Source organism: Coloeus monedula, assembly GCF_965178545.1.
Source record: "Coloeus monedula genome assembly, chromosome: 2".
Classification (NCBI taxonomy): domain Eukaryota; kingdom Metazoa; phylum Chordata; class Aves; order Passeriformes; family Corvidae; genus Coloeus; species Coloeus monedula.
Genome location: NC_138782.1, coordinates 114,079,988 through 114,131,288, shown reverse-complemented (window position 1 = coordinate 114,131,288; position 51,301 = coordinate 114,079,988). Strand labels below are relative to the sequence as shown.

Sequence of the window (51,301 nt, the reverse complement as noted above, 5' to 3'; positions counted from 1 at the left end):
TTCTGTATCTTTCTGTATCCTGATTAAAATTTCTAAAAATGACAGAATAATGAGTGGATAAAACTGGAATTCTATTCTCAATTTCACTGCACCCATATTTTGTGGAAAAAGATGGGGTTCTCTCAAATTTGTGAACATTTTGATAAACATTTTATGGGGACAGTCAGCATTCTGCCTATGAAAGCTTTCATTTCCAGATTTACTTGCTACCAGAACTTGACTTGTATACAGTTGTACCACAGACTGTAAATGCAACAGCAATAACAAACGTCACCTCCAGTTCTGCTTCTTGTGTTATGGGCAAGCATGAGCAGATGTTTTAGAAGGCCAGTTCATCCTCTCTCTCTCCATTTTCTTCCCCAATCCCTTTATTTGTTCCAAGCTCTTTCCACATGGAGTAACTGGTAGCAGTTTGGTACCTCTCTGACTGGAGGTTTAACTGTAATTTAGCCAAAGTGGGTTTGACACTTTACCCTGCCGTAAATCAAGTCTCCTGATGGGAGAGAATTTGCTGAAAGTCCTTGCAAGGAGTTTCAAAGATAAACCAAGAGTTTTCCTTGAGTTTCAATGCTTCCACATAGTTGTTTGTTAAGTCTTATCAGACGGACAGAGCCACTAGCGTGACCCAGGTACTGCATAGAAGGAAGAAAAGTAGGAGTGAGTCTAATTATCAAGATTTACACAGCCTTTTAAAGATATTTTAACCAATAGTTACTAAAAACGTACATTATTTTCACTTTCCTACCAATTATTCAGCAACACGACTAGGAACTGCAGAATTTTCTATCCAATCATTCCAAACTACTTTTACTGCAGAATATGGAGTAGTAGAAGAAGGAGAAGAAGGTTTAGAGAACAACAACAATCCTCCATTTTGGTACTTTTTACTCTTATCTATTTACTACAAAGAGAAGCCCAAAACCTCTAAATTTTTCACCCTGTGACAATCTTACATAGTAGTCTATCACCTAATTCACACCACTGTATTTTCTAGTTGTTTTCTGACTGTTGGTAATTTTTTCCAAGGTTTGAAGCTAAAACAGTGTTGTTCAGGGGGGTAAGAACCCTTAAAAAATGGCAGAGAAATATTCTCGGCACTCTGGGTTCCTACATGGGTCTAATCTAAAAAAATGCCCAAGACACACTTTAGAATTAATTCACAACCTTCCCCCTTCCTCCATGTGTGACACATTCGTCTCTCTTTCTTAGTATCAAAATACAATTCTGCTGATTTGCATCTGGAACTAAATGCACTCTCAGAAAACCCTCTTAATCACTTTTCTAGATCTTCTGTGCTATTTGGGATTTTTTAAGAATACTCTCTCACTGGAGCTGCCTGTTGCATTCTTAGATGTAATCACATCTTAGCTAAAAAAAAGTTGAAAGAATACTTTAGGCAGAATAATGGAAACATCATTTTGTCTTGACAAGTTAATGCAGTTTCACCTTTGCACATGTACAATGGCTACATCAGCTGAACATTTTATGCTGTTGGTATTTGTTTTCATTAGAAATGTGAGGTGATGTGACTTTTCCTATTATTGTCTGATTTCTCTTTAGGGGGAAAATGTCAGTGTGACCTGATTAAATTAACATTCCTGAGGCAATTTCTGGCTGTGAACTTTTCTCAGAAAAAAAACCACCCATATGTGCTGATCATCTTGAACTTTAGCATGAATTAGGCATGCACGAGTTTTGCTGGCAAATTATTAACTAAGAAAAACCCTAAATTATGCCCTGAAAGGCTATTAAAAGCCAGTCACAAAGGTATAGACAAACATCTCTTTCTTTTAAGGTTCTCTGTTATGACTTGTGAACAGTAATTGTAGAAATATTTTAGTTATATTTCAGGATTTCAAAAATCTCAAGAAGATTGAATGGATGGTATAATAGATACAGAAAATTACTAGTTAAATAATTTTAAAATTGATTTGGGATGTAAGGAGAAAACATTGCTGTGAAATATCTGGGACCCTTTCATCAAATTCTCTGGGAGCAAGAAAGAAAAACTTACCTATATATTTCTGCTTCAGAGTAGTCATTTCAGGTTTGCAATCTGCAGTAAGAAACAAGGATTATAATGTCATAAAATGTTCAGAAAAAAATAATAGTGCACAATCTCAACCTCATGTAGTTAGCAGACCATAGATTTTAGCCAGAAAACCTTTCCAAGCTTGAAGAGACCCTGATTTTACTGGGAGTTTAGAGGACCATAATGTAGCAATGAACTAAAATAAAATTATAAGACATCTCTCAGCTGTGCACATGAAGGCAGGTGGACGTGTTTCCAATGATGCACTGGAAGCTGCAGCTCCCAGGGCTTTTGTGTAGCTGCCAGACAGAGAGTTGAACACATTTTCCTGGTAGAAATGGTTTAGTGGCTGGTCTGTGTTTGCTTGTGACAGAGCAAAAGTAAATTGGTTTTCTTTTCACGGCATAGAAGGACCAGGGACCTCATCAAAGCCAAGATCAGAACAGTTTAGTGAAGTACCTATAAATATTCACTGTTGCATGAATGCCTGCCTCCTACATAATGGTTTGAATTCCCTCAAAGTTCTTGGGAATGAAGGAAAAGCACTGAATGCTTCACTCACACCTGCATTTTTTTCAAGAGTTAGTTTCAAAAGTAGCTCTATACTTCCCTTTTGTTAGAATCACTCGGGGGAAAAAAAAAAAGCTGGATAGGAGTAGAAAACTTTTCTGTTTTTATTGCTAAAGGAAATTGCCAATGTGCTGTTTCAGTTTGATCTGCTCTTCCTGGTTTTGGTAAGGTTGAAAGAATGAAGGAATTTAATAGTGGCTTCTCTCTTTTCACTGCAGAAATTAATGACAAAACACTTTTTCCTACAGAAAAGCTCAGGGACCTTGGAAATATGCACTGCACCAGCTCCTACCAGCACATTTGTATGCAAATGTGCAGCTTATATATAATTTATGTGGACGCTCTTGAATAATCTAAGCATGTTCAGCAGTGGCTGGTTAGTGTGATGCCCTGTCATGATACACCTGAGTCTGTTTTTGAACATCTTTCCTTCCAGACAAAGGTGTTAATCATTTACCAGTCCTCAAGGAATTGCTCTCAAAGCTGTGAAAATTCCAGCTATCATTCCAGTAATTATCTTTTATCCTTCTGTGCCTTCCAGCGAACATTATTTTCAAATGGTGTATTTGCAGTTCTAATGAAGTTATTTATTAAATCATTTTCTGCTTCTTGGATAGACCGTTTTTGAAGTTCCAGTTTGTGTTATAAGGTCCAGCCTCGGACTGGGAGCTCCCAGTATCCCAGCAGAGATCCTAACACTGGTGTGTTACCTTTTAGAGGGAGAGACTGCAAACAGCAAGGGATTTAAAATAAACAAATAGATCCTTTCTGAAGACTTGGAATGGCTGAGGTGAAGGCTTATCCACCATCATGGGTTTGCATGTTTTCAAATCTTTTATTCCTTTAGGAAGAAAATGTTTTTAGAGGGTAACACTTCAGGTTGCACATTTTTGACTGGAACTTTACTCAGCTGCCACATGGGACATTAGGCTCTTATGTGAAGGCACTAAAATTAATCCACTGGGTGTAGAGGGCTCTTATTTACACAGCATTTTCTCCACCCTGCTGATGGTATGATTTATACTGCAATAAGAACATCATGAAAGAGGGGTTTAGAAAAAAAATTGTGTCTGTTCTCCTTGACCTTTCCAAGACTGAGCCAGGTTCATCTGCTTACCATGGCCATGAGTTCCATCCTCACCTCTCCATGCTGTAGTCACTCTGTGCTCCACCTCTCCTTTAGTCTCTGTCTCTCAGTGAATATAATCTGTTAGGAGTATTTTAAGTAATTTCAGTGCCTGATTTGATTTTACTCAGCTTGTAATTCTTACTCTGTTCATTTTATCATCTCCCAATTAACCTACTTTAGTCTCAAAGTATCAATCATCTTGTTAAAAATATACTATCATAGTAAATTATTTAAATGCATGCTGAATTTACTTATATTAAACTTGTACTTAATATCTTAGATATATAATCAGAAAATAGATTCTCTACTTATTTGCATGTTGAAGTAATTAACCCCCCACCTTGAGCCATAGTTTGATTTATATAAAAGCTTTTTGGATTTAATGATAGCTCACAATCTGAGGACAACAACAGCATTAGCTTTGCAACTTGGTATAGTGTGAACAAGAATTATTGCTTAAGAGGTGATCCTTGTGCTTGTGGAGAAAAAATACAAATAAGACAATGCCTGTTCAAGAATTAGGCAATTTTTTTTGTTGTTATCAGGACATATTTTGTATAGAAGCAGATGTACTTTTGTTTCCTCTCATATTAATGATCAAAAATTCCTTAAACCTCAATTTGTCCTTATTCAGAACACTTAGACTGCCTTTTTTTTTTTTTTTTTTTTTTTTTTTTTTTAATACTGCAAAGGTTCTTGGTACTGCTTCCTTTACTAAGAAGTGGAGAAGTAGCCTTTTTATCAGAAATGCATTGATAGAATCTTAGAATCATTAAAATTGGAAAAGACCTTTAAGATTATCAAGGCCAACCATCAACCCAGCATAATGACTAGTCAAAAAAGGAGATTTTATTTGCAGGACTTGCTTTTACTCCCTTTAACACCCTGTGTCATATTACCATGGGGTAACACAAAAATTCCATTCAGGATTATTGGAGGACATTATTTCAATTGCTATCTTAAAAAATAACTTAAAAAAAAAAAGTCCAGTCTCTTATTGACTTTAATATTTAAAAGGACAAAGTGCTCATAAACCCCATAGACTGGGAAACTAAAATGTCAATATTGTCTCAGAGGCTGGGGTACCTCAACATTTTTAGTTCCTTGTATTCACATCTAACTGCTACAGAGACAAAAATCATCCTTAGTGCAAAGGCAAATATTGCTTTTGACTGGTTTAAGCCACCAGGAATACACCAGGTGTGTACCTGTCCCTGATGCCCATCAGGAGAAGATTAAACCAGCACATGCAGGGTGAATTGGCAGTAGGAGCATTATCAGGGTCACAGCAGCTCTTTGGCCCTGGTACCAGCCAGGATTTCCATTCTGTGGAGAAACTCTGGTCTCCAAAATGATGTAATTATCCAAGCCCCCTTTTGGGAACAGTTCCTGGCCCAGGGTTGGGATTTCTTTGTTGGGTGCTGGTTTGGCTCGGCCAAAAACGTGGCCAAACATTCAGCTTAAGTGTAGATGACAGATTCAGTGCCAGGGAAGGATTTCCCAGCAGTAAAGTGGCCAATGAAATCTGAGTCACTGAAGTCTGAAATAAGTGGAAACGGGGTGAGATAATGTCCCAAGGACAAGGTAGGTACTTGGGAAATAGTGTGAGGAACTGCTCTTATGGTTTTTCCTGGGCTCAGCTTATCTTGACATGAAAGACTCTTTCCATCATGGTCTCAACACAACCCTCGTTCCACTGATGTCAAAAACCTGGATGGTCTCCTAAGTTTTATCACAGAAATCTTTCAAAACCACAGGAAGACTGAGTCCCTCAGGTATGGGATATATATATGCATATATAAAACATAAACCCTCACCCTGCGTGTAGTGTCTCACACCTATCTGAAACACATTCAAGTAGAGAAAATGGAACATTCATTTCCTTTGTACTATTTTCCAGAAAAGAATATTTTTTTAAAGAAATAGCCTTTTGCTGTGATTATATATCTATCTATTCACATCTCCGAGGACATCTCCAATGCCTTCTAGGTGACTTGAGAAACTTATAATTTTTCTTTATGGCATTGAAGGTAATTCTGTTTGGGACTGGGTGTTTTTGGTGGTAAAATTGTTAATTTGATGGTAGAGCCTTCTCACCACTGTGCTGCCTGCAAAGACTTCCCCGCCCCCACACTTGCTCTTAATCAGCTGGGACAATCTGTGTTGGGACCACACTATGGATATAACCCAGAACAGGCACAAAAGTCTCCAAACCACCTCACAGATCCTTGGTTTTCCTTCCAAGTAAATGGAACACAGTAAATAAACTCCAGCCTGACACTTGTGGGACTGGGAAGGTGAGGAGACTGGTCCAAGGACTAAAACGTGTAACATGCACAGGGAAGCAACAGTGCCTGGGAAGGGAGCAGGGAGAGAGGGGAAAAGGCAAGTGATAGACAAGGCTGAGGTGTGGAACTGCACAGGGAGCTGAAAAGAGGAGATGTCCCTACCCTGAAACTCTAAAGGGGATTTGGGGGATTGTTTAATCACAGAAGATACAGTTTGAATGAATGAGGATGTATTTTCAGAAACTCTTCCTTTGAGCCTCTTTCATCTTCCAACCCATTTTATTTCAAGACTTTTCTCTCTTGCTTTTACTGGTTGGAAAATGTTTCTTTTTTTTTTTTCCTACCTTCTATTGCTGTTGCTGCTGCACATTCTTAATTTATTTTCCTTTTCTTCTCTTTTGCAACCACTCTCTCTTCTCTCTAAGAGATTCTGTTTTATAGAATGGAATTTGTTTTCTCTTGTTTGCTGTGCCCAAAGAGTACCCAGCGTAAAGAAAGACTTGAAAGTACAATTTACACACGTAGTTGTCATCGGACATCTCAGATGGTGGCCTCAGCTGAGTCGTCCTTGTGTTAAACTGTCTGATCTGACTGCTGCATTCCTTAGTCACTGCTCCTCGTTGGAGGTCATGCAGGCACAATCAAACCTTTTCACTGTGGTGAATAAACCAGTGACTCCAGGGGAGACTCATGTGAGATCCTAGGAATCAGGTACATAGCACAAAACTCTGCTTTCAGATGAACTTGTATGATCGGGGATAAATCAACAGAGGTTGATAAAAAATATTCCCTCTGTTTCCTTCCCTTCTTTCTCTGAGGAGAATGGAGCTGAAAAAGCCTGGAGCCATAGGAAAAGATGCAACATTGCTTCAAGGATATGGGGTCCACCAAAAAATTCAACTTTTCATGGAATCACAGAATAATTTAGGTTGGAAAAGACTGTGAATATCATCAGGTTCAACCATTAACCCAGAACTGCAACCTACCGCTAAACCATGTCCCTCAGTGACACATCTACGCATCTCTTCAATACCTCCAGGGATGGTGATTCCACCACTCCCCTGGGAAGCCTGTTCTGGTGCTTGACAACCCTTTGGTGAAGAAAATTTTCAGATCATATTCACTAAACATAAACATCCCTCCCCCCCCTTCCCCACCCCCAGCCCTGGTTCATTTCACACCTTCTCCCCAGTCCTGCAAACAGTTTCTTTTTTTTTAAGGATGTGATACCAAGACAGTCTCAATTCTCTCTGTCGTTGCCTCAAAGGAGTGTAGTCAGACCAGGTTGCCAGTATGTGCTGAAACTGAATAAACAGGAGCTGAAATGAGAACCACAGAGTTAAAATTATTATTATCTCTAAAGGATGCTGTTGGAGCAGTGGTGACTGCACAAGCAGAGCCTTATTTCTCCCAAATAGGAGAAAGGGGTTGGATGGAACCTTATCAAAACCACTTGCTAAACCAACTGGCATAAGTTGGATTAGTTTAACAAAACTTACATGAATAGCAGGGAAGTTTGCAGCTGAAAGAATGGCAGGTACAAACCCAAGCACATCTCTCCAGATAAAGATGGACAGGGAAGGGATTTGCTGCCAAAGAAGGGATTTGCTGCTCCAAACTGTAAAGTTGGTGATTCTCCTTACTTTGCCTATGGTTCTGCATCTCCTTTATCTATGTTTTTTGATATTTCTTCAAAGAATTAAAAGAGATATAATTAGTGATTTCCATTTGTTTCTCTTTTTGAGGTTCAAAAGTTACTGGGTAAAACTTGGGCAGTGTAATTGTGTAATCCTCATTCCCCTAAAAAAACCGAGAAGCAAGTAAACTGCTTAACTTTCATTCAATTTCAGAATTAATATGTACTTTCAGGGATGAAGAAATTAAAAATGAGTTTTTAGGAAGTATCTAACATCAGAAATTTTAATTTCCAATTTTTAATCAAACTACATTTTTCCATTTCTCTGTAACCAATTTCCTCTTTTGAATGATTCCATGGTAAAAGTGATTTCTGGTTTTGGGATTTTTTTCCCTCATGCTTAAAGATAAAAAGCTGACAGATATTTAAATTTTGATGTTTAACATTTCAGCAACTCCCATTAGGTGAGATGGATTTTAGCCTGCACATATAATGATCTTCATATGCCATAGGATAAAGTCTGGAATTCTGCTCACCTGCTATTTATTGGCTGTTTCTTTGCTTTGTGCCATCCCTGTCCCTCCTCTCGGGAGCCGGGGACCACTGGCTGAAAGCAGAGGATCCCAAGGTGTCCTCACTGCTGGAGAGAGGCCTTTTTTGAAGTGAGATGTACCCAGATGGCCTGAGAGAACTGTCAGCAGGTGGCCTAGTTTGAAGTTGTCTTTGGCAAGTTCTGCACACCCAGAGGACAGAATTAGTGGCTTGATTGATCACACAGATTTTATATGGCTTAGTAAGAGAAATACATTACTCCATGCAGGCGTGCTAAAGGAGACATTGCCTACGTTTGCAGTGGAGGTTGGTGCAAGGTGTTTTGGAGGGATGTGTGAGGAAAAGTTAGAGTTAGGACTACTTTTAGACTTAGTTCTCCAGTTCTAGAAAAGCTGGCATTTTTAGAGGGCAGTTTGCTTGACTACTCTCAGCTGTGCATTCTGAGTGAGGCGAAATGGCCCCTGTGATTACATATTTAAGAATGAAGGAAAAAAGCCTCCCTGTTGGAGTGAGAACGTGTGAGAAGAAGAGCTCTGCAGACACCAAGGTCAATGCAGAAGGAGGGGCAGGAGCTGCTGGAGGCACTGGAGCTGAGATTCCCCTGCAGCCCCCGGTGCAGCCCATGGAGAGGCAGCTGTGCCCCTGCAGCCCATGGGGATCCGTGAGGGAGCAGAGATCCACCTGCAGCCATGGAGCCATGTTGTCCTCCCCACAACAGAGCAGGGGGATGCCCAAAGGAGGCTGTGATCCTGCAGGAAGCCCACGCTGGAGCAGGGTCCTGGCAGGATTTGTGAACCCACAGGGGGAACCCCACTGGAGAAGCCCATTCCTGAGGGACTGCAGCCTGTGGGAGGGTTCCACATTGGAGCAGTTCATGCAGAACTCCAGCCTGTGGGAAGGACTCACACTGAAGCGGTTCATCCTGGGATTGGGATCTGGATCTGTCTCCTGGGAGAGGAAGCCCACACTGGAGCAGGCGAAGAGTGTAAGGAGTCCTCCCTCTGAGGAGGAAGGATCTTCAGAAACATGTGATGAACTGACCACAGCCCCCTTGCCTGTCCCCCTGCACCACTGAGGGGAGGAGGTCCAGAAAATCCAGGGTGAAGTTGAGCCCTGAAAAAAGGGAGGGGTGTTTAGAGACTTTATTTTGGTTCTCATTACCCTACCCATTTGCTGAGCAAGGTATCTCCCAGAGAGAAGGGGCACTGTGAAGAAGTCTTAAAGCTCCTCTAGTTCCCCAACAGGGAAGTCCTGGGCATGTGCACAATTGCTCCACTTGGCAAATCCAGTGATAATCCAGTTGCAGCAGTGATATTCAAAATATCATTCAAAATGGCCTGAGTAGACCCAGCAGAGTCCATGGCCCAGTTAATGTGTTCTGGCAGACAGAAGATGAGCCTCCAGGACAGGATGGCACCCACCTCACCAAGCTCTTCTGTGCCTCAAGATTTGCACTGGCATTGTGTTAATTGGCTGTGTCACATGCTGCAGTGTATGACTTGGAGGTTTGCACAGCCTGGCCCTCTAATGAGTCCTGGCATCTATTTCTTAATGAGGCAATAATAGGAATAGGAAGAGTTTCCTTGGACACATCCAGATGGATGAAGCCCTTGCACTCAAATCCCCTTCTTTCATTCCACTTCATGTAGCCAAGATGAAATGGCGTAAGCAGAGCAGGGAGTTAATTTTTATCTCAGTTGATCAGTGTGACATTAAACATCAAGCCACAATTATTATTTTTTTAATAACCATGTGAGTAAATACGCTGAGCATTTCAAACACCCTGCCCTTGGCACACGACCATGTTTGCTCTGCACTGATGTTCTTTGTGTTGCACCAGGGTTACCCCACAGTGCTGTGCAGTGAGCATGGAGCTTCGCTGTGCCTCGTGCTGGGTGTTGAAGACACCTTGCAGAGCTGTGGTGTATCAGTAATAGAAATGCTGCCACTCTGATTTATTCTTTATTTGCTGTTGCATTAAATCAATAATTTTTTAAAAAGCTGCTTTAAAAATAGGAAGAATAATTGAATGAATGAACTGGTAGGCTGAAGGATATTTTTCTCTGAGCCTTTCTTTTTTCCTGTACATTTTTTTCTAAAAAATCAATAAAGTATTCAGTTTTCTGTCCTTGCAAGCATATTCAATATTGGCTTTTATTTCTCTGTTTGTCATGGTACATGCCACTTAGATTCATCCAAGCTTCGGGACACCAGCAGTTTCTTAGTTTTCCTCAGTAAGTGGAACATTTTCCAAACTGTGGGTTTTTTCCTCTGAGATTCCTGAAAAAGTTGTTCAGCCACTTGAATCCTTGAGTTTCACCTCTTCACTAAGCCTGAACTAGTTCATGAGACAGTTCACAACATTCAACTACATCCTCAGCCTGGCCTGGCACAATAAAAATCTTTCAAAAACTCCTCGGTTTTGCGGTTTGCCTGGGGCTATTTTTATACTATTTTTGTTAGTGAGCTTCTTTCCCAGCCATGAACCCTTACTCTGCCAGGACTTTCACTCACATGTGGTTCTTTGCTGGGATTTTGCCATATGTAATAGGACTGAATCTTGCCAAATATGAGCAAGTCCAAGGTTTAGAGAACAAGGACTGCGATTAAAAAAATAACCCTCTCACCACTTTTCTTATTTTGCTGTTAAGATTTTAGTGCCTTGACTACTTTGCTTCTTGAGCAAGGAAAGGAAGTCAAGACCAGTTAAGATGGGAGCTAAGATGAGGACAACATCAGTGATCTGTTACTAACAATGGCAGTGTCACCACCTGCAATAAACTGGGGAATAAACTCAGCTTCCTTCCATTGCTGCCTTTCATGAGTTGTTAGCTATGATTTCTGCAAACTCTCTCCTAGAGATAAGTGACATGTGCCAGAAGGACTTTGATTTATATTTTACATCTATTGGTTTTTGAGTCCAGAGCAACTATCAAAGTCCTCTTTAAAGAAACCCGTGTTTGGAGAAGAACCATGTTCCTGCTATCTCCTAGTGCTGCAGGCTCTGGGTGATGCTCTAAATTACACCCATCTCTTTCTCCTTTTCCACCATTCTTTACCCTTTCCAAGTGCTGGCCATCCTGAGTTATGCTGCTGTCTTTAACCCTCACTAAATGCTGATGTTTAGTGCTCTGCTCCATGTTGATGCGAAAAACTGGAGGTGAAGAGGGACACACGGAGTCACCTGTCCCCAGGACTCACACCTACAAAGCAGGCAGATGCCTTGCTCTCTTCTAAAGGTTTGCAGGGCTGCAGCACAGGGGTGGTTTTGGAGGGCTCAGAGCTCCACATCCCAAGAGCTTAGCTGGTGTCTGCAGCTGTTTTGGCACGCAGTGACAGTTTGGAAGACTGAAGTTCTTACCTAGAGTGAATTTCCTCTTTGGAAAATCATGTACTTTTCACCTTCCTCTGCCAGGGTTCTTCACCCCCTAAATAAAACATGGCATTAATGATGAGCATGTTCTGCAGAGCACCTTCAAACCAACCAAGCATAAAGCTCTGTGTTCCTGTTAATCCTGCAGTGAACTGGCCTCAAGTCACTTGCCACACAGGGTCTTTGAGGGTGTAGCCTGGATTTTGGGTCAGTCAGAGAGTCCCTTTCTGGAGTTTCATGATTCCTCCCTTTACATGCAGTGCTTTTGTGCTGAAGGACTGGTGTGTGCCAAGGAAGGGTGAACTGACTGGGGCCAGTCTGTACCCAAAAACTGGGCTACTCCCAGTTCCTTCATTAGGAAAGGAGAAAACAGGTTGCTTTTCTATTTTATGTAACCATCAGAGAGTGGTATCCAGCCTCACTGGGAGACTCTGCACTGGCTAAGAGGAATATCCATATTCTGGAAATCATTTGCTGCCTCTTATCTTTTACCATTTTAGGAGAGAATCCTTTTTTTGTCTTTTACTGCTAGAACACAATCCTTCCACCTCTGGCAAGCACAGAAAGACACCCATGAAATCATGATGATTTTTTTTTTAATGAAACAAGAAAAGTGTCATCCTCTCTATTTATCTTTAATACTAAAATGCCAAGTGAAGTAATTTATGAAAATCTTTCAGTGACTTCTGCAGCCCCTTAATTCCTAGCCCCTGGCAGAAAGGTGATAGGGTAAATGTTGGGTTGCGAAGCATCTAAAAATGTTCCCTGCAATATTCTTTCTGTATCTAGGACTGGATTCAGTTTGCTGTGTTACCTAGGAAAGTGATTCTTAATCAGAGCTGATGAAAGAGAACTGACTCTGAGATTTGGCTGTACAGACTCAGAAATCTGCCTCAGTGAAGAAAATCGAGGATCAATCCCTGTATTTCATCTTTGTAAACTTCTTTTGCAGGCTTCAGATTTTATTTTGCTGCAGTGGCGATTGAAAGTCAGGTCTCCAGTTAATGTAAAAACTTTCTGAGTCGGGGGTAGTGATGATGATTTACACACACATCTTTTTACCATCCAGCCCAGCCTTATAATTGCCTGGTGGTGCTGGTGAAGAAAAGTGAAATGCAATACTGAAAGATGCTTTTATTACCTTTGTGAAAGCACCTTTTAGGACTGCAGGTCTTTTTCCTCTCTTACCAGAAAAGTCAGAATAACTTGATGAGAAAAAGCACCTTCAAGTTTAAAAGCATCCTCCGTTCTGTGTCGGGGGCGATGCACAGGATTCCAGCTGTGCTGGCAGGAGGCACCCAGCAGCGTGTGACATGTGGTGTGACAGACTTTGCCTGGCTCTGCCTTACGCCCCTTCCTCTGCCTGCTGCACTCCCGGGGTCCCTGCACTTTGGGAAGCTGCCTGGCAGGGACAGAGGGGCAGGATGCTCCAGAGAGGGAATTTCATGGGGTGAGATGGATGATTGACAGCAGCACCACTGGGGAGAGTGAGAGAGGGAGGAACAGCGCAGATTCCAGGGTCTGGGAGTCCGAGATGGGAAGTGCGAGAAGGAGGGAGACTGCCTCGTACTGAGGAACACAATGATTTTCTCCTCTTCCTCTTGAACTCTAAAACTTTAAACACCAAGACCACTGTGGATTTATGCTTTTACAAATCATTGTGGTCCAGACTTTGAAGTAAAAGCAGCTGTGGAGCTCTAGGGGGATGGTCTATACAGAGTTCATTAATAAGGTAAGTTCTGTTTCTCCTCTTCTTGCTGAAAGAGTGTGTTTTTACATGCACAAGAATATGCAGGTGCAAAATGGCATGCACAGATACACACCTGGGTGCTTACATTACCTATTTTCACTGTATTCTTAATTTAGGTAATTTTCATATTATCTTCTCTCATACTTAGTTTCTCACAGAATCCTTTTGATTGTTATTCTATTTTTCTTCTCCTTCCTCTAGAGTAAAATATTTCATCATAGGAATGAAGATGTCAGGGTGCAGCCTTCTGCAGTGTATCTGAGAAATTCAGGAAAAAATTCTGGAAGTTTTGATATTGCACAGCATCATTTATTCTTTTCTCTCCTCCACTCCTTTTGAAGGCATTGGAGTCTTCAGGCGTGTGTGATATAACCAAGGATAATTTCATGATGTAACAGGACTGGTCAGTCTAATGGCATTTTGATAAATATTGTCCTTTTTGGGCTGGTTTTTCCATTAGTCTTTTTGGAGTTCTGCACAAACCTGGCATTGCCTTTATTACAGAATGAATTTGGAAGAGAATTAATCACTTGTGTCTTTGGGCAATACCAGGAGCCTAAAACATCGATTGATTTGATACTGATTATCTGATTGGTATTGATTTAATGCTGACTACTAGTTGATTTCAAAGTAAGAAATTAAAATTAGTATCCCAAAAAACTCCCTTACAACAAGAGAGAAAGTGTTTGCAGAAACTTTGTTCATGGACAGAAGGGAACTGCCCAGAGTTGAACAACTGTAGATCAGCACAGGGTTGTGATGGCACTTTGCACCAAAGAATATACAGTTCTTTGTATTTAGCTGAACTCTAAGCTTCATTTAATAACAAAATAGCACTGAAGTACTCACCCAAGAATTAGGCATCAATATATCATTGTATTTGCATGCATTTGGGGGATGTTTCTTTGCTGAGCTGGATGCAGACACCCACTCTGTGTGCCTGCCTGCAACCCAATTTGCAGTGCTGAACTTCCTCAATGGTAAACAGGCAGCAAAAGGACAATTTTAGTATCAGGGTCAGCCTGTAACAAGAGGAGAGAGATCCAGCAGAAAGTTGCATTCCCCGCCCCTGACTCGTTACATGACTGCACATAGATGACTAAGCCACTCTAATTCAGTTTATGAGCTGGAAAATAGTTGTGCATTTAATTACCCCAAGCCTTATGTTTTACACGAGAAAGGATCAGATGAGATTTCATGTGTTGGTTTGCCAGGAAGCCACTTGTTCTTCCCTGGGACAGAGCTGGGTGTTTGTGTGTCTCCAGGACATTTGTTTAGTGGACAAATGGGCAGTGATGTTGAAGCAGAGGGACAGGATTTCCTCTGCAATAGGAAACTTCTATGGAAAAGTGCTCCAGGAGCCTAAACCAGATTTCAGGTGCTGTCTCTTGAGATCTCGCATTACCTTTCTGTTCTTCAGCTGGTCTTGTTTTCATGGCTTTTCCTTGTTGCTAGTTCTCTGGTGGTGCTACACTTGGGGTTTTCTTGGTTAAAATGCCACTTGCTGGGTTACTGAGACTGTTTTTTGTTACTCTCTAAACGATGCCTGGCTGTGACTGCTTTACATTTTCTCCTAGACAGTCTCTGCTGATTATGTAGCTCCCACATTTGAGTGGCACATGCTTTTTTCCCAAGCCAACCTCAGTGAAGCAGGAGTGTGAAATGCTGTGCTGTCACTACCTCAGAAAGATTCAATAAAACCTTTACAGTCTCTCCAGATCCTGTGAAATGTCTGCCTCTGTTTTCTTTAGCTTTGTTTTGGCTCAGGTCTACAGAGACAGCCAGGTTCCCACTGCAAGTTAAGGAGAGGGGTAGAGCCAGAAATTTGCCAGGTTACTTTGCTGTGGCAGCTTCACAGGGCTGATCTGGTCACTACCAGCACTGCCAGGAAGAATATTGCAAGAAAATATGGCCCTGTCTGCCCCAGACAAGAGCAGGGGCGGGTGCCTTCAGGTTCGTGATCAAGGTGAGCTCAAACATGGATGTAAGGAAATTCTGATGTGTCAGTGGGATCCCTGGAAATACAGTGGGAACACAGATCTTTTCCTCCTAATAGGCTGGCTACCAACCCTGAGGAGCTTTGCAGAGAGTGATCAGATCTTGTTGTGGGGTTGTTGCCTATGATGCTTTGCATTTAGGTTGGGTTTATGGACTAAAGCCCAAGCAGAAGGAAATCTTTATTGTTGTTTATCAAACATTTACCTTTACATAGTTCTTAATTTTAATTTCTCGAGTTGTTTTCAGTGCTTCTTAAATGCCTTCTATTCACCAGAAAAAATAATGTTTGCTTTTGAATTCAGGTTCTTCTGAACTTTATTGATTTCCTCACACCTTCCTGCACTTAGACCTCTTGCAATTCATGCATATTTTGTGGTATATTATCATGGTGAATTGCAATTTTTTTTTGAGTCATTAAAAGCACTTTTGATGCCCAATTCTTGCCAGTTCAGTATTCTCCTACCCTTCTCGATGTGTGTTACCTGTTCAAGGCACTTGAATTTCCTTTCCTTGTGCACAGCCCTGTTCATAATCCATTTTGCATTAGCAAGACTTTTATCAAGGCTGAATGCAGCAGATTATTGGATCTTCACTAATTGCACCCCTAAAATACTGAAATGAATCCCTAATATTATTCTTCCCCAAAAGGATCTCCCTGTATCAGATATTAAGGATTTGGGAGGAAAATTATTCTCTCTGACCTAATGATGTAAGTTCTTTAAGAAGTGTGTGATCTCAAGTTTCTTTCTTTGAAAATTTTGATTAACCTCAGGAAAAGTTTACCTCAGGAGGCTGTGAAATTTCCATTATTAGGAATAGTCTGGACGCTCATCTATAACAACAAAACCAGGATTTAACCTGCCGTGAAATCAGATAAGAGCTGAAAGAAACATTCCATTATTTGCATGCCCCAGCACCTTCAGATTCTGTTCCTGAACAAAAAAAAAAAAAAAAAAAATATATATATATATATGCACATATATATGGCCATTTCAGGGATATTAGCAGGCCAGAGAGCATTATTTATTGTTTTATTGAGATATGGGAAAACAAACCCACAAATAAATTGTATAATTTGGTTGACTGCAGGCTTGTGGATGCTGTTACGTCTTCTGGATATTGAGGACTAATTGTATAAATTTTGAAAACAATAATGCTTGTGGTTTTTCACATCAAACATTGAAAACATAACAGGCTGCTGAGACAGATCTGAAATTTCAGTTTTGATCTCTTTATTGTAAGTGAATCAGTTTTCTTCTGAAGATGCTGTCCTGCGGGAAAAAAACCCCACAATTTCAGATCTCAGAGTATGCCTGCAAAATCTTAGTCTGTCATAGCTAAGAAGTTCATTTGTACTTCACTGTACCTCCCCATCCCTCAGGACACCTTGTGGTTTACAATAATTTTCCAAACCAGCAGAACACATTGTTCTTGCTCGGATCATGGACTTGGGAGCCGTTGCACCAGAACACATCAGTCCATTGGCCCACCTTCCCCTGTAGATACAGATTCCCTCTGTTTTCCTTTGGGGGGAAGAGGTTTAGCAATTTGCTGAAAATTGCACATCAAGTAGAAGGGATGAGACTTGGCAGGACCCTGGGGTTTGCTCTGTGCTTGGTCCTCCAGACCTTTCTGCTCCCTCAGAAGGGTAGGGGTCTGTAAGAATTTCCTTCAGGAGATGGGAAAACAGGCAGACTAGGATGGAAATGATGGGCAGTGGCAAAGTCTTGGTGTCTGATGAAATATAAATGGACAAAAGCCCAGCCAAGACAGGTTGTGACAGTGGTTTAGAGTTGCTGAGGCAGCAGCTACCCTAAAGTTCCCACCTTCTCCAGGTGATGTTGTAGAGGAATATGGGACCTAAAGACCTCATACACTGGAGTTTGTTTGGGGCATGGAAAGTCTCTTGCTGTGCCTGCTGTGATGCAGTCACTGGGGGGTCTGCAAACCCCTGAAACCAAATGTTAATGCCAGGTAAATAATGGAAATAAACTCACAGGGACAGGGTTAGATTGGACATCAGGAAGGAATTCTTTACTGCGAGGGTGGTGAGGCCCTGGCACAGGTTGCCCAGAGAAGCTGTGGATGCCCCATCCCTGGAAGTGTTCCAGGCCAGGTTGGATGGACCTCTGAAGCAACCTGGCCTAGTGGAAGGTGTCCCTGCCCCATGGCAGGGGGTTGGAACTGGATGGTCTCTAATGTCCCTTCCAAACCAAACCATTCTATGATTCTGTGGTTCTGTGATAAATTACAGGTAAAGGTCAGGTCCTTTTGGTTGCTGTCACTCAACTCCTGCAAAACATCATGCTTGTGGCAGCTCTGGGTGAAATTTCCCTGGATTTGCCTAAACCTTAGAGAAAACATCAGGTGCTTTGCAGCAAACCCAAGATTTTCTCCCCCCTTCTTGTGCCCTGCCTACAGGAGGAAGAGGTCAGGAAGGTAACCATTGTTATGTGGTCAACTTCTATCCTGAAAGAGGTGGGGATGGCATGCCCTGGCATCCCTCAGGGTAAGAATGGCCTGGCCAAGCCATGAAGGACACGTTGAAACACCCCCAGTGAGAGATGAAAAGAGAGCAGGGAGCAAAATAGATGTAGGGCTGGCAAAGCTGCATTGATTAGGCCAAACAAGAAACCTCAAATCACTTTTTTTTCTTTAATCTCAGAAGTTTTGAGGCTAGGTATTGACATTTTATAATGTCTGAGTCAGGAGTTCGCATCTCCTGAGGTTGGCTATAGTGGAACAGTTCCATTTTAAAGAATGTATTATTTAAAAGTGGAATTGTTTGTATTAATTAAAGATGAGTGTCTGCAGCACTGATATAAGCACGAACTCATTTCTAATAATCAGAACGAGTTGGTTTCTTTTGTTGTGGTTTTAAATCTCTTTTCACAGGCACTGGGTGCCTTCCAGCACATTCTGTGCTGGAAAGAGGGTCAGTAGATGGGCTGGATGGCACCATGTGGTGCAGTGCTCTCTGCTCCCAGCTTTGGACATTGGAGATGTACCAATGTGGAATCCTTTGGTCTCCTGAGGCAGCAAAACTAAAACCAAACCAGTCCTTGATAACTGGATTAATTCCCAGTGCTTGTCCAAGTGTGCCTACCACTTTGCATGAAGCACTTATGTCATGAAATATCTTTTGAGAACCTGGGTTTTGTTCTATGGTTATTAACCAGAATTAAGGAATCAATTATAAACAGGCTTTTCTTATCATTCACTTTCTTCTTTTCCTTTTCCTTTTCCTTTCCTTTTTCCTTTTTCCTTTTCCTTTTCCTTTTCCTTTTCCTTTTCCTTTTCCTTTCTTTTCCTTTTCCTCTTTCCCTTTTCCTTTCTTTTTCTTTTTCTTTTTCTTTTTCTTTTTCTTTTTCTTTTTCTTTTTCTTTTTCTTTTTCTTTTTCTTTTTCTTTTTCTGTTTTCTTTTTCTTTCTGTTTTTCTTCTTCTTTTTCTATTTTCTTTTTCTTTTTCTGTTTTCTTTTTCTTTCTGTTTTTCTTCTTTTTCTATTTTCTTTTTCTATTTTCTTTTTAGTGTTTGAAAAGTGGAAAGCCTTGGAAAAATGAAGGTCCTCAACAGCAGCTGTTTTGCTCTGCAGATCCACTGCTGTGGGTCTGCACTGCCTAGGAAAGTAAAAGTAGCTGCAGACACTCTGACAACCAATCCTTAAGGGGAAGGAAGCACCAAACACTCACATAACCACTTGGGAACTTATTATTGTCACATTTAAAAAAAATTGATTAGGTCAAACACGAAACCTATTACTATTTAGTAATAGTTTTACTTCATCGGACATAGGGTTATGTCCTATGGTTATTAGGTTATTATATACCCAACCAGGACTTTATTTAAAATACCTGAGTGGTGTTTAGCCTGAGATGGGGACCACATACACTGAGGGTAGTGAGGAACTGGTTGCCACAGAAGCTGTGGCTGCCCCATCCCTGGAAGTGTTCAAGGCCAGGCTGGATGAGGCTTGGAACAACCTGGGATAGTGGAAGGTGTCCCTGCCCACAGTAGGGGTTGGAATGGAATAATCTTTGAAGGTCCCTTCCAGCCCAAGGCATTTGATGATTCTGTGATCTGAGTGTAGCTTTTTTCTCACCCCTGCCCTTCCAGTGCTCCTGTGGGATGTTGCCTTAGGTTGTTTGGGCAGATCTTCTGTGACAGGTAGAATTGAAGCATTTTCTTGGTATCAGCAGACCAAAAGTTGTTGTTCCAAAAGCTCTGTTTCTCTCTTGTGGGAGAAACATGAGGCATACCAAATTTACTGTTTTATATCATTATTAGCACAAAAGAGGCAGTGGGATGTGATGGGATGGAGCACAGTGCACACCTGAAACATAGAACATGTTAAACTTTTAATTTAGTGCATTCAAAGTGATGTTTCCTCTTCAACAGGTGGGAGTGAATCCACTGTAAAATAACCAGCAGCCTGGTGTTAAACAAGCCTACTAAGGACAAAAGACAGATTTCTAGTCTACAGCTTGAATCTTCAGGATTTAGCCTTAAACTGAGATTAAACAAAGCCCATTTTTCTTAAGAGAATTTCTTCTACTACATTAAGAGATTAAAAAAAGAAAAAAAAAAGAAAAAGGATGGTGCTCTGTAGCTGTTTTGAAATAAGTTTTCTGATCGTTATTATTTGTGTTCCTAAATAAAGTGTCTGGTTGGACTATTGGGAAATACTTGGCTAAGGATGTGTGTCATAGCTGTGAGTTTTGACAGTCACCATGGTCCGTGTCACCAGTGCAGCAGCCAGGATGGTGTGGCAGGATGAGGAAATGCCCACGGGGACCTTTGCCTGTGCTTCCACAGCCCCAGACCATGAAAGGAGCTCCTCAAAATATACCCAGGGAAAGTTTAGGATAGAAATGATACTTGGCAGTGTGAGCTGGGACCCAGCAGACACTGAGAGCTGACTGACTTTGCTGTGGAGACACTGAGAAATGATGTCATTGGACAAATTAAAGGAAGAGATAATTACCTCTTTTCCTCTTAAAAAGATAATATTTACTGGCACTAATTAATGATTTTAGCTTTCGTCTTTTACTGACTCTGATAAAATTATTCATAGTTTTATTGTTTTTAACATATCATGAGAGAGCAGAAAATTATTTTCTTAATTAATACAATTGATAGTGTTATCACTTTAGCTGTATTAATCTTTCAAAACGAGCCCTACTGACTCTTGCTATGGACATCTTTTGCTTCACTCTGCCATTTATCCCTTGATAAATTAATCTGCCTTTACAAATAATTGCAACACTTGTCTGTGGGCCATGACTTTGGAAATAATGTTTGATTTCTTGTGCTCTCTTGTCAAGTACATTAAAGCATCCCTGCCACAGTAACTTCCACAGAGGATTTTGGCAGCATCTGAGAATAGTTCAGTTTCTGGGATTCCTATGGCACTCACTACACACTGCTGTTTCCCATACTAAATAACTTTTTTCATTGAGCTGCAACATTATTTTAGTTTTTTTCATATCTTTTTAATGGTTGGCATTAATATTTCCTTCCTTTGCCTGCAAATTTACAAAAATGCATTCTGTACCTCATACCAGTTTGGCTGTTGTACATAAATTGAGTACATTCATTTTTGGCTGGCTAACATGAGCACAGTGATTGTTTTCTTACTAATTTAGGTTAATTTCTAATTTATATTTCTTACTAAGTTAGATTCTTACTAATTTAAAGACTTCAGATTTTGCCACTATGTACCCATATTTGTCTAAGCCCCATGTAAGAGGACACAATAATTTGAACCTGGGTTGGTACACCTCCCGTTTGTAGCTTCCCAAAATGTTTTAGGAGTTCACATGAACTTGCAAGCTATGAGGATTGGTACTAGCATGGATCACTGGTGTTTCTATTAAAATAGTATTTTATAGTCCCTGTTGCTGACTCATTTACTTTTAGGAGCTGTGGGTCAGAAGATTTATGACCTTTATGAAGCATTTAATACTGTGATACCTTATAAAACACATGTATAAATAAAATCAACAGAGTTGGCAGTTCAAATCTTGGTTCCTGAAATAATTCATTTGTGAAAATGCACATCCCCTACATTTGCTAGGCTTCTCCTTCTAGTACGAAAGTTATTCCTTTCCATATTTTTTTACCCAATATTTAGACACTAGATGCTGATTAGGATTATGGCTTTTCTTGATTTGGAATTATGAGAGTATTAATTACTCTGCTCTGTTAATTACCTCCTTTTCCATTTTACGAACTCTAAAAGTGAAGTTGATTCTGGAATAAAACTTCATTTTGGGGGGCACAATTAATTCCTGTCTACTCAGGATGATGGATTTCTTTTAAGGCCATAATCAAGTATTAGCCTCCTGCATTATATTTCACTGTAACACTTTTTGTGTAAATCAAGTGGAGTTGGTTTTTATCTTCTTATATCTGGAACTTATTCTTAATTCACCAGACATGATTTAAAATAATAAGGAATGTTTGCATACCTACTTGGAAGTTAGACATTAATTTCCTTTTAGTTTTGTTGAAAATTTTCAAGAAATAATGTGCTCTCTCTACGTAAAGCTGAGATAAAGTGTTTTTTCTTCAGCTACCAGAGAGGACAATCTGTCACAACGTTAACATTTGCAAGCAGGTAAACAACTTATATCAAATGAAGCAGGAAAATTTTCCATGTCTATGTGGACCAGAGAGGGCTCCCTCCTGTCCCAAGGCTGTGATTTCTCTGGCAAACCTGCACCTTTGCTTCAAGGCAGATTTAAAATCCAGTGTCTGGACTTCTGGATGGGTTTAGCATACATAGAAGTTGAAATTTCCTATTTAGAGCTCCTTTTTTTGTGTTTGTAAGTAGCAAAACATTGTCCTTGTGAGCCACCTGATACTGACTTGAGTGGGAGATTCTGCTGTGGCTTAAAAGAGGAACTTGCCATTAAACATTTTGGTATGTGTATCAAGCCCAAATTGTGCTGACAGGTCCCAGATGTGCTTTTCCATTTGCATCACTTCAGCCACCCACGTGGTTCAAATCCTGCAGCCACAGAGGAGCTGTGGGACTGTGCAAGCTGGGGGATAGAAAAGCATCAGGATCCTTTTAAAGGCCAGGAGGAATCTGGATCAAGGCCTGTGGCATGATAGGATGGACAGGATGATCCTGATTATTTCCTAGATTCATGCTTTTGGCCATCCTTTTATACAAGATGGTCTTTTTAGACTGTCCAGGTTGTTGTACCACAGTATCTGATCCAAATTTAAATGGCTGCTCTGCTGTCTGGAACAGTGATTTTTTTTTTTTTTTTTTTTTTTTTAAATAAACTGTTTTTTAAATTAATCAGCCTTTTTTTCTTTTAATTAAAAAAAGAAAAAATTCCAATGAAACTGCTGAACTGGCAAGAGGAATTGGGGTGTCTGAATGCCCTCAATATTTCCTGGCTGCGTGGTTTCAAACACGGCAGAAATATTTTTGTCTTATGCAGGAGTTCCTCACTTTACTTCTTCAGTTGTCCTGGAGGGAGCATTTTCATGGGTTTTTGCCAGATTCCCATTTTCCCATATCAGGGTTCACTTTATTTATGTTAGCACATTTAACCTCAATAACCCATTTCCACACAAAAGAAAATGGAACGAAACCCCAACAAGCCTTCCTAGATGAGTCCATTATTTAATACTCCTGCTGCTTCATGATTCCAGCAGCAATTATAGTTTATAACCATGGCCATGAGAAGTTATTTGCATTGGAACACAACACCTAAGGAACTCTAAGGAGAGTTTATGGATGTAATTTGCAGGGCTGCCATCTGCAGACATAATGCCCCTGAGGATACAAAGAAATTGCTGGGACTGTCTTGCTGATGATTCCCAGTTTCTTGTCATCGTGAGTGTATGGACAAAGACAAGTAGCACAGACTCAGCTCCAGCTTTCCCCCAGTCCTGTCACTGGTCATGAGAGTGAAGAAATCAGCCCCTGCCCCTCCTCTTCCCTTCATGAGGACGTTGAAGCCCCCACTGAGGTCTCCCCTCAGTCTCCTCCAGGCTGAACAGACAAAGTGCCCTCAGCTTCTCCTCACAAATCTTCCCCTCCAGACCCTTCACCATCCTCGTGGCCTCCTCTGGACACTGCCCAATAGCTTGATGTGTTTTTCATATTGTGGTGCCATGTGAATAATGATGTTCTTGGATAAAGTCAGTCATAAAGTAAATCACGGCAGGATGCTTTATGCAATTTTGAGTTATATCCTGAAATGCCCTGGGAAGTGTCAGAGCAGAACTAAAGAAGGGAAGATGCATCCTGTGTATGAGCGAAAATATCTGCACATTTTGTAACAGCTGATGTGATCTATTGTAAACTCTGTTCTTTTGTTTTTCAGGTGCTTAACTGGACATGAGTGGGATGGCATCAGATCATAACAATTCCTCCCAGGAAGAATACATCCCACACTATCTCCAAAAGGAAGACCCCTTTGCATCAAAGCTTTCTAGAGAAGCTGATATCATAGCTGGCTTTTATTTGACAATAATTGGTAATGATTTTATAACTGGTCTTTGAAATATGACCGTGCCACTGCATCCTTGCAGCTCTCAGAAAGGAGGCAGAAATCGCTGTTCATTAGACGTGTAATTACATAGTTTTTCATATTAGAAAGAAAAATCTAGGAGGGAGGGGAGAGAATGTGTTAGAAATATGGTCTCAACAGTTAATGTCAACAGATAGTGCTGCTGCAGGTAGCCAAATAACAGCAGACATTCCAGAAAAAAGTGAAGAAATAATATTTTTTTTTTTTAATAACTGGGAGGTTGCTACCCTGCAGTTTAATTTTCCCTGGGCAGAATAGGGTTTTCCTCACTATGCCATGTGGGTTTTATGGCCTGCTTTCAAAGCCTCTTTAATGTGCCTATGCAGCAGTGAACACCCTCAGATGTGCTCATGTGACCCTTGCTCAGCTCCTGGCGTCATCTGTCCTCTGTTACATGTTATACTGAGCAATATTTTCTGCCTAGCACCCTCCCTATCCTTTTGTGTTTGAGCCCATTACCAGGTTCCAAGTGACCTTGCATGCAGAATAAATACAATTATCTGTTGGTTAGTGCACACCCATGATAGCTGGGACTGATTTATCTTTAAAGTTTTCACATGCCAAGGAGTTACCATTCAGCAGGAAAATGCTGGTCTCTATTTCTTCTAGGGATAAACTGGTCCTTCTTCTTGACAATTTGCCTTCTTTGCTTTATGGAGGAGGGCAGAGTTATATCTTTTTGTGTCCGTATTTGCCTCAACACCTGAAGGAACAGCCTGAAGTTGTGTCGGGAGAGGTTTAGTTTGGATATCAGGAAAAGGTTCTTCACCCAGAGAGGGGCTGGGCACTGGAACTCCCCAGGGCCGTGGTCATAGCACCAAGCCTGACAGAACTCAAGAAGTGTTTGGGCAAAACTCTCAGGCACATGGTGGGATTGATTCTTGGGATTGTGCTCTGCAGGGCCAGGAGCTGGACTTCGATGGTCCTTGTGGGTCCTTTTCAACTCAGGATATTCTATTCTATTCTATTCTATTCTATTCTATTCTATTCTATTCTATTCCATTCCATTCCATTCCATTCCATTCCATTCCATTCCATTCTTCTTTATATATTTTAAGTTCCTTTATGCTTTATGGTCTTAGTTCATGCAGGTTCTCACAGCTCAACAGCTGTTTTGTCAATAAAGCTAAGGACATAGGACTGTTCTACAAAACCTAGATTCCAGGTATCAAAAGACAAGGCTGGATACAGAGCGCACAGTGACTTTTTGACATTTATTGCAGTTTTGATTCATTGTCTTGTTCAACCAGTTCTGCACAAAGATCTGTCAGTTAGTCCTGCTTTTGTGTTTCTCATTCACTGCTTTAGATCCCTCCCTTCTACTCTCTTTTACTGCCTTTCCACTGACTGATCTAAGTAATGTACTCTTTTCCACAGGTAAAGGAGTTTTCTATTATTATTTCCCTTCTATTTATGTTTCTGCTTATTTCTCATTTCTCTTCTGCTTATGTCTTTATTGAAAAAATAATTCAGAGCAGGAGAAGTGACAGGCGAAGCTGTATCTCAGTGCTGTTCTTGGTATTCATATACTGTTTTGTAGATATCCTCACTTCTCACATATGTATTTTTTTTTCTGTTGCTCTGTAGACAGAGGTCTTCACTGAACTGCCCAAAACAACCCCCACTTCTGGTCTTTTTTCACTTGGTTAAGTAAATTTAGCTTTAATCCCAGGAAATATGTCTGATGGATGATTCTTACGAATATACACTGTGCTGCCTTGTTATATTCACTGTATTTAATGTAGGTTTATCCTGTTCCAAAAATTATCCATGTCAGGTGTGAAACATCTTGAAAAACACAGACATAATCAAATTAAGGCAAGGAACAGGAATCAAAAATTTCCAGTGAAAAGCCAAAAGCCAACCGTAAAGGAACAGACTCTTGGGAGAAGTGTGAGGAAACCGAAAGTATAATTTTAAAAGGTCTCATAATCGTTTTGATATTGGACTTGTGAACTCATTGTATCCAGTGTCCTGAGCCAGGGTAGTTCAGGCCACAGCTGTGCTGTACCGGTACACAGCTGTACACATCATATCCTACCTTTAGCTCTCTTACTTTAGTTGTAAAGTGTTTGTTCTGCGTTGCATTTTACTTGGTTAATTACTTTGCCTTGTGGGCATCACAAACTCCACTAGCAGCTTTCATTAGAGCCACTTATGGTCTTCATTTATTCATATTAATGATGCATTTGCATCTTCCTTGGACTTGGATCCATAGAATAAGGATATTAGTAAAAATTTCTTCACTGGAAGAATGGTTCAGCTTTGGAATGGGCTGCCCAGGAATGGTGGAATCATCAGCCCTGGAAGTGCTCAGAAAATGAGTGGAGGTGGTGCTTCATGATATGGTTTGGCAGGCACGGTGATGTTCAGTCAAAGGTTGGACTTGATCATCTTGGAGGTCTTTTCCAACCTTAATGATTTTATGGTTCCGTGTCTGTGTTGTTTCATTATAACTTGTGATTCAGACTAAACCTGTCACATTTTTCCACTGAACTTTCCCTACTCATTTGCAGATCCCTTTCAAGAAATTCTGGCCCCTCCTGAGGATGGACTCTGTGGACAGGGAGGGACAGCAGGGAGAGGGAAGCAGGAGGTATGAAGCCAGGACTGCTTTTGTGCATCTTTTTGCACTTGAGCTGTGTAAGGTGCAGTGAGTTTAAAATTTCTTTCAAAAAGAAGAAGATTTAAGAGTGAGTGAACAAGAATGGATCTTATCAGGAAACTCAGCAGAGCTTTTGGGTCAGACTGGTTGTACAGCTGAAGTATTGCAGTTTGAAAGAGAAAAATATTTTTTTTGTCTTTGAAAAAAATCAGGAGTCTTGACTACTCTGTGATAAATTCTCCATGAGCGCATGATCTTTTGTCCTGAATAATTCATTTCCATGTGTACCTTTTTAATTGTCTAGGAAAAAAAAAAAAATCAGACTATGCTCATGGTTATAAGAATCCAGTTCTTTTGTCTTTGTCACTTCCCCCACCAGCTTTTTCATCACTGCCTTGATTGATTCACTGTACAGCCATGTAGGGTGACAAACTCCTGAGCAGGGACCCGCTGGCTGTCAGCTCCTCTGAACCCCCTTGGCAAGTCACTATTGATTTACAAACTGTTGCTGCACACTTCCCCAGCCTGTTATGAAACAGCTTAATTGAAAACAAAATCCTGAACTATCTTTTTTTTTAAAAATTTCATTTTCTCTGATGGTTTAGTGCTGCTGTCAAGTTGGACAAGTAAAGCTTATTTCTTCAGTTTCCCCTCTCACTGCAGGTTGTGTCTCAGCCTGGCTCTCTCTCTGCAGGTGTCACTTTTTTAGTTATCACATCCTTGGCTCTTTTTTTGTATATGTGTAACAGTGCCATGATGCCATGGACAGTTCTCCTGGCAAAGAGCCTTTATTTTATATCTGAAGAGTCTTTTTCCCCTGTTTCCATCCTACCAGAGCTGGGATCCTTTTCCAGCAAGGGCTTCAGCTGACTTCTGGGAGTCATTTAACAGCAGGAGAAATGGAGCATTAGATGCCTCATCTAAGGAGATTATAAATTTTTGATCACCAAGGAGTTAAAAAAAATTCAAATAAGCAACTGTTAGATGCAGGCATAGACAAAAGGCAACACAAATTATCAGTAGACCCTTTCCAGGTATGGGATTAGGAGGTCAGTGTGCTGGAGCTCTCTGAAACATTGATACTAATAATGAGCAGCGGCTTCAGAGGAACTTGGCAACTTCAGAGCTGCTTGGCTGATAGAGATGTCTCTCTAGACTGCCAGTAAGTTGAAAAAGATTCAGGAAAATGTCAAATGCTTTCAAAAAGTGTTTCAAACTGGATGCTGGCACTCTAGTTATCCTAAATATCACTGGAGAGAAAAATGGCATTAAGAGAGAAAAGGACTAAAATATATGAATAATGCTCACAGCATTGAGATTCATTCACTCAGCTGCAAGGAAGAAAATTATTAATATAAATGCCTCTATCTGCTTATAATTCAGATTTAAGTTTGCAAAGCCATACAAGTAGGTTGTTCTTAAAATTTAATTCACCAAGGGTAAATCAAATTTGATGAGAAAACCTAAGATCAATAATAAGCCTGCTTCTGTCCGTTGGTTTATTTTTTAAAACAATATAGAAATCAATGCTGTCAATATAAAAATAAAAAGAGTTTCCAATAAGTGTCACATTTAATACTGAAAAATTCAAAATCAAAGTATTTTTCTCCTGAGTTTGGCAAACCTTTGGTTCTACAGTCACTCATATTTCTTGATAAATAGTTTGGTTTTAGTCTCTGGGAATCATTTCCTTCTCTGCATCATGGATGTTCCCAGGTTGGGTTTCTTGGTTTTGTGAGGACAAGGTACCTTTGCAAGGGGATCATTCCTTTGATAAACCAGAGTAAATAATAAAATGCCCATTTAAATACTGGATTATTTATTACTGAATTACCAAATTAATCAGGAAATAAATGAATACACATTTAATTACTGAGCTTCAATTCCTGAGGTCTGGCCTGCCAGAAGACTCAGATGAAAATGACATGGTATTCAAAGGTACAATATTTGGAGAAGGCAGCACTGCTGAGAGGCTGGGGGGCTGCTGGGGTCTTCTGGAAACAGAGTTTGCCCCAGCAGAGCCCTGAATACAAGACAGCACAAAGGGTAACTTTGATGCCTCATCAACCAAGGCAAGTTGGGTTGTTTATGACTTTTTTTGTAGGAGTGTGACAAGCTGGCCTCAGCTGGTAGCCAAGCACCCAGGAGAGCCCTCATAGTGGGACAGGGAGGAAACAGGCAGAGAAAAAGCTGTGGAGATGAAGACAGGGTGAGGATAAAGACAGGAAGATCCATTCCCAGTTACTGCAGTGGGCAAGCAGGCTCCTTGAGGGGAATAAATTCAGAATCATGGAATTACAGAATAATTTGGGTTGGATGGACCTTAAAGATCATCTTGTTCCAACTCTCATCACGTGGTTCCAACCCCAAAGCTTAACATTTAATTACTCATTTAGGTAGTGAGAAACAAAGGTGTCAAACCTAAAATACTTATGGAAAATGCCTTTCCTCCCCCTTTCCAGGGCTGAACTTCTCTCCAACATTTCCCTCATTGCTGTTGTAGGTCCCTTTGGTGAGGCAATGGCAGCACAGGCACTCTTCGCTCTTCACTTTTTTCTTCTGCCTTTCCCTCCTTCTCACGTCTCACATGTCTCCCCTGATCTGGTGTGAGGCTCAATGGATCGTGGTCCTGCTGGGTTTTTCACCTTCAGGTGTGACTCTTGCTCCATGAGAGGGATATTGTGTGCTGTCCTGTGTTTCCACAGCAAAGCTCTCACTCTCACCTTAAACTCTTTCAAACATGAATTAGTGAAGACACATTTTCTTAAAGGGGACTGGAAACTCTACAGTTTTTTGTACCAGTGTGATTAATTACATGGCAGATGAACCACTTGCAGTGGACCTGCAGGTCCTTGGGTGGTGATATGGAAAAAATGATGTCAGCCAATATGAGAATGATCCCTGCTCATGCATTGAATTTCACCTGGAAGTTAAAATCAGATTAATCAGATCTATTTTACAATTTTTCTTCTTATGATAGAAATTGGTTTTAATGCAAGATTTAAGCTTTGATATTAATATCTTAATTTAAATTATATTAGAAATGTATCCCTAAACATCTGATTATTTACTTAATAAAGTTAAGGTTGGTCAGATTGTGGTCCCTGTGATTACAGAGAGCTGAATTTCATTCCTGTGGCTGTGTAATTGTTTAAGTGAAAGCTGGGTTGGTCAGAGCAGAGGGATTCTGGGGTTTCTATGGTGAGCATTCCATCGATGGCTGTGCAGGCTCAGCTGGTGAAGGCAATGCCCTACTGCAGAGGGGGAAACAGCATTTGCTGTGGGAGGGACGTGTCTGCAGTCGAGGTCTCTATGAGCTGCACAATGACACTGAGGAGATCACATTTCAGAGTAAAATGCCCAGCCTTAGGACCACAGGTTCAGGCTGAAAACATCAGGGAATTTCACAAGGAAGACGGGATATTGCTGTTTTTGAGGAGGATTCTAATTTGAATGTTGTTTTGTTTTCCATTATTACAGGGATCCTTTCAACTCTGGGAAATGGGTATGTTATTTTTATGTGCTCAAAGCGAAAAAAGAAGCTGAGACCTGCTGAGATAATGACTGTTAATTTAGCAGTGTGTGATCTGGGCATTTCAGGTAATTTCATGTTTTTATTTTCCCTCGCTTCTACTGTCTCACCGTTCTGCCTGGCAGCAGCAAGAGACATTCCTCTGGAAGTCATGGGAGCACCACATGCCTTTTGCTACTGATATTTCTGCTCTATTATTTGCATGTAAATAACATGGGAGGATGGAAAACAACATTCCTGAACAACTTGATGGGAAGAAATGAACAGTACAGAGGAAAAATTAGGGTTGATTTTATCAAACAGTCAGAGCTCCTGTTCACCACAGCACTGGGCAGGTCTCCAAAGGCAGCTTCCATGTGCATCTGGCACAATAACCACAAAATATCTTGGTATTACAGGTGCAGAAAATTATGTTTTCTTGCTGCAGGGTGAAATAGAAAGGACCCAAGTGCCTCAAAAATACAAGTTTAGCCAAATAATTGGAAAATGCCAGTGGCCATCGGCCCATCAAAGCTAATAGTCTTCTCTCTAGTGACTGTCCTCCTTTGTCTCTGGATCAGAAAAAATAAGCATTTGTGTCAATCTGTAGAGTATGAGCAATAACAGCCAACTGGGAGGATTTTTATTTCAACCCCACAGTCTGGATGTCCTGGCATGGGAGGAGGGAGCTTTGGAGAGGTTTATGCGGAGTTGCAGAGATGGTTGTTTTGGCTCTTGACATGAGACTGATTCAGCTGCTCACAGGGAAATACAGGGAAAGGGCTGGATGTCCTTTAAAAAAGGATATTTTGGATGGCAGACAATCCAGTGGGTATCAGAATCCAGCTGGCTCTGGGATCTCCCCAGTGCCATATAAATGGAATTCTGTTCCCATGCTTGCAGAGTCATCTGTCCCCTATGTGCTGTATGTGCTGGGACCCCTGCCCTCAGCTCCAGTGCACCCTTTTCCTAACTGTTGCAGTGCTAGGTTTGGTTTAGCAAGCTGCAGCTTTCCCTGGGAGCTCAGCAGGGCTGCTTGGGGCGGGGCAGACATTCTGTCCTCCCGCAGCCCTTTTTTGGATGGCTCCACGGTTTTGCTCCATCCAGCTATCAGCTTTACAACACAGTGATGGCGAAGGAGGCGAGGAGGATCCCTCCCTGAGGGCTTCTGAGGACCTTTAATGATCCACGCTGCTCAGGCGGTTCCCAGGGGCAGAGAGACCTCGTGATCCGGGTGCAGGGGGGTTTTGTCAGATCACAGGGGAGGTCCATGGGTGGAGTTGGGGTACAGGAACCAATAGGGAGAACCCGAGGGAGTGGCCAGGACTAGGGGCAGGGGAAAGTGGGGAGGTAACAATGTGAAAGGCATTTAACAAATGAATCAGTGGGAAATACAATACCACGCCTAACCTTGTCTCTGCCAGATGCTTTTGCTCTCATCCAAATGCCCAGACTATCACTGAACAATATAAAGTGATGGTTCCCAGCCTCCCCAGACTGATGCTTGTTTGAGCTCTCACAGCACAAGATCACGGAGATGCTCATCCCTACACATTTCAGTGGTTGTGGTCAGTAAACTTGGACTTCTGAAGGAAATACTAATTCAGTAGAAGAAAGATGTTGGTATAAATATCACTGCTACCACGTAGAGAAATTCCAATGTTTTCTTTGGCATTTCTGCCATGGAGACACTATTTCCATCTCACAACACTAGAAGTTAAGGAAAAAACCCCAGACTAGCTTATTCCTCTCCTGTGATATTCCCATTTTCTTTGTGTTTTAAGAATCTGTCTTATAAGGCTCCTGTTTGACTCCTATGTCAGTCACCCCAATGAGAGGGAGTGTTTCAGGAGAATTTCCCCAGTTTTATATTTTGAATGTTGCCCAGAGAAGCTGTGGCTGCCCCATCCCTGGAAGTGTACAAGGCCAGATTGGATGGGGCTTGGAGCAACCTGGTCTAGTGGAAGGTGTCCCTGCCCATGGCAGGTGGTGGAATGAGATGAGCTTTAAGATCTCTTCTAATCCAAAATATTCAGTGATTTTATGACTTGATGAATTTTAACAGGTATCTTCTAACCAAAAAAACTCTATGTCCTAACCATGGACCCATCTTAGTGTGAGGGCTGCTGACTTCTCTGTTAGGGTCCTGTTACCAACTCATCACTTGGTCACCTTGCTTTCTTCCCTGGGAAATCACTACACCTGTGTGTTTAAATTTTGGAATTAAAAATAGTGATTGGCAGAGCCATGCATGGTTTTTCTGCCTTCTCTAATTTTATTTTATTAATGGAAGGTGCTAAGTTGGGAAATGTGACGCATTCTGTGTGCTGAATGAATTGAAGATAGGATTTTTTTATCTCAAATCTTCATATTTCACACACTTGTCTTAACAACTTTTATAAGAACAGAGTTCTGCTTCCTGCAGATTTCCACAGGATGGCACCAGCCCCTTGTTCAAAGCTGCATCAGGCTCATTTCGCACTGACACTGTGCTCTGGGCTGCTCCGAGTCCTGGGGCTGAAATTTGATTTTGTGCCAACAAAAGTGTTGGACTTTAAAGCTGGCAGTCATTTATATGACTAAAGTTGCTGAGTGTTAGCACAAATCCTAGACTTAGCCATATTGAATGTTTTTCTTGAAACTTTAATCACTGAGGTCAGCTTTTGCTTGAAAAATTAAAAATGCATTTATTCAGCTTGGAGAAAAGCACATCAGAGAAAAGCACAGGCAGAGCTTTCCTTACAGGTTTAGGCTGAAGGAAAGTAATTCAAATACACCTTTTTTAAAAACACATCTCATTTTGAAGGGTTTTCAATCCTGATGCTTTTGGCATAGAAGGTGGACCAAAGGTAACTTTCTGCAAGATTCGGTTTTGGTAGAAATGCTTTAATTTTCTGTTAAGAATGAAAAGAGAATGCATGGTTTTGCATCAGTTCAATGTAAAATGCAATGATTTTAGGAAAAATCAAGAATATTTTCCTACAGATCACTTCAACAAAATAGAGATTTTTGTCTTGGCTTTTATGAATAGCTTACCTTGTGGGGAATACAGTTTGCAAGATCATTTTTGCTCTCTTCATAAACCAATTCACTGAGCTTCTATGACATTATTGACACTGTAGTTCAGCCAGGGAATCCAGCCCAGAGCAGCTGAGATGTTTTCAAATCCATGAGGTGCTCTTGTAAGAGATGGTCCAAAGATCCCTCATCTGCCTCACGATCATTGCCGAGGACAGAGACTGAGCACAGGAGTCCTGGCCTGGCTGAGGTGGGATGTCTGCCAAGTGTTGCCTGCAGGTGTGCCCGCTGGGAACTGGTACGCATTCCTGAGGAAAATTAGTGCAGGTCACAATGGACTGCGCCGTTCTTGCTGCCCAGGCAGGAAGGACTGCGCTGAAGTGAAAAGGAATGACCTGTCCTGTACACCTGTCCTGTACAACCTGTCCTGTACACCTGTCCTGTACAACCTGTCCTGTACAACCTGTCCTGTACACCTGTCCTGTACGTCTGTCCTGTACATCTGTCATGTACGTCTGTCCTGTACAACCTGTCCTGTCCAGCCTGTCCTGTGCCTGTTTTCCCAAAGCAATGGGCCCCATAACAATGGCTGTAGATTTCCCCACCTCTTGGCCAGTTGCCCCTTGCTTCTGAAAAGGACTATAAAGGGACTTTCTGAAATAACTGAGCTCAAGATCTCCCCATGGAAAGAAGATGAATCTATTGGCAGAAGACCACGAGGACTTTGTCTCATCTGTTGGTAGCTATTGCCCCCCTTTTTCTCCCTCTCTACTTTGTTTTTCTTCTCTCTCTCTCTTTCTCTCCTCTATTGCATTACTGTGTTGTGGGCACTTAATAAAGGTGCACTGTTTTGATTAAAACTGAAATCCCTTGTGTCCTTTTGCACTCTGAGATCTATAAATGAACCATCACAACCCCCGCTTGTATTAGCAGATCGTGACAGCTCTGGCTCCTGTGCAGGAAGGAATACAGTCACAGGAACATGGAGTTCAATATTTAATGTTGCTTGAATGTTGCAGTTAGAATGTTCAGGCTGGGAGAATTTAAGGTCAGGCTGGTAAGTAAAACAGAAGTGTTTGGAAAACATATGTCCCTAGATTATAAATTTTTGACTTTTCTGTTCCACTAAAGTTGATTTTTTTTTCTTTGCCTAAATTAAGACCAAGAAAAAGGTAATAATTAGGAGAAAGCGGAGATTTCCAACTAGAAAATTACAATTTTCAAAATTTCTCTTTGTCACAATACTTACAAAGAATATGAATAATGTAAATCTGCTTTAAGGTGAGAACAGAACAACATTTGACCGAACTTCACTTCTTCCATAATGCAGCACTCACTTTTACATGTGGAGGAGTGAGCTAAAGTGCCACTAACAGGGAGCCTCAAAAATAGTTATGCATTTCCCATCTTTTTGGGGAAGCTTAGAATGTTTTGATATCTGTGTGCAGGTGACTTGCTAAGAGGCACCAAAGAAATATGTGGCATGGAGAGGAGCTGAAACTGCTTCTGCAGCTCGAGTCCATGATGTGACCGTATCTGTCCTTCCCACCTATCACTTTACCTTGCTATGTGTCCTACTGCAGGGCCTTGACAGGTTTGCAAAAGTCATTTTTGAAGGCAAATTTCTTCATCTTGTGCTTGAAGACACTCAGTTTGCTATAGGGATGTAGACTAAGTAGATCTGTGCTTGTTTCAAGCTCAGACTTGCTGTCATCCATCCTGTTTCTGTACTGATGTGTTTGCATGTGGACTTAACACATACTCTGAAGCTTTCAGTTTGGGAAGAGCCTGCCCCTGACTGGGTCCAGAGTTTTGGTTTGCCACTGGTTCCTGTGGTCTATAGTAAAGCACCTATTTCCAGCCCTCCTGCAGGCTCAGCTCATCCTACCACATCACTGGTGCCATAGGATCCAGCTACAGCTGTCTTAGGGTCAGTCCTGTGCATGGAGGGTACACAAGTCATAGAATCACAGAATGCTTTGGGTTGGAAGAGATCATCCAGACCATCTTGTTCCAACCCCCTGCCATGGGCAGGGACACCTTCCAGTTGACCAGGTTGCTCCAAGCCTCATCCCACCTGGCCTCGAACACTTCCAGAAATGGAACATCCACAGCTTCTCTGGGCAACTCATGACAGGGCCTCACCACCCTCACAGTAAGGATTTTCTTCCTAATATCCCATCTAAATTTACTCTCCTTCAGCTTAAAGTCATCATATCTACTGTGCCTGAAGCCCTTTCTCCACATTGCAGAGCACTTTTATTGGTGTTAGTTTTGTGCAAAGGAGGGAGTTTGCCTTTCTGATAAAAGAAGATTTTCTCAATGATGGATTTTTCCAGTGGGCTGACATTCTCTTCTCCTTTTGAAGTTGTAGGTAAACCCTTCAGCATCATCTCCTTCTTTTGCCACCGCTGGATGTTTGGATGGCTAGGCTGCCGCTGGTATGGATGGGCTGGTTTCTTCTTTGGCTGTGGGAGCCTTATCACTATGACAGCTGTCAGCCTGGACAGGTACCTGAAGATCTGCCACTTGTCCTATGGTAAGCCAAATATATGTCTATATATAGGTAATTGTATTATCTGTGATTGCAGAGAAGCTATATTAAGTGCAATAGTTTACTACACTGAAATCATAATTAAGCTCTTCAGAATGCTTTTCTTAAAAATAGAGGGGAGCACAAAGATGAGAGAAACATGATTGCATGATCCAAGAAATTCCAGTTAAATTTATTTTTCTGGACATAACACCCTCTGCTGCCTGCTTTAAGCCATGAGTTTTTGTAACCCCTCATAGATAAATCACTTTATTTCTATCAAGGCCTATTAGCACTAGCAGAGGAAAGTACTGCACATATTGCAGGGTCTTATAGACCAACACATAGAAATATTCCTTATTAGATGCCTAAATTCCTCTGAGGTGTGTGGCAACCTATTTAAAACACCTAAGAGATTTGGAAGGGCAATAAGTCATAATGTGAAACTGTCTCCCAAGTATGGAAATGGAACCTGAGAGGATGAAATTAATTTAGCAGTGTAAGGTGTTACCACCATATCCATCAATATCTTGTACCTCTGGAATATGATGTATTATATGCTTCATTCTTTCCAGTTAAAGGATATTGTCACCGTTTAAAAAGGATGTTCTTCTTGCATTGTAAGGGACTAAATTCCCCATCCAAATACAGAGGATGCTCAAGGTGACTTTACAAGTAAGAAACACTTTGCCCATGTGACTTGAGGCACCCAAGAGATTTCTTTGTGATGACATATAATATCGATCATGTTAAGTTGTGAGGACTGTGTGCAGCTAGGAAGTGTAAGTAAGCCAGTCTGTGCAAGCAGGTAAAAGCTGTGTTACTGTGCTAAGATGTGCTATAGATCATAGATCCTGGTGTGTCCGTGACTTTTTCCCTAAATGGGAGTACAGGGGAGTTCTCCTTAGCTGAGTTTTAGATACACCAATAGTATTAAGCAGGATTTCAGTTCTTTCTGTAGAAATCTTCTCAAAATAATTCAGTGGTAATCCAAGTCATAGACAATTTTTCACAGACTTGGTGAGCTGAAGTGAATATTTCATAGCTGGCTGCATTCATGCCACCAGCTGTGGTGTTTAACATGACATCTTAGTCCATGGGAGAGAAAATGCTTCAAAACCATTATTCCAAAGGGCTCTGATCATGGTGGTCCATACAAAATAAACAATAAACAAAGATTTATCATGCTCAGTCTAGGTGGTTCAAAAACGTTTCTCTTTTAATACTTATTGTTGCTTTGTTTTTCCACCCCTGAACATAATGAACCACCTTTCTGTCTCTCAGCCATCATACATGAATACATCATTTGTCAGGCAAAGTTTGTTTCCCTTCCAATGATCTGGACATGTAAAATCAGCTGGGAAGGGACACTGGACACATCCGAGTTACAGGTGTTTCTTTGCTTTGGTTTTGTTTTAAGTCACTCTGAAACCCTGAAGAGAGCTCCTTAATGTTAGTGTGAAGTGAGTGAAAACTCCCCTGTGAGTCAGAGACTGCAAACAAGTTGGAGCTTCCTAGATGGAAGGAGATGTTATAACACTCTATTCTAAGTTTCTGCAAAACCAAAGATTTAAATTTGTTAGTCCTATCTGAGTCCTACATGTTGAACACAGATGATGAGGAAAACCCTGCGAACTGAAACTTTTTCTAGATGAATTAGAGCTGTATGCAAGATGAGCAGAGAAACAATATTCTGATCTTCAGGAATTCTATTGGCATTTAATTAACAAAAAAAGAGCAAGGACACATGAAAACACCTATTACAGATATTTCTGACAGGACACACATGTTGATTTTCTGTACTGGAAAAAAATGACAAAGTAAAATTAAATCCTAGCTATCTTATTTCCTTTGTAAAGCCTTATTTCTCAGTCACAGAGTTTGAACTTCAGTCAGGTAATACAGGAGAGAAAGAACAGGAAAAAAACTAAGTTACATTAAAGAATTGAAATTACTGGACAAGATTCTAACAACTGTTGCTGAGCTGGTTGTTTGGATTGCTTTAGTCTGGACTCTTCTCAGTTGTAACTCATCACAACTTCAAGCAAAGATCTGAAATAAGGACAGGTGCAGCCTTCCACATGACTGTGTCTTTGTCTTCATGAGGCTCAACATGAGTGCAGGGTCACTGTGGATACCTGGAAAAAGCCAAGATGAACATGACAGAATTGTTGTCAAACGCTCAAGCAAACTCATATTTAAAAGAATCATAGAATGGTTTGGGCTGGAAGGAACCTCCAAGACCATCCAGTTCCAAAGTCCCCACAGGAACAGCTTCCACTTGACCAGATTGCTCACAGCCACATCCAGCCTGGCCTTGGACACTTCCACGTGACACGATGTATTCCATTGTGCCAAATTCATCTGGACATGAACTTGTAACTCCTGAATTTTCTTCCAGGTACCTGGCTTAAGAGACATCATGCATTTATCTGCCTGGCAATAATCTGGGCCTATGCTACGTTCTGGGCTACTGTGCCTTTTGCTGGGGTGGGGAGCTACGCCCCCGAGCCCTTTGGGACCTCCTGCACTCTGGACTGGTGGCTGGCGCAGGCTTCGGTGGCTGGACAGGCTTTTGTTCTGAGCATCCTTTTCTTCTGCCTCCTGTTCCCAACTGCAGTGATTGTGTTTTCCTATGTCAAAATAATTTTAAAAGTCAAATCATCCACCAAAGAAGTCGCTCACTACGATACCAGGATTCAGAACAGCCACATACTTGAGATGAAGCTGACCAAGGTAGGTAGGAACATTTTCCTCATTTTGCTCTGTTGGGTCATATGAGCACATTTGGAGACAATAATGTGATGCTTTGAAGGTGCTTTTGTAGCCTTCTCCTCTGTTACTGACAAGATGGGGAAAAACAGGAGTGGAAACATAATTCTGTGATTAGGGCACTTGAGTTCCTGAGATCATGACTCACTCTAAAGCTCTGACACAGTGTTCCCCTGTGACCTTACAAGTCATATCATCTCCCTGTGGCCCTACTCCCCACCGTAAAAAAACCTTTTGCTTTCAGAAACAGTTGTAAAGACTAATTTAAGGAGTTTGATGTTCACAGGAATTATAACAGAAAACAGATAAAGAGCAGATTATTGTAGCAGGGAAATAGAGCTTTCAGACAGTTTTCATTCCTCTGTTAATGAAGATATAAACCAAAACTGGTCCTGTGACACTGCAATTGTTTTTATGCAAATAATTTATCAGTTAGGCTCAGCCATGAACTGCTAATAAAAATGCTGAAGTGCTAAAATTAATTTTCCTTTTCAGACCATATCCTGTTTTCTGATTGAATCTATTTTCTGTTTGGCAATGGTGACAGCCATGATCCTTGATACTGGTTATTGTGCCAGGAAACCTCTCAAAATAAAGGCTTGTATTGAACAAAACCAGATTCCTTATCTGTAAAAGATTCACCAACCTCTGCAAGCCATGCCAAGAGTGAGACAAGCAGCAAGTTTTGCTTGACTGATCAAATTTTATTACAATTTTTGGGAGTTGAACTGAAAGTTATACAACATAGAGCAATAAGGGTCATTATGTCTAAACATATCTGAAAATCTCAGCTATGTACCTGTACAGCCAGTGCTGCCAGTACAGCTGGTGCAACTGCACTTGCCTTTCAAAGGGATGTTTCAAATTGTTACTTTTTTTTGGTGGTTATTTAGCAAATTTCCTTTGAAGAGCAATGGAAACTTTTGATTTGAGGCTGCAGATTTTTTTTTTTTTTTTTTTTTTTTGCATATTGGGAGGATCATGTAAAACTTCAATGTGATCTGAGTTGCAACACCAGTAATTTTCCCTCCTGTCTTGGATCTACACTGGAGAATGTAATGTTGGGATAAATATAAATATGGAAAATTAGTCTCCCTTTTAACCTGTTTGACTCCACAGTACAATTTATAACAAACAGTCTGTGTTTGAGGTCCTTGGCTCACCTGCACTGTTCCTTCAGTGACAGACAACAAAAAGAACAGGCTACAGGAAAGATTATGCAATGTCCAAACTCCTTGTGCTTTCTGGATTTTTTTTGTTTGTTTGTTTTTGTAATAAAATCCTGCTAACTGCCTTATTCCAAATGAGTGCACATGTGCTCCTACCAGTCTGGATGCAGCAATTATCTGTCAATGGCAGCAGTATAAAGGCAGATGTTTTTCAGGATGTATTATGACATGGTATCATTTGAAGTGATATCAGGCTGTGACTGAGTGCAGACAGGCTGGTTCAGGTAAAGTATGTTAATCACAAATTTTGGCCCCAAGCAGTTTTTCTTTGGCATTTTTACTAAACTTTCTTATGGTTATGTTTCCTCATATTATAAGCAAGTCACTTACTAATTTACCCAGAACTCATTTATCAGAACTGAAATATTTAACATGAATTTGCTTTTTAAAGTATCTACATATTCTAATGGAGTGCAAATCCATGATATGGGTTAGGAGAAACAAATCTAGATGTTTTACTAGCATTCTCACTCTCAGTTGAAGTCCCAATTTTCAAAGGATTTTTTTCAAAAACCTTCGGAGCTCTGCTATTATCTGTGTATTTTCCTAAAAAAGAGATTCTGTGTTTCGAAAGAAACCGCCTCCTTAAATAATTTGAATTCAATATCAAGCTATTATTATTTTCTGAAATCTCATTTAGTTTTCTCATATTTAGCCAGACTTTGCTGCATTTTTAAAGCAGACTCATTAACTGCGCTGTGTCAGGTGAAAGAAGCCCAGGCACAAGATAAGGAGGCAGATTTTGTTCATATTGTATATTTATATGAAGAAGCAAGTTATCATTTTTCTTTTCCATTCAGTGGAATGCAATTCCCTTTCATTCTTCCCAGCTCAGTGCTGCTCTGCCAGTGTTTGACTCTTCTGAATTAACCTCGCTGTCTCTTTTCTGCTCTCACAAGGTGGCAATGTTGATCTGTGCAGGGTTCCTCATTGCCTGGATCCCTTACGCCGTAGTCTCGGTCTGGTCAGCCTTTGGACAGCCAGATTCAGTCCCCATCCAGTTCTCAGTGATACCAACACTGCTCGCAAAGTCAGCAGCCATGTACAACCCCATCATTTACCAGGTCATTGATTGCAAGTTTTCCTGCTGCCGGTCAGGAGGGCTGAATGCCAAGAGCTCTTTGAAGAAGTCAAGGTAATTTCTTCTTTGGGGAGTAGGATATCTTTGAGAACATGATGTTCAAAAAGTACCAGACTAAGGTCTACCAAGGATCACAGCTCATTGGATCTTATTTCTTGGGTTTGACAGTGACCATTTTGGTTTGGGATTTTTCTTGCCATGGGAATTTGTAAAGTGACTCAAGGTGTATAAAGAGAAGCAAGGAGACAGTTCTTGGTTTTAGATCCAGCCCCAACTCCATTGATATTGTTTGGAAAAAAGTCTAATTGGTTTTAGTGAGTTTTGGATCAATCCTGTCTTCCTCACCCTTTTCTTCCATGTGATCATATGAGTTTCCTCCAGAAGGTGTTGATGACCTCTATTGCAAGTGAAGCAAATGGAAGAGAATTGTGTTAATTCCTTCCATAATTAACCTGCTGATACTATTTCAGCCACAGGATCACAGAAGGAGGTTTCACCTAGTCCCTCATGCTGAATGCAAGCTGGTTTCCCTGGGGCTGTGCAGTGAACAAAATGATCTGGAGGAATCACTTCCCAGAAGTAGGACCTTAATTCCCAACTTGGTGTGAAGAAAATGACCATTGTACCCTCTCCTCCCCACAGGACATACACCATATCTGCACACACGGACTCGGCAGTGATGAACGAAACCCAGCTGGAAGCATGAGGGCTCATCTCACACACAGCAAATGAAAACATGATGAAAACAACACTACTGGCTCAAGTTCCTCGTTCTGTAAATGAATTAAAACATGGTGACAGGTTTATTTTACTCACTATTCCTATGTACAATGTACAGTTCTTTCCATCCTGACCAAAATAGTGTGTTAGAGTTGGGCAAATATTTTAAGTACTCAGAGGAAGGAGAAACAGAGAAAATTCGGTTTTATTTAAAATTTTCCTTCATTTCAGATGCTTTAAAATGCCCTTTTTTTTTTTGCTCTTCTTAGCACTAACAGAAATGATAGTTTGGATGATATTTCCCCTCAGGGGAAGGAAAGTGTTCATAAAGGCCAGTTTTAGTTTACCAAAGCTAATCTCCCTAAATTCCTGCTGCAGTCACTGGAGACCTGGAGCACAAGAGAAAGGATTCCTTAGAGGACAAATCTGAGTTGGAGCTTCACTTATCAGGGCTCTGAATTACACAGTGGGGAAACATTAGCTGACTGGATTTCCCTGGTGAGCATCTCTCCAAATCATGGTGCTGTCTTGAACCCACTTTGACTTCAGTCCTTCAATATTCAGAAATATTTTGATTTTAGTGACAGCAAAGTCAGAGGTATCACACATACACAGGACCACTTTACAAGATATAGAATAACAATTCCTTACTCAATTGTGAATGAGAGGGGAAAGGTCTCTTGCTCAAACTGTAGATTCATTTAGGAGTTATGAACAACTTTTTAATAAAAAAGCAGAACTGAAATGAAGTCAGCCCAAGCCAAACTGAGGAAACTAACATTTCACACATTTTTATCATTCTCTGGCCAAAATTACAGTGAAATATGATGGCAACAAGCAGAAAGATTTGCCTTCTTGATTGATAACTGAATTTTTCATCTTGTATTTTACTCATCACAATTTTTTATGAGATCACTTCGCAAGATATAAAATGGCAAAACCTTCCTCAATCCAAACCATGACACTAGATTCAAACCAGTGTATTTGTGAGAAGGGTCACAGCCCTGCTGACAGAGGAGTCTTTCCAAAGTGCAGCTGCAGAGTAGTTTTTAAACACTAAGTCCTGGAAAGATGAGGATTAGTAACTATTTAGGGGAATGAAGTTTTGCAAGTTCCTAATGCATTAAATAGAAAAATAATGTGCTTTGAAATGACCTGCAGAGTAAGGCAGCCGAAACAGTTGTGTTGGGTAAGAGCCATAATTATTTCTATTATCTCCTTTTTCTTTTTTGGATTTATTATAAGGTAGAGGCATCACTATAGATCAAAAACTAGCATTTCAGTAAAAGCAGATTTTTGATGCTTAATGATTTTGATTTTTCTGTGTCATTTCTTTTAGAAGGATGTGATTTTATTAAAAATAAGTTAATTGTAAGTCAAAGAGTCTCCCACACAGATTTCTGCTGACTGTTAAAAACAAAGTTACAAGGGTAAAGCTTTCTTCTGGGTTGTTCCTTTAAGGAAAGAAAGCATTTATGAAAAAGTTTCAATTACTTTCCTGTTTAATATTTCCTGTTTAATGTTAATTTATTCTATTGTTATTTCAGAAATGTGTTTAACATGCATTTCCTGCACTGAACTGAACTTCTTTTGTAGCTGATCTGTGTTGATGTTAATATTGCTTTATACAATAATATCATAAAGGTTTAATCTGATGTTTGTTGGCATGTCCCAGCACTCCCATTCTGCAGTTGCTATTTTCTCAAATGATATTCAGACCACGTAGCAGAAGTAGAATGTCGTCGAATTTCCTATGCTGGGTATTGCTTCCTTCTCTGCAATGTTTTAACAAAAGAAGTTTGAATAAATACTAAGAGAACTTGCAGAGGTACGAAGAGTTGCCCTTTTACCTGTACATTGTTTTGTGCTAATTTTTCCCCAGAAGTTGAGTTCTTTCATTTCTACAGACCTTTCAGCATAAGACAAATTTATCTCTTAACTATGGCTGCAAATCGTGCCCACAAATTGATCCAGAGCAGAAGGCATCTTGTACAGTATTTGCAGACGTGGTTATGAAGACATTAACAACTTTGCCTGCATCTTCCTGCAGCTTTTATTATTTTCTTCATCCAGGCAAACTTTTGTTTGTATCTATAGGTGTTTATCATAATTAAGGTGTGATGTAAATCAGACATACAGTGGCCCTATAAATGAGACTAGCTGAAGCAACACTTTTGGTCAAATTGTAGGAATTACACACCAGTCACCCAGATTTAGGGGTAGATCAACTCCTAGTTTGTGCATGAACCCTTCCTCTAATTTAAATTAGGGAAGTTTTTCCCTTTATTTTTTAAAATTAAGTACTTTCCTCAGAACTGCTATTGGGTCATCCCAGGAGTGGATACCCACTTGTGGTAGGGCTGAATTTTATATTTTTAAAGAATGAAAGATATTTTTGAATTCCACTATAGAGAATATACTAGATACACATGCTACCTAAAGAGTTCAGAGGTTTAATAAACTCTAAATATGAACTTCCAGAATAATGATAAATGTGTTTCATATGACTTAAAGATATTTATTTTCATATTATTTGAATTTATTTATTTGTTATTCAGTGCCATAGTTATTTTTGTCTGAAAACTCAATTTTGCCATGACTGAACAGTATCTTGCACTAGAAGAAACTTTAGGACTCCAGCTTGTGCAGGAATTAAAGACAAGCTTATGCTGAGCATGTGTTCCAGTGAAAGATGTTCCCCTGAATCAAGCAGGACATGCACACTCCAGCATGTGGTGCTTAATTTAAATGCAGAATCTGAACCTAAGAGCAAATGGATCTCATTGGATTCAATGATGAAAGAGAACTGGAGCACTCTCTTTGTTCACCTGTATATAAAGCAGCTCATACAATTTGTGCTCTCTTTGGGATCACAGTGGTAGAGGAGTGAGTGGTCTTATTATGGATTCGAATTTTCAAGGTCAACTTTGAATTGATTGGAAGGTTGTACCCAGATGGTTCTAAAGATAGCACTTTGCTACTGGTGCTCAGGACAGAGTTTCTTCCTCTCCCTGTGTTGAGGCTGATAATTGATTATTCCATAAAACTGAGATACATAACCTTGGTCTGAGAGCATCAAAAGACAGTGAATCTCTCACTTTGCTGTTCTAGAAATCTAAATGTTTTACAAATTCCAAACTTATACTATTTTGTGATCTGGGCTTTGTCAAAGCACCAGCAGTATAAAACATACTCAGTGTGATGAATGAGTAAGGAACGCGACTCTGAAGGAAGATTTTTTTATTGCATTTTCAATATTTCATCCTCCTTGTTATATTAAGAAATTTCCTCTTTATGTATCAACATTAAACTAAATGTTTTTCAATGAAAATAGTGCCATCAAGAATAATAGCTATAAATGAGGATCTTTTATTATGTAACCTTTGTGTGCATTCAGACTGAGCTGCCAAGAAGCAAAATTCTATTTGAATTCACTGTCCATGACTTGAAGGAAGTAATTGACATAGGCGAAGACTCCACTTAGATAATGAGCTGACCTGGACAGTAAGATTGAGAGTAAGAGAGTAATGAGAGCAATACTGTATTTTGAAGTAATAGTGAAATTATGCAAAGCATGTGGATATGGAAATTTTTTATTTGTCATTTTCAGTCATAGATGAAGAATGACTATAAACCTTCTTCTGCAGACTTGGAAATATGTTGACAATGAAGAAATATCAAGATTTAAAATGCCTGAAGAGACTCTTGAAATACGAGATTTAAACAAACTTTTATGACAGAAGCTGAAAAAATAAAGTACTAAAAATGTAAGTTATGGTTGTGAGATTTTAGAAGAGAGCAGAGAGCATTTGTCCATGCAGGTGAATACAGCTGTAGCAAATTTTATTTCTAGACCTGTAATAAAAATGAAAAGAACCCAACCCAGCAAGTGATTTGTTAAAAATATTTATCGCCCACAGCAAAAGACTGCTGATAGCAGAAGATTTTTGGCTTTGTGGCATCAAAAGCAAAAGAGGAAATTGATGTGCCTTCATACAAAGAGAGTGTGATTAATGAATGACAGGCACAATGATAGTGAATTGGATTCCTTGGTGGAACTTTCCTCTTGGCTGACAATGTCTTTTGGAGGTTGTCCCACCGCCACTGTGCAGGGTGATCTTGGTCATGAGAATAAATCTGAATAGCTGCTAAATGACCAGGCACTTATTTCTCCCAGAATTCTACATTATTCATTTTGTGATTCTGTTTGTACCTCTTCTTCCCACCAGGGAACTTTCAGATACATCAAACTGCATCCCTCAGGAAAGTTGCTTTGGCATCTTTTTAGTCACATTTCCCAGCTCAGGATGTCCCCAGTTGAGTTTCTCCTGGGTAAAAAGCTCTTAAAAAATGATGTTCACCATAACACCAAATTCTCTTCCTCCCTCCTCCCAAGGAAGGTCTTGTATTTTCCCAAGTTTCACAAGCCTTTGCATCTCTCTGGCCCCGAGGAAGAACATTTAACTGCCTGAACTAGATTTTCTGGAGAGCTGCTGACGAGCATCTCCAATATTATCACCATGTTCTTGAGCTCTTGTGCATCCCACACCTTTTTCTTACCTACATGCTTTGCTTTTCAGGATGGCTCACATTCTCCTTCACTTGGAACACGGTGCACACGGTGAAGGCTGTTTTTGTAACTGCCTGGAATGATCTGCACTTCCCCAGTTACGCCTCTTTCACTTTGTAGCTGGGGGAGTGGATCTTGGACCTGTAAGCCAGAGCAAAACCTTTCGAAATACAAGATTTAGTTACATATTGTCATGCTTTTGTTACTTCTGAACTTAAAGGGAGCTTCACCAGCCATGAATAAGGAGGCTTTCCCAATACTAACTGCAGTTTTGTGTGTCATTTGGGTAGAAAAGAAAACCCATCTGGTTTGTTAGAGCTCTATTCTGAGAGACCCATTCACTATCAAATCAGGTGACTGCAATGAATGAAAGTTGCTGATAAAGGTTTGGTAGGTTCCCTGAGTCAGTAAGATGATCATTGGTCTGTATTTTGGATGTAGCGCCTAAAGTGAGTTTTGGGAGTAGATTTCTTAATCTTTGTGGAATATAGCTAATAAATTTGTGAAATATCAAGTAAACTTTGTGCTGACCAAAACCTGATGTTGCACAGAACATATTTCAGACTTAGATGATGGATACATGTGTGGTACACAATAAATTTTGTTTACATTTCATCAAGCATAATCTTACATTAGTGAAAATACGAAACATTTAGGAAATATGTATTTGTAGAAAATAGGTACAAAAATAGAGATGGGAAGACCTTTTTGGGTTCTAAAAGGGCCTACACAGAGGCTCAGCATCCTAAAATCAGAGGCTGGTGTGGAAGTCTTGCTCTTTCTGCACAAATCTTGCAAAACATATCAAGGAAGGGATTTTATCTTACGGCTTTGCATTCATGAAGGCAGTCTGCAACACTGAAAAGTATTTCCCTGGAGCACCTAAAGACCCTCATTCCTTAATTACAAATCATTTTCTCAGATTGAGAGGTGGAGAATCTGCCTATGTGTCTGCAGTTCTGGTCCCCAAAGCCAAGGGAAGCTTTAGAGAAAGTGTAACAGGGAGGAGAAAAAAAATGATAACGTATAGGTAACAGAAACTGAGGTGAGAAGGTGACAGGGTTAAGCAAAGTAGTCTAAAAGAGGAAAGGTCTGAGAGTAAATTATATCAGTGTATAAACAAGTTTGAGGCAATAATAATGTAAATGAAGGAAGAGAGTTATTTGCAGTCTCAGAAGGTGATAGAATGAGAAATCAAAGCTGGAAGCTAAGGCAGGAAAAACTGGAATGGAACTTTCTGAACTACAGAACATTCAAGCTTTGGAAGAGTTCTCAAGGAAAGAAGATGGGGCATGATCTACCAGTTATTCAACAACAGATTATTTAATCTACTAACAAAAATTGTCAACAATGGGCAGTATTTCTAAACAGCCATTTTTAGTCCTGATACCTGGATTTCTGAGCATTTTCCTAATTTAAACACTAGTAGTATCTCACCTTAGAATCTGCCTTTGCTGCTGAAGCATTGAGTGCTGACCTTGCTGTACAGACAGCTGGATTGTTTACACTGGAACTGGCTTCAAAAGACCCCTCACACAGTGAAACTTCACTTCTAATGAAGTGGTTTCAAAATCCAAAATTGGCGCAATGCAGTGGCATGTGCAGATACCAAGTTAAATTTTATAATGAAAGAAGTAGCTCTGCTTTCACAGTTGTTAGATGAGCTTTTCAGAGAGGTATCATTCTGCAACACTTGCAGTTCAAGCTGAAATAAAGTGCTGTAATTACTGCCATGGACAATTTGTCGGAATAAAATATTTTCAGCTGTGCTGTTGAGCTTTTGAGAATACGATAATAAATCTGGAATCCCAGAGTCATTAAATTAAAATACACCAAACAACCACAGGGAAATTACATGAGAAAATTACCTTCAGAAAAACATATATTAGTGGTTTGTGAGCTACATATTCATTCTTAGGAATTATATTTCTAATAGAGTTAAATTTACAAAGACACCAATAGACTTTTAGTGATACTGACTCAAAATAACTGAAATATGATTGTTATCTCAAAGCTTAGGTGTATTAATTGTACAGAGATATATTTCTACTACTGATGGTGTGTCCTATTAAGAAATAATTTCAAGTGTAATTTCTTGTGTATATGTGCTGTATTTATTGTTTCAGTTGTTGGCAGTAGGATTGTAATCACATATAATGTCCTGATACTGGTCTATGCTTAATATTGTAGAACAAGAAATCACTGGCATGTATTAGATAGATTTCTGTTCTGTTTAGGGGATCAGACTCCTTCCTGCTGAAAATATGTGCACATCTGCTTGGAAGTCCATGGTCTTCATCTCTTTCCAGTTTCTTATGCATAAAAAGGATCTTGTGTTTCCTTTGCCTTGCTCATCTCCTACCACAACAGCCTCAGCTGCCTGGTTGGAGTTGCACCTGGTTAACAACCCCCACAACAGGGAGTCCAGGTCCATAGGGAAAAGGGAAAGGGGGCAGAAGGGTGGGCTTCGAGATTAACCAGGAGCAACCCCACCAAAATCAGGGTACTGCTCTGAGACTGTGATAGAAATAAAAGGAGAAAATGTCTTTTCAGTTTTATGAGACCCAAGAAATTCCAGATGTACTGACGACCGTCTGGGATCTGGTTCTCTAACTCTGATGTAGACACTCAGACCTTGAGCTAAGAGGGTCCTTTTTGCTGAGGAGACTTACTGACTGCACTAAAGATTTAACTTGGCTGGTAGCACAAAGGTGAGGAAGGCTGAAGGCCACTTTGCTCCTGGCTTTGAGTGATTTCAGCTTCCTCCTGTTCTGTGTCATTATAGTCCTTAAAAGATGCACTTGACCTTCCCAATGACCCATTGAAGTACACAGCTGAAGTGTCAGTCATAGCATGCTGGTGGTGAAAACAACATTCAAAGCTGTAAGAAACTAATAAAAACTTCCTAAAATATTTATTACTGAATTTTTTCATCATGTTGGAGCTCAAATCATAATGGAGGATCTAGGTATGGTGATTAATGAACCTCAGAGGTCAGACCAGTAGGAGAGTACATTAACTACTGATTTTGTAACTCACAGTATAAAATTCAATTGTTTGTGTCCATCAATGTTTCCAACACGTTGTGTGTCAGTGCAATGTCCTGGAACTGCAATCACCAATGTAAAAGAAAATTTATGGAGCGAGCCTGTAAATAACTGTGTAAGTTCTCAAGTGGTTTTGCTGAGTTAATATGTTGTTAATATACAATACTGTGTTATGAAGCAGTAAAGAACCTTACTTACTGACTGCACTTAACATCAGGGGACACTTTACTGTCACTGTGTTGGAACAAGAGTGGTGATTATCATTTTTCTCTGCCATTTTCAGTCCCCTAAACACCCCGCCAGATAGATGACATCACAGGCAGACTTTATTTTCTGCACTTTATTATCTGAATGTGCTTTCAAATAAAGCAAGAGAATGGATCAATGCTCTTACCTGTGGTTTTGTCTTGGGTTTTGATCACAAAATTGTATGTTTTCACATCAAGACTGCTTTTGGTGACATTTAACTGCAATCCATAACCTGCACGTGTCTGCAGTAAAATGCTTTGTTCTGTGTGAGGGTAGGTTTACATTGGATATTAGGAAGAAATTCTTCCCTCTGAGGGTGGTGAGGCCTTGGCACAGATTGTCCAGAGAAGCTGTGGTTGCCCCATCCCTGGAAGTGTTCAAGGCCAGGTTGGATGGGGCTCGGAGCAACCTGGGGTAGTGGAAGGTGTCCCTGCCCATGGTAGGGGGTGGAACTGGATGATCTTTAAGACCCCTTCCAACCCAAGCCCCTCTGATTCTATGACTTGAGTGGCTGCAAAAAGTGTGTGAGGACCATTTCAGTCTAATGAGAAACAAGCAAAGCCTACACTTGAGAAGATATTTGAGGATACTGTGAATAAAATGATTATCTAAATAAAGAAAAAATACTGTCTCCACCTATTTTCTCCCTGACCCCAAAAGACAATTGACACTTCTGGCTAAGGGATTCTACAAATCAAGATCTGGGAGTTGCCATGGTTTGGGCATCCTGACCCAGTGCAGTGGAGTGTTACCTGGAAAGGCTTTTAACATGCTCTTGCCTGAGAGGACATCAAAGTGAGACGGTCTCCTTCTTACTAGTAGCTTTGTCCTGTTCTTTGAGGCATCTGAGGAGAATTGGAAACTGGGGAGAGGGATTCGTCTTCTTTTCTCTGTTCACGTAACAACAGGTACACAGTGGAAAACCCTGCCAGGCAGTGCTGGCATCAGGTACAGAGATACAGGCAGGTGGAGGCTTTTCCTCCCAGACTCATCCTCTCCCCCTTATCCTTACCTGTCTGTAAATCTGACCAGCCAAGGTTCAGAAACCGCAGATTTCCTCAGTGCAAACCTGAGTGCTGGGTAGTAGTGACTGGACTTGGCAGTGTTTCAATCCCATTTTACTCTGCCCACACAGTGAGCTCAGATACAGCAAAAACTTAGTAGGAGGAACTAGGATTGAGCTGGGAAACAGTGCCAGGCTGCTGCCAGGAGTTCTGGCACACCACATCTGCACCGGTCATGCACAGCTCCAACGCACTGTCCCAGGAAATGTTAGAAGAGGGAAAGAACTGGTTAAGGGCAGCAAAACCTTTTTAAAAATTGTGGAACAGATTCTGTACAATGTCAGGTTAAATGGACTCATCTTGGAAGAGGGGGAATCTGATGGGATATAGTAGGGGCCACAAGTAGCCAGGAAAAGATGAAAGGATCATATTTACAGTTTTTTTCATGAAGCAGGAGTTGGAAGGCACCAAATAAAATGTCCCAGTGTAAAACATCAGGCACGAGGCAAAGGGAAGGACAGGCCTTGTCCTGACAGCACATCATTAAGTGGTGAGGGAGCATTCATCCAGCAGTGGAATTTGGGCCACTGGCTGACTGTGCAGAGGCGCTTCGCGATCACACAAAGGCAAAGGCACAAAGTGACTTTTCTGTAGGAGCCACAGGAGTTCTTCCTGGCAGGGTCTTGTCCCACAGAGGTGACATAAAGAGTTTTATCTGAAAAAGTGTTCAAGGATTCTCAAACAGACTGGTTTTAATGACCCCAGGGAGGGATGGTCCTGCCCACATCCTATGGGTCCAGAAAAACAGAACACTTTGATTTCATTGAGGCAGGTTGAGATCCAATGACAGGCACTGAAGAAGGCGTTTTGTCTTTCTTTGAAGGTCGTGCTTAAAAACAGCTTAAAAATAGTTCTCTGAGTGAATCAGGTGTTACTTCTATTAGCTTTCTTCAAAGCCAGAATAAAAGAGCAGATTTTTTTTCCCTTTCTTTCATAGACATTACTCTGATATCCTGAAAAAGAAACTGGTTTTTTAAAATAAATTATGAACAAATATTTATTTTTAGATCAGTAGAAAAA

At 40.6% G+C, this 51,301-nt stretch overlaps 1 protein-coding gene across 1 annotated transcript; it reads left to right on the top strand.

Annotated features, from left to right (window-relative positions):
- Nucleotides 1-23,689: 23,689 nt before the first annotated feature.
- Nucleotides 23,690-41,337, top strand: OPN5 (opsin 5; the record flags this gene model as incomplete). The annotated part of the gene is made up of 6 exons (XM_082277294.1): nucleotides 23,690-23,828; nucleotides 29,968-30,087; nucleotides 35,385-35,555; nucleotides 37,951-38,285; nucleotides 40,450-40,685; nucleotides 41,274-41,337. 6 exons carry the CDS (start codon nucleotides 23,690-23,692, stop codon nucleotides 41,335-41,337), a joined length of 1,065 nt encoding a protein of 354 aa, XP_082133420.1.
- Nucleotides 41,338-51,301: the final 9,964 nt, after the last annotated feature.